This window comes from Astatotilapia calliptera, chromosome 2 (assembly GCF_964374335.1).
Source record: "Astatotilapia calliptera chromosome 2, fAstCal68.1, whole genome shotgun sequence".
Classification (NCBI taxonomy): Eukaryota; Metazoa; Chordata; class Actinopteri; order Cichliformes; family Cichlidae; genus Astatotilapia; species Astatotilapia calliptera.
Window position 1 is genome coordinate 29,552,984 of NC_137423.1, and position 71,179 is coordinate 29,624,162.

The 71,179-nt window shown below is 37.8% G+C and overlaps 5 protein-coding genes, 1 long non-coding RNA gene and 3 other non-coding genes across 11 annotated transcripts in view; 3 read left to right on the top strand and 6 right to left on the bottom strand.

Annotated features, from left to right (window-relative positions):
- Positions 1-456: 456 nt before the first annotated feature.
- On the bottom strand, positions 457-6,902 carry LOC145419265 (uncharacterized). Of its 2 annotated transcripts, none has more exons than XM_080288292.1 (6): positions 6,788-6,902; positions 3,631-3,821; positions 2,257-2,574; positions 1,457-1,708; positions 1,248-1,367; positions 457-1,033 (listed from the first exon to the last, which is right to left on the bottom strand). In XM_080288292.1, exons 2-6 carry the CDS (start codon positions 3,677-3,679, stop codon positions 852-854), a joined length of 921 nt encoding a protein of 306 aa, XP_080144418.1. In that variant the 5' UTR covers positions 3,680-3,821; positions 6,788-6,902; the 3' UTR covers positions 457-851. The 2 variants fall into 2 exon arrangements, with proteins under 2 accessions (XP_080144418.1, XP_026048455.2); XM_026192670.2 differs by lacking the exon at positions 6,788-6,902 and adding an exon at positions 6,406-6,618.
- Positions 6,903-15,593: 8,691 nt separating this feature from the next.
- LOC145431543 (uncharacterized) lies at positions 15,594-19,788 on the bottom strand. The gene is made up of 4 exons (XM_080307504.1): positions 17,760-19,788; positions 17,300-17,671; positions 15,968-16,103; positions 15,594-15,873 (listed from the first exon to the last, which is right to left on the bottom strand). The coding sequence occupies exons 1-4, from the start codon at positions 17,812-17,814 to the stop codon at positions 15,822-15,824; spliced, it is 615 nt and encodes a 204-aa protein (XP_080163630.1). The 5' UTR covers positions 17,815-19,788; the 3' UTR covers positions 15,594-15,821.
- Positions 19,789-25,430: 5,642 nt separating this feature from the next.
- On the bottom strand, positions 25,431-29,888 carry LOC113029440 (uncharacterized). The gene is made up of 4 exons (XM_026180297.2): positions 28,964-29,888; positions 28,504-28,875; positions 26,528-26,663; positions 25,431-26,429 (listed from the first exon to the last, which is right to left on the bottom strand). The coding sequence occupies exons 1-4, from the start codon at positions 29,019-29,021 to the stop codon at positions 26,378-26,380; spliced, it is 618 nt and encodes a 205-aa protein (XP_026036082.2). The 5' UTR covers positions 29,022-29,888; the 3' UTR covers positions 25,431-26,377.
- Positions 29,889-34,419: 4,531 nt separating this feature from the next.
- trnaq-cug (transfer RNA glutamine (anticodon CUG)) lies at positions 34,420-34,491 on the top strand. Its single transcript has one exon. It is a non-coding gene; the product is annotated as a tRNA-Gln (tRNA).
- A 1,032-nt stretch (positions 34,492-35,523) lies between these two features.
- trnal-cag (transfer RNA leucine (anticodon CAG)) lies at positions 35,524-35,606 on the top strand. The gene has a single exon. It is a non-coding gene; the product is annotated as a tRNA-Leu (tRNA).
- A 1,554-nt stretch (positions 35,607-37,160) lies between these two features.
- On the bottom strand, positions 37,161-37,232 carry trnaq-uug (transfer RNA glutamine (anticodon UUG)). Its single transcript has one exon. It is a non-coding gene; the product is annotated as a tRNA-Gln (tRNA).
- Positions 37,233-42,410: 5,178 nt separating this feature from the next.
- Positions 42,411-47,605, bottom strand: LOC145431546 (uncharacterized). Of its 2 annotated transcripts, none has more exons than XM_080307512.1 (4): positions 47,359-47,605; positions 44,856-45,176; positions 43,100-43,210; positions 42,411-42,826 (listed from the first exon to the last, which is right to left on the bottom strand). In XM_080307512.1, the coding sequence occupies exons 1-4, from the start codon at positions 47,405-47,407 to the stop codon at positions 42,711-42,713; spliced, it is 597 nt and encodes a 198-aa protein (XP_080163638.1). In that variant the 5' UTR covers positions 47,408-47,605; the 3' UTR covers positions 42,411-42,710. The 2 variants fall into 2 exon arrangements, with proteins under 2 accessions (XP_080163638.1, XP_080163641.1); XM_080307515.1 differs by having other exon boundaries at positions 44,931-45,176; positions 47,359-47,604.
- A 1,715-nt stretch (positions 47,606-49,320) lies between these two features.
- LOC145431549 (uncharacterized) lies at positions 49,321-58,053 on the bottom strand. Its single transcript, XR_013911898.1, has 2 exons — positions 57,837-58,053; positions 49,321-49,724 (listed from the first exon to the last, which is right to left on the bottom strand). It is a non-coding gene; the product is annotated as an uncharacterized LOC145431549 (long non-coding RNA).
- Positions 58,054-68,826: 10,773 nt separating this feature from the next.
- The window catches only part of LOC113029444 (L-rhamnose-binding lectin CSL2-like), a 5,270-nt gene continuing 2,917 nt past the window's right edge, over positions 68,827-71,179 (top strand). Inside the window, exons 1-2 of the mRNA XM_026180300.2 lie at positions 68,827-68,941; positions 69,188-69,220. Of these exons, the coding sequence (XP_026036085.2) occupies positions 68,911-68,941; positions 69,188-69,220 (64 nt within the window). The 5' untranslated portion in view covers positions 68,827-68,910. The remainder of the gene's footprint in view (positions 68,942-69,187; positions 69,221-71,179) is intronic.

The window sequence follows — 71,179 nt, forward strand, 5'->3', positions numbered from 1 at the left end:
AGCAGAGTGGCTCCAGCAGAGTCCACAGGCAGGATTTTTAGCGCATGTTCTTATGAAGCTGAATATGCAATGGATAACAGAAAAATATCTTTTACTTAATTCCACCATAAGATATATAAAAAAAAAAAAGATTTTCTGCCAATTGTCAGTTATCAAATCTGTATCTGATCTCTTCTCACACTTTAACAAGGTTAAAGTTTTGTTGGCATCAATTTCCCAAAAATTAACTTCTATTGTCCGACACTACACCATTTTGTGAAGCACTTTGTGATTTTTATCTGTGAAAAGTGCTAAATAAGTTAATTTTACTTAACTACCACATAGAGAAAAAGATATTCACTTTTAACTTCAATGTTTAAGTTTAACTTTTGTTCTTTTTTTCTCTTTTCATCTAAAGCACCAAGTTCTTACTTCTGTGTTCTCCATGGTCTCTTTTCTTTGACTCTTCCTGCATGGTTACCAGAAATAAACTCTTTTATTGGCACTTTATTCACACACTGACATCACATTGTCAGCTATATGGTTGATTATTTAAAAATGCAGCAACAAACAACAAATGGCGAAAACATCTGTACACAAATGTGTCCTTCAGCACTACAGATGAAATGTAAATGCAAAATAAAAAGTATGAAGGACAGAGAGTTTTTATATGATGATGATTATATTTAAGAGGACCTAATTATAAAATTGCAGAAATTATAAGAACCACATTTTTATGGAAATTTATACACAGTTGTTATCTTGTGAAAAAAAAAATGTGGAATGAATGAAAAGGAAAAGAGAAACACTTTGATCCTTATTTCCACACCTACACAGATATGTGACAAATGTACAGCAGGTGAAAGGTGACACTAGGTGTTGGAGTAAGGACTCATTTCAATCATGAAAACGGAGTTATCTGGAGATTCCACCTTTTCTGGGACAGCAGGGCCTTCCAATATTGTTTTTTTCTTCCAAGTGAACCAGATCCAAATCCCACTTAATGACAGAATTACCACAGCGGCTTTCAAACCAAATATGAACCAGGAAGTACCTGTGTTAGACACAAAAATGTTTATGACAAGTTAGAGCTGTGAGAGAAGAGTCACAGTAGAGTTTTCACTCATGTACCATAGTTTATAGAAAGGGGAAAAAATACGTGAATGCATCCCCTTCATCAGAGTTCATTTTTATTCATTTATATACCATGTGTCATCACTGATGGCAGTTTGATTAAAGAGGCTTATTTGACATGTTAGTCTCCTTACCCACTGCAGTTGGTGTGACTGGTGTAGGTTCAGTTGTTGGTTCAATACACAGGCTGTTACTGTCTGCATGCACCCACCCTAATATCTGTGTCCCATTGATTGAGGTACAGTTAATGAAGCCTGTGAGCAAAAAACAGATCATTCATGAAAGACCTTCAAAAGTGAATTAGTCGTTATTATCGACTTTTATTCAAAATGTTGTCACTCACTACAGGTCTTCTGTTCTTTGGAGACACTATTGACATGATTTCTCACTGAGCAGACCAGATGTCCTGAGACGTGCTGTTTCAGAGTGATGTTGTTAGTCTCATTATTTCCAGAAAGGAGCTCAGCATCTGTCAGTGTGCGTCCATCCAGAGTCCAGCTATACTGAGGACTGTCCCCTCCTTCAGAGGAGCAGGACACCCTCATCTCTCTCTGGGACAGACACTCAGAGACCAGCAGGACAGAGGACACAGGAGCTGAGAGAAACACACACAGATGACTTTTGGTACTATAACAAGATGCACTTTCATGCACTGTGCTTCCTTCTGTGTAACTTGGTCATGGTCTGAAACTTGGTAGCTGATTTTCCATAGTTCCTAAAATCTACTACTGTGCAACACTATCAGTTGGTTATGGAATATCTAGGAGGGAAGAAATATCTCAAAATTATTTGCTGCAAAGGTAGCATCCTGTTACAGTAACATACACAATTTCAGTGAGCTCTTTACAATTATTCATTAATTCACAAATGTTTGTAGAGGAAGACTGCATGGCTAGCTGCTTGGTTTTCACACATCTGTGCCAGTGGAACTATAAACATCAGAATTCAAAGATTAAGAGATGTGGCCCAATACTTTAGTGAATGTAGTGTGCATCATGTAGATTATCATTATTTATGGTTTGCTAATTCAAAACAGGGGATGCACAAAGTGTACTTATTTGAAATTCTGTGCTGTATGTTATAAAGATTACCAAAACAATACTGCATTTACATAAATTAAAGTCTGCATTTCCCAACATTTACCTTGAATGAACAACTGTAAAGTCCACTCGCTTGATCTTCCATCTGAATCAAAGGTTATAAGGGTATATTTACCACTGTCATTCCTGCTCAGGTTATTGATCCTAAATGTTCTATTACTGGGAAAAAAGCTAGATCTATGTGCCATGGTATTAGAAGTAACCTTATTATTTCTGACATCTAGTATTTTTATTGAGTTCTTCAACAAGTAGTATCTATATATTTCTGAGGTGCTCCCCATCAGATGAATGTCCACAGTTCCTCCCAAAGCTCCATAACACTGAGCTCCATCCTGTCTGCCATCACAGTGAGTTTCCACACCTGCAAATTTTGAAACATTAAAAAGAAAAGCATTTGTGATTTGTTAGTTTCTACCTAATAAATTACAACAACAATTTGATTAACATGGTCAGCAATCTAAAATTTACTGATGCGAGGACTTTTACTTGTTAAAAAGTAGTTTTTGTATTACCATGTTTATACCTAATGCCTAATTATGTTTTGGATAACCCAGTGTTTTGATTGAATGGTATCAAAGTATTTGAAGTAGCACTACTGCCATAAATCTGTCAGCTCTTAATATCTAACTCAGAGTAGGTAGTAGTTTTGACAATTGTAGGTAATAGAGCCTCAAGAACAAACATACTGCATCCATAATCCCAAAGTTATCACACGAATCTGTCCAACATTTACTAATATATTAATAATTAAGAAATACAGGTAGACACATTCTCCACATTTTAGCCGAGTGCAAAAACTAAAGTATTTTCATGTAACCAAAATAAAATAAATGTCAAACAGAAAACAGGAAGCAATATTTCAGAAAAAAGAATCTGCACACAAACAGGACACAGATGTTCATTTCTGAAGGTGGCATTAAAAATGATAAAGTAATGCAACCTATACATTCTTCAGCATATCTGTAGTGACTGCATGACTTAAATAACTTAACTGGATTCCTAGTTACAGCCAACCGATAAGTTGAGACAGATCAGGCAGTTTATCACAGTAACAAATAAGCTTGACGTCTCTGATAAGGATGGAAAGAATAAAGTCCTTTAAAAAGTCAGTTTAAAACTCACTTAAACACACTGCAACAAGGCTCCCAAGGTGCATAGTGGGCTAAGAATTTACCACTGCTACTAAAACTGGTAAAAAGACAAAAAAAGGAACTAAAGCTCTGCTCAAATGTCATGTACTGCAGATGTAGCCAATAGATTCTAACATTTAATTAAATAAAATAAATCAAAGTGCACATATTGTAACTTTGGGTAAGTATTTGTGCAGCTTTAACATCTCTGATGACGATGTCAGATATTTTGTACAGGTTAAAAAGGTATTAAATGATAAGTGTCACATGTAAAAAGAATATCTCACCATGAGACACTCCCAGTAGGATCACCATCAATCCCAGCACAGCTTCCATGTCTTCTCAATGTTCAGTGTGTGTTGACACAGTCGGCAGCCGTCAGAGTACTTTATTAAATAATATGCACATTTGTCCAACAGGTAACAGTCAGAAATGGCTCCTGCTACTGATCAGCCTCGTTTGAAATGCTGTTCTCATTCTGTGTGTGGAAATTTGAAAAAGGAAGTACAACTAGCATATTCATTACTTTGCAGAAATAAAAGGAACCTCACAGATCTTCCACAGACTTTGTTTAATTATTACTCACACTGTCACTGGACTATTTTTAGATCGGTAACAAACTAACCATATCCTGCCCATCACTCAGTGTCTACAACATTCATGCAGTTTAATGCAATTCAACAGCAGCCCCATTTATATTCCACCTTAAGTCCATATTTTGTTGCTGATACAAAGTACCTTGTATACACATCCATGAAGAAAAAAGAAACACTTTTAAAACATTATAAAATGTACACTCTGCCCATATGGAAAACATATATATAAATCTTATAAAGTTTGTATCTGTCTTGTGTGAAACTTGTATGAAAAGCATACAAGAGTGAAAAAAAAATAAGATCCCTAGAAAAAATATATAAATGAAACTTGTATGTTTTGGATACTTACTAAAACAATATATGAAAGTGGCCACTTTCATGAGTAAATCATATAAGCCTTATATGATTCACTATATGAAGTAGGCCACATCTGATGCAAGTCTTTTATAAGTTTTTTCTATTTCTTTTCTATACGGGTGACTTTAGGGATTGCGGTATTTAGGCTAATTGGTGGTTTGAGTGGTTGTTTTGACCAATGCTCATTCAAACCAGTACAAGTTCTGAAAAGTGACACTATTATTCAAAAGTATGTTTTAAATACTGCATTCTCAATAATCCAGATATAAACATTTAAGAAAATTGTCTTAATCTGCACAAAGCATTTTCAGTGAGCGAAACATTTTGTTGCTCATCTAAGTGTTCATCTGAATCATAGGCCTGCTCAGATTGTCTGCCTGCGCAGGCTACTGATCTTAAATGTGAATCCCAACCTCAAAGGACAGTGTGTGAATACTTTGACGAAAAGCATTGTTATAATCATCTTATTATTCTTTGAAATGAGTAAAATAGTGAAAAGGTGTTTCTTTCTTTTTGTGATTGGCTTCATTTTGTGTTTGTTGGCCAAAGAAGACTGTTCAGTTTCAATTTGTTTAATACTGTGAAAGTAGAGCCTCAGTGAACCAAAAACTTTTTATGGGCATGCTGTGACTGCAGCATTGTGTTAATACTTTGACGAAAGCCATTGGTATACTCATCTTATTATTCTTTGAAATTCGTAAAATAAAAGTACTCTGCATATTTGTTTCTTTCTTTTTTGCTTTGTTTCATTTTTTGTTTGATTTTTTTTATTTCTGTAACTGCAGAGCTTCAGTGAAATAACAGGGCAAATCATCACACCTATGATGTCAGACGAAGTCGTTATTAAAATTATAAAATTATTTAAATCTAAAACTCTTGGGTTTGAAAGCTAGCTCACTAAAACTAAAAACAACTAGCTGTTTCTCTTCATCATCATTATTTTTTTCCACAAGGAGGAACCTGAATTAACATGATCAATAATTAACTATTTAAAATAGGACTACACTACTGATGATTATGAGCATGACAGTATGACAGAGTTTTATAGGAGCTCCCGCGTTCTGGCAACCTTCAAATAAACTACTCTAGTCTAACTACTGAAAGCAGCTGTCATTAGTGATCAGTTTCAGATAAGAATGTGTGAACTCAGAAAGAACGGAAGTGTTTAGAATGGAACTCAAGAGAGAGAAAAGACAGAAGTTGTCTTTCAGTTTAGAGATACTAATACTTTGAAACCAAATGTGTAATTTTCTTGTTCAGCTAATCATGCAGTTTCACTGACATTGTAATATTTAAAATTTTAAATAAATGCAATAACTAAAAAAAATTAAAATTAAAACAAGTAAGAGGTTTATATGTATTTTCAAGCCAGTTCAACACATACATGATAAAAATTCCAATTTATGTTCAAGTTTAAATTACAGATTATTTCAAATCTCAAAACACTTTCATAGACATCAATGATTGTTCTGTTGTTCACTGGTTTTAAAGTGTTTTCTGAAGTTATGTATGTTGAGGTTACATGTTAGTTAGTTTCACCATAGAAGATATTTTGCACAGAAGGAAGTGAAATTGACTAGACTAAACCCTAACCCTAAAATTAACTCATTCACTGCCATTGACGTCTATAGCCGTCAATTGCAGTGCATGAGTTAATGGGTTTAACTCATTCACCGCCAATGGCTGGCAGTGAATGAGTTAAAAATCGTCCATAATAGTTGACATCAAACTTTCAACACATTCCTGCTCTGGTCTACCTGCTGTATGTCTATGCCAAGTTTCACTGCTTTCATACTCCCAAGAAGTTAAAGGACAAGTCTGCTCAAATTTCACAACATTCAAGGAATGTGATAACGTCATGTTAAAATGTATTTAGAAATCATTTGTGAGAGGTGACATGAATTTTACAATGGATTCCTCTTCTTTGACACCCACACTATATGTGTGCAGATTTTCATCTCAATCCACTGCATAACTCTGGAGAAATTAAAGGACTTTTCTTGTTCATTTCAACATGCACATTCGATTATAACAATAAATAAAAAAATAATTAAATATCATCTTTGATTGTTGACATGAAATTGTCAAATGAATACTCCTTTCTTTTACCTTCTCTATATGTGTCCCAACTCTTGTCAAAAGATGCTGCAAGATTCCAGAGAAATTAAAGGATCTTTCTATTCAAATTCCACAAGGTTATTTTAATGAACAAAATCTTACAAAAAAAAAAAGATCCTTCTTTGACAGTTGACTTGAAATTCTCCACAAATTCCTCTTCTCTGAAACTAACACTACATGTCTGCAACTTCCGCTTCAACCACTGAAACATTTCTCTTGTGAACTCAAGACAGACAGTAAAGTGGTGCTGAGCACCCCAATACAGGAAGTAGGGATTGGCTGTCTGTTTAAAGAGTCCAAATCTCTGATCCTATCGATCTTACCCAGCAAACAGTGCAAAGCTTTGATGAAACCGATGTGTGAGGGGACTCACCCAGCTGTAACTGCCTCAGAAACCCAAGTTGCCCTGCTGTTGCCCTGCTGTCATCTGTTCTTGTAAAGTATAACCAAACTTTTGAGCGTTTGTGCCACTTAGTCGTTATGTTTCCTGTTGGCTAAATGACGCTATGCAACGTGGCGACGTCATTCAAAGGGACTGGAATCGATAGGGGAATCGTTTGCAAAAATGGCAAACAATTCCAATTAATTGAAACAGTGGGAACCGGTTCTCAACAAGAACCATCCGTACCTAAGGGTCTGTTAGTTTGGCTGGAGTAACCTGTAACATGGATAACAACACTCTGCTGGGTGCTTGGAATATTGTACTCAAAGGATGAAACACTGAAGAACTAGAACATAATTACAGTAAATATATAAAACCAAAGTAAATCATGAACCCACATAACTCAAAACACTTAGTCGGCGACCCAGGAACCATGACAGTTAATTCTAAATAGTATAAATAGCTCTTACATGTTACTCCAGCCCTTTGAAACTAACAGACTGTTAGTGCTGTTTTCCAATGCAGTGCATGGGGGTAAGTAACAGTTAACTTACCCCCATAATTATGACAAGTTGTTGTTTAAGTCAAATCTTTTCACATATACCGTAGTTGTAGTTGACACCCAAAATAAATAATATATTCCAATAAACAGTGTTTGAATTACACTGATAGTGTCTGAAAACTGCATTTAAAATAAACTTACATTGTAGATAACTGAGTGCTTTTCCAAAATCTAAATAGATTAAATAAATACAAATGGTAAAAATGATACATCTTCCAAATAGGAATAGGTCACTCCGGATGTTGACCAATAACTATTTACAAACACTGTGTACTAAAATGATTGCTTTCATGTTTAAAAACTGAGGTTTTGTGAGAATATATACAAAAATATAATTAAAATAGTTACAGTTCATCTTTAAAATTTTAATAGTACAAATCTTGAAGACCTCTTCTTTACAATAAAGTCAGATAAGTAACTAAAAGACAGTTAAAACAGTAATAGAATACTGCATAATAGCACCATCTCGTGGGAATAAATAATAATACTGCTTCAGACTGATTTGTTGACCAGATACACCTTTTTCCCCTTTTTTGGACTATCATAAATTGTTTCAATAGGCTTTTGTTTTATGTATATAGTTCAAAGATATGCCACCTCAAAAGATAGCATCAGGTCTCCTTTTAAAGCGTCTTATGAGTCACTACCTGAGGTACTCAGTCACCGCTGGATCATTGAGGAACTTCAGTTAGTGTAACTCCGGGTCTTGTGCTGGTTTGTTGTGCTTCTTGTCATCTTGTGAAGAAACGTACCTGTCTCCTCTTGTGCACAGAAACCAGTGGAGAGCAGCCTGTTGAAGAGAATCACTGGCATCATGGAATCTGGATCATTGAAGCTGTGTATCGAGTTTTGGGATTGTTTGTTGCACATTTTGAAGCTTCTAAATAAATTAATTGTCCATCAAGTCCATCCAAGTCCTGCTTTGCCATATAGCAAACCTCACAGTCTCTTTCAAGTGATTCTCCAAATGGCAGCAAATACAAAGATGGTGACTCACACACCTTTCCCTTGAGATGTCTGGAGTTTTGATCTCCTCCATACCTGCTTCATGCCCTGGAGGACGGGGCTGTGGCCCCCCCACACCTTCGAGCAGATAATTACATGAAGGAACCTTTTAAAAAAAACAAAAAAACAAGCGCGTCCATGCTCACAGGTGTACACACGGGTGATCACACCCACAAACTACACCCTTTTTGGCTCCTACCTCAAAGCACACTGTGTTCTGTTGATCTTATGTGCTGCACAATAATGTTTAATATTTAGTATTTACTGTCATATTCCCATATATCATTGTGATGTTGTTTATTCTATTACTCTTGTTCTCTTCTGCTTGTTTTCTTTTTTCTTTCTCAGCAGGTGATCCAGGTGATTGATATATGCATTTTTTTTTCTCTGCCCGTTCTGTTGGTTTATGTTTTTTGCCCTTGTCCCCCGTCCCTCTTCTCAGCTGTTTCTCTTTCCCTCTTTCTTTCTCCCCTTCTTTCCCCCAGTCAAGTCTGTCCCGTATTCAGTAAGTGAAAATGAAATAAACAAAAAAAAAACAAACAATAAAAGGTGAATCAAATGGACCATTACGGCAAGGCTGGGATGGTCAATTTGGTAAAGTAAATCCGTTGGGCATCTTTGTTTGCCTTTAGACAACAATTCTGATGGCAAAAGAGCCAAACGGGACAGGCAAAATGAAAAAAAAAAAATAAGAGAATGTCATCTGAATATCAGTGTCTCTTGTAAGGAATCTGTGAGGAAAACTGTTTATACTAGTGTGTTTTATCACTGTCCAAAGGTTTTGCTGCACTGAAATTTGTACAAACATTTAGCCATTTACTTTATTTATTTCTAATTTAAGGATCATCTGTTCCAACTTCTACCAAGTCAAAAACTAGACAAGTTCACATGAAAAAAGAAAAACTCCCACATCAAAATAGTCTATCATCATGTCTGCAGAATACAAAAGCAGAAAACACTCACAGTGTTTATATAACATACTATCTTTAAATCAAGAGATCATAAAAGAATACATGTGTTCTGGTATAATGCAGATTAAAGTAAAATAAATCAGTAAGTATTAGCTTTTTATATTTTTCTGATAGGAAATCACATTAAATTAAAGACCTTTAGACATTTTAACATCAGCTCTTCTCTCCATGGATCTTCAGTGATGCAGTCTGTGTGGAAGAACTGACCACTTAAATCACCTGAATTTATGAACGTTAGCATACAAATAATCATCTCCCGTTGGTTCAGTCTGCCAAGGACACTTTGAATACTTGACTTGGCAGAACTCTAGCTCTGCTCTTTTCTCCAGTTGTTTCGCCTGTTGTTTCACGACCCTGAGATCAGCAAAGATTTCTTCCTGATCATTTTCTTCCTCTGCAGTCAGAAGAAGAAGAAACGGTTGCTTTAAAAATAATAAATGAATAATTAGAGGAATAGTCGCACTTTGTATTAAACTTCATTTGCGAGCTTTAGACATTATGTTGGATTTTGTTAAGCTGTTTAACTTTTTTCTTTTTACATTTACTGTGTTAACTGTGGCTGCTTAACAATATTTAAGTGACATATAACAGAGATATAAATAAACTGTTGTTGAGACTGCATTAATTAAGTATATTTATAAAAAGAGTAAAAAAGCAATTTAAGAAAAGTGAGTAAGGGAAAAGAAGTTTTGTACCTTTTGTTTTGCTGTTTTGCTTTTTCCGTTGGGCACAGATTGCTGCTACAACCACAACTAAGAAAATTATAAGTGTTGAGAGAACACCACTGATCAGTGGCAAATGTCCTATTTCATAGAAAGAATTAAGTCAAACATGAAATGAAGAAAGGAGAAAATGATATCAATGGATCTAGCTGTTTTTTCAATTTCCACTGTACCATGGGTCATTCCTCTTACCCACTGCAGTTTGTGTGGTTGTGGTGGGTTCACTTGTTGGTTCAATGCACAGGGTGTTATTGGCTTCATACACCCACTCTGACACCTGTGTCCCATTGATTGAGGTGCAGTTGATGAAAATGAACCCTATGAGCAAAAAACTAATAATTTATCAAAAATGTAAAAAGTGATATAATTATCAAAGTTGTAACTATCACCTTTTTCACTCAACACAGGTAGATATCCTCTTTTCTTTGGAGACTTTACTAACATGGTTTTTGACTGAGCAGACAAGACTTCCTGAGACGTGCTGTTTCAGAGTGATGATGTTAGTCTTAATATTTACAGAAAGCAGCTCAGCAACTGTCAGTGTGCGTCCATCCAGAGTCCAGCTATACTGAGGACTGTCCCCTCCCTCAGAGGAGCAGGACACCCTCATCTCTCCCTGGGACAGACACTGAGAGACCAGCAGGACAGAGGACACAGGAGCTGAGAGAAACACACACAGATGAGTTTAGTTTTAGATTTTAAAATCTCTCTAATAAAAAAAGGAGATATATAGATTACCAAAACATTGTTAAGTTTCTATCTACTAATTAGTGTCATTTCCCAATAGTAACCTTCAACTTTGAATAAACAAGTGTTAAGTCTAGACATCATTGCTTATACTCTCCTAATAAAGAACAGGGTATGCACAAACTATATGTATCTGAAATTATGTAAGATATATACATTACGAAAACAATGTTAAATTGGTTATTAATTAATTTAATTAATTACTTATTAACATAACATTTACCTTGAAAAAGCAACTGTAAAGTCAGCACACCTGATGATCTTCCATCTGAATCAAAGGTTTGAAGGGTATATTTACCACTGTCGTTCCTGCTCAGGTTATTGATCCTAAATTTTCCATTTCTGGGAAAAAAGCTAGATCTATGTACTACGGTATTAGAAATAACCTTATTATTTCTGACAAATAGTATTTTTAATGAATTCTTTAACAGTTGGATTCTAGGTATTTCTGAGGTGCTGTCCATCAGCTGGATGTCCACAGTTCCTCCCAAAGCTCCATAACACTGAGCTCCATCCCGTCTGCCATCACAGTAAGTTTCCACACCTGCAAATTTTGAAACATTAAAAAAGTTTTTTCTTTTTCAGTGTTTCATGTTAACATGTTGTGAATCCAGTGTTTTGGATTAGCTTTGTATAAAATGATAACGTTTATCAAATTATTTTTAATAACACTACTGCCATGAGTACACGAGCTCTGATTATTTCACTCTGAGTAGGTGCAGGTAATAGAGCGTCAAGTGCACACACATTTAATCAATAATATACTCCCAAATAGGGCTGGGCGATATGGCCTAAAATCCATATCATGGTATAATTTGAAGCATATGCGGTAACTATATATATCATGATGTATTCTTTTCTTCTGTATAACGTATTTTACACACTGTAAGGCACACTTAAAATCCTTTAATTTTCTCAAAAATCAACTGTGTGCCTTATGTATGAATTCTGGTTGTGCTTAATGACCTCGAACCAATTTTATGTAGTACACGGCGCGCAGAAATCTGTCAAAAAGTGTTTTAGTACGACTTTGGTAAGCTATGAAGGCACACCGCTTGATGGCTTGCCGCAGCATTAGGCTGCCGTAGTCAGGAGCCTTGCTGAGTAATCTGAGTCCAAAACTCCGTCTGCTTCAGGTCCCAAAGTCAAAGGAACACTGTGGCATCACTGAGATTTAAAAACTGTCTAAATTCTTTCATCTTTAATAAAATGATCAGTGTTGCTGCTTAACCACGTGTAACAATTAAGTTTAACATTCAGGCATCCATGAAAACAGATTTATTAAATTCAACGGAGTTAGAAGTTAGCAGGAAATTAGCTCGCTAGTTTCCACCTAAACATCATATGCCATGTTCTGACTGAGAGATTTCTGAAAAAATTAAAATGTACAGCAGGGACTTTTGTAGGGTTACTGAAGTCGGACTAGCTGGTATATAATGATGTCCTACGTGATCACTAGCAAAACAGCTACGTTAGCATAACATTAACACAGTGAAGCTGAAGGATGAACGCTAACTTTTTTCCACTTGATAAAAGTTAACGTGAGGGTTTCTGGTGGTTAGGGACAAATGCAATCGCATGGCAGGATGTTATAAACGGACCAAACACAAGCATAATGTGTTTACATGACAAAAGTACAGAAGAAGAAGATTTATGTTGACACCAAAGAACAAAACTAAAGAACAGACCAACAGTCGCGTCTCAAATAATGAAACTCATTGCCTTTTTACTTTACATTGAAGAATTTCTCTGTTATTTTATATATAATTTAACCATTTTTGCCTGCTGAAATATTTCTGTCCAATTTATTGCCTATAGTAGCACAGAAAAGGGCAAATTCAATGCCACGACATACAACTACTGGACAAATTAACCTAAAAAGCTCCTGCCATCTCAACCAAAGTAACTAGTGCTGATCCTTTCCTGTTAAAGTGTAAAAGTGTAAAAGCTTGAATGCAATCCCTTTATGAACCAGTAGAGAGAAACCTCACACCTACCAATATGTTTGTCCAGACGTTAAAAGTAATGTCGTTATATTGTTTACACAGCAATAGGGTCTCTCTTCTTCATAGCACCATTTCTAGTGCAAAATCATAACTAATGATTCTGTTTGACCTATTTTTAAGTGCAGAAATACATGTTTCTGTTTTTGACATATAGTATTTCCACAGATTCAATCATAGTCATATAAAGGTCCTCTTGTTTGACAGTAAGTTGAGTTATGTGCACTGTATAAAAATTAGATTTGAACTACATTTTACCTTAAAAAAACAGCTAACATATAAATATAACAATAAAGTTAACGCTTTTTTAAAAATTTAATTATTAATCGTAATTATTCATTAGCACCACTTACAAAGTGGTGAAATAAATTGGAGAAAGCTTTTGTGTGATGTCATAATTCACTTACAGTCAACTTCATTAAAACAATGAAGCTGACTGAGTGAATTCTGTTCTTCAGTTGCATGAGAAAATAGACGTGTGAAACAATGTAGAAGTTTGAGAATATTTTAGCAACACTGAGAGCCTCAGTTTCACCCTGAGGTCTCACCATATGAGGAGATATGTTCATTTTACACCGCTACTATATGAAGGAAGTGAAACGCAGACAATGGTCAACATACAAGCTGCAGGGACACAAGCAGCTTTCCCACAGAGTCCATCTTCATTTTATCCTGTCAATGTCCCTAGAGTCAGATCCACACTGATGAATATGTGGCCCTGTTAGTTATAATTAAAACAGTTATATTTATTTTCAAACTTCTTTAGGTTCATTCAAAGACACACTAAAGTGATAAAGCCAAAACCCACAAGGTTTGATATATATTTTAATATATTTCTAACTACAGCAATATATTTATATATATATATATATATATATATATATATATATATATATATATATATATACATACAGTGTTGGGGAGTGTGGTAGGACTCGACTTAAGCGGTCAAAGAAGTGCAGGAGACTGATGCTGTCCAGTGTAGCAAGTGATTTATTCACCATTCTGTGGCCCAAGAATATTTACAAAGAAACAAATAAGAAACTCAACTCTATAATAAACTCAATTCAAATAAACATAACTGAACTTAAATCAACGGAAATTAAGGTCAAACCGCACACAGCTACACTGACCTGAACCCTTCTCCTGAAACACCTGAGTTCGTCTGCTTAAATAGTCCCCTTAATCAAACACTTTCTCCTCTGGACTATTCCATTCAGTAGGTAGGTGAGATGAACATGATTATATTCATCCTCTACTACTCCTCTTGACTGGCAACATAAACTCTGGTGTAATCAATACATATCACAACATTAAATCTATTTCTTTATAAACCCTTTAAAATCAACTTTATTAAATTATAAGAATTCTTCCCCTCCTGCCCTTGGTCTCTTCCTGTGACCTCAGATGAACCCAGAAGGTATAAAGCAGGAAGTAGAACTACATTTCCTCCTTTTGCTTCTGGAAGACAGGTAGGTAAAGGTAAGTTCAAACAATACAAATTAACAGTTGAAATAAATAACATGTTAACTTAACAAACTTGCATGAATTGATTTAAACCAAGATGTTATATTATATAATCTGTAAAAGTGCAGAACATAAACAAACCCGGGATAGTAGATGTTTGCCTATTGCAGATTACATGTGAAATATGGTTAAATCAAAACAAGAATGTTAACTAAGAATGTAGACAAATGGTCTTCTCACCCACTTTGTCACAGGGAGTAACAGAATACATGTCCCGCCGTTACGTAGTTAAAATACAAATTATGAGTAACTGTATTCCGTTACAGTTACCGTTGAAAAACGTGGTATTTAGAATACAGTTACTTTGTTGAAATAAATGGTTTACACGGCGGTACTTCCCTGTTTCATATTGTGGCGGGTCAGGACTGTTTGGGTTTGTTTGACAGGTATGTTCTGTTGTTCCAGGCGGCAAGGTTACGGTTGCCATGGTTACAGGGTGACGCTCTCTCTCTGCGTGTTTCCTGGGTGCGAGAGCGCCTTTTTGTTGTTGTTGTTGTGCTAAGCTAATAGGCAGAATGCTACAGGTATAGCTCTAAAGAATGTAGCATCATAGGCAGTGTAGTCCATGCTGCAGGGAGAATGGACTGCCATACCTGTTATGTGTCTGTGAGCGAGGGAGGGAGAAAAAGGAAAAGTACGAGTTGTCATCGAGCAAAAACGGGAGCTGGAAGCATATAAATATAATAATAACCACTGCAGCCAAGAAGAGTGCCTGACGAGCCCAGTTGTAAGTAAGCTATTAAGACTCAACTGTACGCTGTGTTTGTGTTTTCCTCCGAAACAATAAGTTCCGTTGGAGCAGTCTTTCAACGCCTCTTTGTCTCTCGCAAGCAAAGTTGACCCAGACAACAAAGTAAAGCTATTTTTCGGCTACGAGCCCGACACGGAACCTGACGTATTAGCCAGAGGTCCCTTTACTACGGTTCGGAGCTGCGGACCTTCAGTAACAGTAATAAATCACAGCAACAGTACATTCACGTAGTTGTAAACAGCATGATAATATATTAAGTAATCCAAAGTATTCAGAATACGTCACTCTCATCGAGTAACGTAACGGAATACGTTACAGAATACATTTTGGGGCATGTATTTTGTAATCTGTAGTGGAATGCATTTTAAAAGTAACCTTCCAAACACTATATATATATATATATATATATATATATATATATATATATATATATATATATATATATATATATATATATATACTTTTTTAATTTTTTTAATCCCTACTAACTCACTGAAAAAGACTTCCCATTCATTTACAAAGTTTTTATTGTTATTTAAGGAATTTTGAATCAGGATAATATACATGACTGTATATTCTTATCTGATCTCCAAAATATGATTACAAAGCTGCAAGCATAACATTTTTAAATTGTTTTTGATACAATATGAAACTTCCACAGTCACCTCCTAACTGTTTTCATTTTTCATTGATCCTCAGTTCAGTGTCCAGTGCTGATCACGAGTGAGTTCAGTTCACTAAAGCTCAGACTCACACTTAAGGTTTATGTTCTCTGTTTCACACTTGAGGCTGTGAAAGAAAAAAAAATCAATTATAGCAAAATAAATACTTTTACAATTACCCATCAAATTATGGCACTGAAATGATGTAATTGTATATCAACCTCTTTTGATCACGGGCCGCCTTGTTAGAAGTCTTCTTAAGATGCTTCAGTTCCCGATACACAACACAGCATGACACTGCTATCAGGGGAGATCCCAGTGCAGCAAAGACTAGCCTCAGGTAAGGAAAACTGTGTGCTGAGTGAAGAGAACACAGTGATAATTATAAGTACAGTACTTACAATTTATTCAAGCGTAAACTTTGGTAAGACTTTGGTATTATTATGGTTAACTAACTGTAAATATATAAACGTTTGGGCACAACCCCCACACACTAAACTATTATTTAAACTAAATAAAGAGATGGTGAAAGAAAACTGGAACAATGGGGGAAAACACTCAAACGTGTAGCGTGGTCCTCCAGGTTCCTCCTTAATAAACGTGTACAATATTTATAGATGCTGTAGACAGAGTTTATTAACATTGTTTTAACGTTACTATTATGTTATAAAAACAGTTTAGATAATGTTTACAAATCTGTTAATGTTTTGTGACATTATAATTTTTATTGTATAAAAATTAACTTAAAAGTACTTGACTATGACTTTACTAACTTATTAACCAAGGTATGATGAAGTATTACCTACATGTTTTTATTTGGCTTTGACTAAAATGAAAATTCAAAGTAAATGTAAAATATGTTGTCAACCCTGTTTGCAACATAGAAGATCCCAATATGAAACAGGTCATTATCTGACCTGACCCAGTTCCTGAACACGTCACACCTTGTGATGAAAGCCAAACAAAGGCTATTATTCCCCAGGAAGCTAAAACGGACTGGACTCGCTTCTCTGCCTCTTATGAACTTCTACAGAGTGACAACAGAAAGTGTCCCCTGTCTTAGTATGACGGTGTGCTTTTAATAGTGTCTTCTTTGTGCTTATATGCATGTGTGTGTGTATATATGTGTATATATATACATAACAACAATAAAAAGGATTCTTCTTCTATTATAATGCATACATGTCACAAGTTAATATGGTCATACAGTGCAGCTCAGGATATTCTATCACCAAGTGGAAAGTTTCAGTGTGCCTTTAAAGTGTAGGTGGTAGTTAAAGTGTAGTTACTGGGAAATAAAAGATTATTCAATCATAAAAAGTAATAGCAGCCCATGTGTGGCTAAATAACCAATAATACCTATACATAGACAAATACTATATCAGCATAGACTGTTCACTGTACACTTGCATCTTTCTTTCCATATGTTTTTCTGCATTTCTGCTTCTATCATTTGTTGCACAAGTGATGTGTACTGTGTTTAACAGTTTAACAGTTACATGTCTGATTATCTTTATAATAACATCAACACTATTCAATAAAGAGTAACTTACATAACTTGCTTTCAGCTTTATCATTGCCTTTAACATCCAGGGTGAAATTAATGTTTTTCTCTCGGACTCCACCTGAATTAAAGACCTCAATGCTGTATTGACCTGAATCATTCCTCCTCACGTTTGTGATCTTGATTGTCCCATTCCTGATTAGAAACTGTAGTCTGTTGTTAAATTCTTTGTCTATTGTTATTGTTTCTTTCTTCAGATTGAACACAATTATATTCACGGTGGGAAGCATCTTCAAACATGTCACTTCACGGCCACTAGCATCAGTCATCACTTGGATATACACAGTTCCTTTAAGAAGAGGAGAGCATGGACATGTGTTCGTCCTGAAGTCACATGTGGTCTCATCGACTGGAACCAGAGCTGGAAAAAACATATTTAATAGAACATGAGGTGAAATTATTCACACTACAAATGTGAATGTTTGGCTTCTTTATGAGGACAATCTTACCTTGAGTTCCTCCTGCTAGTAGCACAATGATAAAAAACTGTTCCATGCTCTTCATTCACCCACACTGTGGTTTCAATCTTTCAAAGATTCTAGAAAATTATGTACAAATCTGGATGTAAATCTGCTGCAAACCTGAGTCCTAACTGACAGGAAACAGTAAATGATATAGACAGGTTATTTTCACAACAGCAGGAAATAAACTGCATGTCTACGTGTTGTAGCGACCTGATTTCAAGAAATATCCATCAAATGCAAATAAACAATTTTCCCCTTGCTCTTGTAATTAAATACACAAAACTGAATCTAAACAATACACACTTTCAAATGTGTATCAGGCACACACTATTTTTTCTTCACGTTTACTTTTGAGAAAAAAACGTGCAACATCTGAAGTGATAAGTTAAGTTACAAATCGTCTAGAGGTTCCTGTGGTGAGAGCTTTATTGCATAACAGTCTTTACAGGATGTCCATGACAGATGTCTTTTTATGTTTGGAGGTTTGCAGAGTTTGCTTTCTGAAATGAAGGGAGCGAACTGATGTAGAAAGAATAAAATGTAAGCAACCTGTGAAAAAGCAGCTTATTAAAAGGATGCAAATCATTAGCACAACATGAAACAGTGAGGCAATGCTGTCCAACAAACAAAGGAGCCTTTTATCTACCAAAAGAGGCTGAATTCAATATGAGAATTTCAGCTACACAACTTACAAGTATTTGGTAACAAGCACAGATAAAACTGTAAATTATATTTCCAGTGATAAGTCACCTGTGGATAGAAAAACTGTGTAATAACATAACAAGATTTGAAATGTCACTGTGAATATAGTAAAATAAATAAACATAAATAAACACGGCATGATTCTGCAATGGAAGCAAACATTACAAATCTTCACTTTGTAATGTTTTCAGTAAGAACAAAGAGTGATGGTGAACATGAATAAAAAAAGAATCAAGAAAATCTGTGTTTCGTCAGGGAAAAGAAGGATGTAATTAGCTTACTTACATTTGAATGGATGCACATAGCAGCACAGGCTAAGAAAGTAACATGTAAGTGCTCAGCTGGAAGTGAGAAAAGTTCATCTGTGAAAAAAAAAAGACCCGTGTATGGGTACTTCCTGCATTACAGAACAGAGATGGAACTGTGTGTGTGGTCCAGGGCTTTTATAGACACTGAGGCTGCGCTGACTTTTATTTTGCATACCTCTTCTTATTCTGCCCTAAAAATACAATCGACAGCTAGATCTATGAACACCAAGATGTATGAATGTACATGGGCATACCCAGCTGGGTGGGCATCTCATAGGTTTTTACTCTGCCAGAATGTAATGCCACAAAATAACCAGTTCAACATATATTGAGGATAAAATTTTGATTTACATTTTGTAGGAGTTTCAGTATTCTATTCCATTCTATGATATTCTTATATACAAACTTTAATAGGTTATTCATATGTTATTAAATAGAAACGGGCAGTTTTGCATTTTGCAGCGCTGTGTCCTGCTTATTACACAGAAACTACCACAGTTGTTTCCATGTAAGCACAAAATAAGCACAAAAACAATTGAACCTATTCCATACAGTCACTGTCATTATATTATGCTGCTATTCATACTGTCATTATATTATGCTGCTATTCATACTGTCATTATATTAATGCTGCTTTCCTGTATATATTGTACATACTATTGTTTAAGTACTTACGATTGTTTTTTTGTACTTTTTATATTTTACATTTATATTTATTATTGAAACTTGCACCAAGGGACTGGCACTCTAATTTCATTGTACTCTGTACAATGACAATAAAGGCTATTCTATTCTTCTATTCTATGTAAAACTTTTTAAGTTTACTGAATTTTTTAGGTTTGCAAGTATCAGGCTTGTAATGTGCTCCTCTGTCTTATAGTAATTCCAATTTGGATTCAGGAGACAAGAGTCTATCTCTAATTTTAAAATTAGAGATAAAACTTTCCTTTTTGCTAAAGCATATACTTAGGGCTGGATCAGGTGACCCTAAATTCCAGCGGCTCCCCACAGACAGCCTTTTTTACCTGCACAAATGCCACCTGGCACAGCCCTGTCCACTGGACCAGATCCAGAACACCCTTTGGTTTTTAAAGCATATATGTGATGTAACAGTCTTTTGCATTTGATGTTTAGTTGAGCTGTATGTCCAGATTTTGCTCTTTTGCACCCTCTGGTGGTGAATTATGGAGGGTACAGTTGTTTGCAGTTTGGGTCTCCACCCAAATACTTTTTTGCCAGTGCAACTGGAGTCTGCATGCTGCAGCTCGTGGTTAGCTCCACACATAGAGAAAGTAATGTTCAAAGTTAGAGAAAGAGAAGAAATAAGTGAGAAAGAAGATGGAGAAGAAGTTAATAAGATCATAAAGGAATATTATCCCCTCCTGGATGTCAGCTCACGGGGTTTGTGTACTGTAAATGTTTTATTTTCTGTGATTAATGACTTTTGATTGATTGACACCAAGTACAAGAGTGCATTTTGATGTGATGATTTTTTTTGTTGTTTTCGTCGGTAAGTAGTGCTCACGGGTTTTATAACTCTACATCATAGGTGTCACACTCTGGCCATACCAAATTATTATTAGAGCTGGCCTACTGATATTATACAGCTAATGTATATATTGTTTAGTATTAAGCTTTGCTTGTTCCATATTCAGTTTTTCAGCGAAACTTGTTTGAGTCCATAAGAAGAGATTCATTCTTAAATCTGGAGGAAGATTTTTTTTTTCAATAAATATTAATGTTAGCCCGCGACCTTGTTCCAGTTTTGAATTTTGGCCCACTGTGTATTTGAGTTTGACACCCCTGCTCTACATCATCCCTATGTCAGTCCTTGAGGTTGCTACATGTCATTTGATGTTTGAGCTAATGAATGGTAGGTCTGAAATCTCTATATTATCGCATGGTGCCTGTTCTACGTCTGGCCAGGGCTCATAAGAGGGTATGTTTTAACCATCCTGAGATGATTGTAGGCTGTTGGCTAAGAAGTAGTGTTGATATCAGATCTAGTCCTCCGTTATCCTCGGCCCTTTGTAGCATTTTAAAACTAATACGCTGGGGTTTATCTTTCCAAAGGAATTTAGAAATGAACAGTTCCAGAGTGCTAAACCAGTCTGGTGGTGGTTTACTTGGGATCATCGAAAATAAAAAATTGATTCTTGGCAAGACCATCATTTTTATTGTGGCAACCCTTCGATCCCATTAGTGATTTGAGCCTTCCATAATTCTTTTTCTATCCCAGTGCAATCTACAAATATAAATATTTAGGTATTAATGTCTCTACTAATCTTGCAGATTTAACTAACCTAATCCAAACAACATCCCACTTTTAAAGAAACTAGAAGGAGCAATTAATCAGAAGAACTGTAGATTTTAACCAGTTTGTCGAATAATCTGAAACTTTTGAGAAAGAGTTTATTAATGCATTTACCTCAGTGAGAGTGGTTTGTGAGTTTTGGAGAAAAAGCAACACATCATCCACATAAAGACTAATTTTATGTTCTACATCCTTGCATTTTATACCTTTAATCGCAATAGCCATCTGATGTGGTCTGAAGTGGAGTGTGGCCATCCCTGTCTCTGGAGACAGAAATTGTCGGATGTTTGGTCATTTGTCCTGACACATGCTGTTGGGAATTGTATAATATTTTTAACCAGTTTATGAAAGAGTTTCCAAAACCAAATTTGTGTAGAGTTGCAAATAAAAATTTCCAGTTAACTCTGTCAAACGCAAACATTAATAGTCTATCAAATTAAGTAGTCTACGTGTATTTGATGAGTACATACCTTTTATGAAACCAGTTTTGTCAGGATATATTATTGGGGGAGTTATCTTCCCTAATCTTTTTGAGAGAGCTTTGCAGATTATTTTAAGGTCAACATTAATAAGGGATATTGGACAATAGCTGGTGGGTAATACAGGGTCTTTGCCTGGTTTTAGTAGGAGACTAATGTTGGCAGACACGTCTTGATGCATGCTCAATCATCCAGGTAAGTAAATCTCCAAACGTTGATTCTGTTCATCTGGACGTAGGGTAAAATTGGGGAAACCTGCTTGAGTGACGAAACGTTTCTCCCACTGAAAACACTACGTCCAGATGAACAGAATCAACTTTTAGAGATAATGTTGGCAGAATTCATATTTGGTGGTAGTTTGCTATTTTCCTTGATTTCCTGCAACATTCTGTGGAATACTGGTGCCAGAATTGTCCCGAATTCTTTGTAGAATTCTGCTGGAAATCCATCTGAACCTGGAGCCTTATTATTGGGTATACTTCTCAGGGCTTCCTGGAGTTCACCAGATGTCAGCGGTGAATCCACTGCTGTTACTTGACTGTCTGGTCATTTCAGAAGGGCTACGTTGTCAAGAAACTAATCAGTTTCATTTTTTGGTGAATATAAAGTTTTGTAAAAATCCCTAAAAGTGTTGTTTATTCTTTCAGGGTCATATACTGTGCTCCCAGATAAGTCTTTAATGGCACCTATAGTTGTTGTTTCTTTCTTTATTTTTAACTGGTTAGCAATAAACTGACCAGATTTGTTACCATGTACAAAATTTTGCAAGTGAAGTCTTTGTACTAAGAATTTAATTTTTTTTCTATTAATAATTTCATTTAATTCTAGTTTTGGTTTATGTATTTTATTCAGTATTTCCTGTTCCTTGGAGGACACATAGTCATCTTCTTAAGATTTTTCTAATTCCTGAATATGTTTGTTTTCTATTTTCTTTTTATGTGATGAGAAAGAAATCATTTTACCTCTCATCAGAGCTTTCCCTGCTTCCCAGAGAACAGAGGCTGATGTTCCAGGCTGGTCATTACAGTCTAAATATAAAGCCCACTCTTTTTTTAAGTATTTAATAAAATCTTCAACTTTAAACAATGATGTATTAAATCTCCAGTTTTTACTTGGTGGAAAGTGTTAGAATCAAACACACATTAGCAGGATCACTGACAGATATAGGGTGTATCTCAGTGTCTCAAATGTCACTCAACAGTGAGCTGCTGACGAAGAAATAATCCAGATGAGAGTAATATTTTTGTGTATTAAAAATGCTACTCCCCTTTGTCTAGAGTTATAGCAGGCTGAGAACACATTAGGAAACTCAAGTTTTTGAAGTTTATCTGTAGCTGTGTCAGGTCTATGAGTCTCCTGTAATAACAAAAAAAGCGTGTTTGTGATCGTGCCGTGTAGATGTGTAAAGATTGAGGGTGTTGTAGGTGACTGCGTAGGAAAACAAGCGCAGTAAAAGAAGGGAGAAGGAAGAGAACCGTGAAAAAGGGCAAGCGGGAGGGATGAATGAAAAGGAAGAGGAGAATAATAGAAAAATGAAGCAGATTCTGTTGTTAATACAACCAGGGAGTGTTGCTGGGGTTGCAGTAGCGCTCTTCGAGCTCTTACTATCTCATCAGAATACTGATTGTTGTGTCGGACTTCTCATGTTATTCTTGGAATGTTGACAAACAGAATTCACACTTTTATATCAGAATTCTGGATTTCATCCCAGACTCTATCCTGGTTCTTAGAATTCTGAACTTTACTTAAGAATTTTCACTTTCTTCTTAGAACTTTGCCTCTTAGAATTCTCACTGAGTAATAGAAGCTCACACAACCATTATGTACTCCCATGTTATCCCAGCAATATGATCACCATAGAAATACAGTCAAACAGATCCTCCACAGTTGATTCCAAAGCAAATGCTGTAAGATCTGTTGGCCATTAGGGCTAAAACACTGAAGTCAAGTCTATAGAAGACACATTAGACAGAGCAAAAATGCTATTTTCTTTAACCTCAAGGTAGTTTGTATGGAGGGTGTTTATGTAAAAAAGAACAAATGTGAATTGACACAAACTGCAGATGTAGCCAGTAGATACTTACATGAATTTATTAAAAGAAATGAAATAAATAAAGAACAAGTATTTGAGCTGCTTTAACATCCCAGAGAACAATGTGAGAATTTATGCATTTTGCTTAAGTATTGCTGATGTATAGCATATTATTATGATTAAAATGAGATTAAAAAAAAAAAAAACAGTTTACCATGAGACACTCCCTGTAGAATCACCATCAGTCCAAGCACAACTTCCATGTCTCCTCCTTGTTCAGTGACAAAGTCAGCATACTTTATTAAATGGCATGTACATCAAGGAGTTAAAAGTCACAATTGGCTTCTGATAAACCTCTAAGACAGTTCTTTCTGTATATGTGGAAAGCTGAAAAGGAACACCAGCACATATTTCACATAATCTACGTGGTAGAAATAAAAGGAACCCCTCAGAGCTTGTGCAGACTTTTTACTTATTGCTCACACTTTCACTAAACTACTTTTAGATCTGTAACAAGTTAACACTATCTTGCCCATCACTTAGTGTGTACTAATACAGTACTCCCCTTTCTATAATTCAACTGTTTATATCTCATCTTAAATGGGAAAATAAATATTTGATGGTCCACAGTATCAAATGGAGCAGATCATCTACGAGCACAACTGACTGAGCAGTATCAGGGTTACATAATAGATCATTACCCTCTAAAGTCAGAACTATGAAAATATTTTTTTAATTCACATTTTTTTAATCTATTTGCATTCATGACTTTCAAATTAATAATATTTACTGCATGCAGTATTTTTTTCTATTTATTGCTTACAGTAGCGCTGCATGTGTCTGATTTAATACATCATCTTATTTGGGGAAAAAAGTCATCCTTATAATATCGTGGTCTCAAAACCCATGTACCAAATATTATACGCACGGCCTTAAAAGGACAAATTCCCTGCTGTGACATAATTAAAACTACAGTTGCTAGAAGACTCATCTCAGGTCAAGAGTTCATCCAAATTTAAATGCAACACCTCCATAAACCAGTAGAGGGAAACCTCACACCTACCCATATGTACAGGTCCAGATCATTAATTTAATTTTAATGTTTACACAACAATAAATGCTCCCTTCTTCTTACCTTGTTGAATTAATTGTATTTCTTGTGCAAAATCATAAGTATAATTCTGTTTGATCTATTTTTAAGTGCAGAAATACATATTTCTGTTTTTGGCTTATAGTATTTCCACAAATTCAGTCATACTCATCCTAAGTAAGAAAGTATTTCTGAAGGTCCTTTTGTTTTACACAGTAAGCTGAGTTATGTGACTAAGTAGGAATTGGATCTGAACTACATTTTACCTTAAAAAGCAACTAACATATAACAATAAAGTTACATTACCACTTCTTCTTAATGAAATTATTATTATTATTATTTACAGTCAACTTTATTAAAACAGTTACATTATTCTTCAGTTGCATGAGAAAATAGGCGTGTGAAACAATGTAGAAGTTTGTGAATATTTTAGCAACACAGAGCCTCAGTTTCACCCTGAGATCTCACCATACAATGAGATATGTTCATTTTACACCACTACCATATGTAGGAAGTGAAACGCAGACAATGGTCAACATACAAACTGCAGGCCCACAAAGAGCCCAGCTATTGTACTTTTATTTCTCTTCATTTTTTCCTGTCAGTTTTCCTAATGTCAAATCCACACTGATAAATATGCCATCCTATTAGTTATAATTAAAACACAATTTTCAAACTTTTTTTATTCATACAAAGTAATATATGAATTAAATGAGGCACTAAACACAAGGTTTGATATATCTTTTAATATATTTCTAACTAGAGTGAAATATTTTTTTAAAAATGCCTACTTACTCACTGAAAAATACTTTTCCCATTCATTTACAGTGTTTTTATTGCTTTTAAGGAACTTTGAATCAACATAATATACATGACTCTATATTCTTATGTGGCCTGTAAAATATGATCACATAGCTACAAGCATAAAATTTGTATTGTTTTCAAGTCTTTTTCAACATTAAACACATACAATATGAAACTTCCACAGTCACCTCCTGATGTTTAAGCAGCTTGGAAAAGAAAGCAACTGGACTTCTTTAAGTTTCATGAAAATGTTTCATCTCTGGTCCAAGAGGCATCTTCACTTCTAAAAACAAATGGTGGAGAGTCCCAGGTGTTTAAACCCTGGTAGGAGTTGTCCCTTATGAGCATCATTGACCCACGATTGATCGTGTGCTTCATTGCATGAGCCAAGGTGTTTAAAAAAACAAAGCATGAGTCCTTACCACCAGAGGTTTTGAGTGAAACCACCCTAAGCCCTTACCTAAAACTATTATGTGACCCATCACTTGACAAAGCAGGGATTGAGGAACCTGGGAAAGGATCTAAAAACTGGGTTGTAGGTGGCAGACACTTGGTGTTGTAATGGTAATGACTTACACCTTGGGTCATATGATGACGGACATGATTATTAGTGGGTCAAAGACCTTCTTAAGTGAAACACTCCACCATTTGGTTTCAGAACTGAAGAGGTTTGTCGGATGAGAGGTGAAGCGTCTTCAAGAAACTCAGCGAAGTCCAGTTGCTTTCAAGCCAAGCTCCTTAGATTACCATGACCTGGATGACTGAGAACCTACACAGACATACTCCTGATTGTTGTTTTTGAATTTCCTTTTTATTTTTATTTCATTGATCCTCAGTTCAGTGTCCAGTGCTGATTATGAAAGAGGTCAGTTCACTAAAGCTCAGACTCACACTTAAGGTTTATATTCTCTGTTTCAAACCTGAGGCTGTGAAAGAAAGAAAAAACAATTATAGCAAAACAAAGACTTTTACAATTACCCATCAAATGATGGTATTCACTGGAATTATGTAATTGTTTATTAACCTCTTTTGATCATGGGCCGCCTTGTTAGAAGTCTTCTTAAGATGCTTCAGTTCCCGATACACAACACAGCATGACACTGCTATCAGAGGAGATCCCAGTGCAGCAAAGACTAGCCTCAGGTAAGGAAAACTCTGTGCTGAGAGAAGAGAACACAGTGATAATTATAAGTACAGTACTTACAATTTATTCAAGCGTAAACTTTGGTAAGACTTTGGTATTATTATGGTTAACTAACTGTAAATATATAAATGTTTGGGCACAACCCCCACACACTGGGTACCCTTAAGCCTTGTTTCTTAAGATGTAGGGATGTGAGTTGATGTATTTCACGTCAATCTTTTTCTAAAACTAATCAAGTAACTTTAGTGACTAAACTAAATAAAGAGGTGGTGAAAGAAGACTGGAACAATGGGGGAAAACACTCAAACGTGTTGCATTGCCCTCCAGGTTCCACCTCCTCCCTGCCGGTCTACCTGTCAGAGTCCTGGGTCTGTGGCCCAGTATGTGGAGTTGTTTAGTATCTATTTTCCATGTTATGGCTGTCTATGTTTTGAGTTTCTATTTGTAGGTCCTAGGTTTTGGCCCCGTTGCACCTCATGTTATCCTGTGCTCCCTCTGCTCTGTGTCTTGTCATTCCCTGCTGGTGTGTTCCCTCTGTGTAAGGCCCGTGTTTCTTAGTCTGTGTCTTTGCATGTGTGTTGAGTGTCCTGTTTTATTGTGAAGGTCTGTGTCAGTGTATTCAGTTTGCATCCTCCCTGTCTCATCAGATTCATTAGGTTCAGCTGTGTCTCCCTCCTGTGTGCAGTTTCCTCATTTCTTAGTTCTGTTTCTCACCACCCTCGCTATTGGTTGTATGTCATTCTCCTTCAATAAAGCTCACTCACACATCAGCCAATGCCTGTGCTTTGGGTCCTTCACAAACACCACATGACACTATCCATGAGCTCTACAAACATCTATAATATTTATAGATGCTCTAGACAGAGCTGATTAGCATTGTTTTAAAGTTACTATTACTTTACAATAACAATTCAGATAATTTCATAAAAAATTAACATATTTTTACACATTATAATTTTATTAAAAAATAAAATAGTTAAAAGTATTTAACTATAAGTTTACCATTTATTAACCAAGTTATGAAGTAATTTATGTTAAAGCAAATGTAACTGCATTTGCAACAAGGAAGATCTTAATACTCGTATGAAACAAGTCAGCTTGTTATGGGGTTGAGGATTCACTACTATATAACTAATAGTTAACATTATTACATGTTATTTAATACTTCATTAAGTGACCTCCATACAAGTATTAAGAACTTCAGCTTTGTTTCTTCCATAGCCTTTGCATGTTAACACTTTCTGATTCACACATGTTCTTTTCTTTTATTCTTTTCATTCTTTTTGTGAAGCACATTGTGAAGGAAATTGGTAGATAGATAAATATTATTCTTTTTTTTTATCTTTCACTAAACCTGACCATACCACACCAGAGCTGGTAGTGTTACACACTGAAGAAAAGCCACACTGAAAACTTGTGCTGAACAAGGGCAAATTTCCTGTCACAAAACCGCATCTGCTAAAATATTTCTTCTTCACAGCTTAATGTTCTCATTTAATGCAACTAATAATAATCAGTGACCAAGTGGAAAGTTTCAGTGTGCCTTTAGAGTTTAGGTGGTAGTTACTGGGTAATAAAAGATGATTAAATCATAAAAATGAATAGCAGCCCATGTGTGGCTAAATGACCACAAATACCAATAGAGAGACAAATACTGCATCAACATATACTCTGTTCTATTCTGTTCACTGTACATTTCCATCTTTCTTTCCATATGTTTTTCCCCCATTCTAGCTTCTATCATTTGTTGCACAAGTGATGTTTACTGTGTTTAACAGTTCTACTGCCACATGATGCTTACATTTGTAATTAACTTTATAATAACATAAAAAACTAGGCAATAAAGAGTAACTTACATAACTTGCTTTCAACTTTGCTGTTGTCTTTAACATCCAGGGTGAAATTAATGTTTTTCTCTTGGACTCCATTTGAATTAAAGATCTCAATGCTGTATTGACCTGAATCATTCTTCTTCAGGTTTGTGATCTTGAGTGTCCCGTTCTTGATTATAAACGTTAGTCTGTTGTTAAATTCCTTGTCTGTCATTATTTTTTCTTTCTTCAGACTGAACACAGTTTTTGTCTCATTGGGAAGCACCTTCAAACACTTCATTTCACGGCCACTAGCATCAGTCATTACTTGGATATACACAGTTCCTTCAAGAAGAGGAGAGCATGGACATGTGCTCGTCCTGAGGTCACATGTGGTCGCATCAACTGGAAAGAGAGCTGGAGAAGATGCATTTAATAGAACATGAGGTGAAATTATTCACACTACAAATGTGAATGTTTGGCTTCTTTATGAGGACAATCTTACCTTGAGTTCCTCCTGCTAGTAGCACAATGATAAAAAAAAACTGTTCCATGCTCATCATTCATCCACGGTGTGGTTTTAATCTTTCAAAGCTTCTAGAAAATTATGTACAAATCTGGGTGTAAATCTGCTGCAAACCTGAGTCCTAACTGACAGGAAACAGTCAACGGGAGATGATATATTTAGTTATTTTCAAAGTTAGGAAATCAACTTTCACTTCTGCTTGCCAACAAAAAGACTCAGATGAGTTGTTTGCGTTTTGTAGTGACCTGATTTCAAGAAATATCCATCAAATGCAAATAAACAATTTCCCCCTCACTTTTATACGCAAAACGAAATCTAGACAAAACTCACTTTCAAAAGTGTGTCAGGCACACATACTTTCTTCACATGTACTTTTGAGAAAGAACATGCAACATCTGAAGTGACACGTTAAGTCACAAACAGTTGTTCCTGTGGGGAGAGCTTTATTGCTTAAGAGTCTTTACAGGGTGTCCAAGAGAGACATCATTTTATGTTTGTAAGTTTGCAGAGTTTGCTTTCTGAAAGGAAGGAAACAAATTGGCGTAGAAAGAATAAAATATAAACAACCTATGAAAAAGCAGCTTACTAAAAGGATGCAAATCATGAGCACAATATGAAACGGTGAGGCAATGCTGACCAACAAACAAAGAAGCCTTTTGTCTACCAAAGGAGGCTGAATTCAATATGAGAATCTCAGCTACACAACTAAATAATAAACAACAATAATAAATAAATAAATGAACATGACGTGATTATGCGATGGAAGCAAACATTACAGATCTTCACTTTTCTAATTAGCCTCAGGCTAATTAGCAGGCCTTTAGCATGAGGAGTGATGATGAACATGAATATAAGAAGAATCAGGTAAACTATTGTTTAATCAAGGTAAAGATGAATGTAAATAGTTTACTTACAGTTAAATAGATGCACAGAGCAGCACAGGCTAAGGTAGTATGTAAGCACTGAGCTACAAGTGAGAAAAGCTCATCAGCCAAAAAAAAAGACCCATGCATTGGTACTTCCTGCTTTACAGAGCAGAGATGGAACTGTGTGTGGTGCAGGGCTTTTATAGTCAGTGAGTCTACTTTGACTTTTATTTTGTATACATCTTCTTATTCTGCCCTAAAAATAGAAGTGACAACTACATCCATGCGCACACGTCCATCAGAATGTACATGTTGGCATTAGTTGGGCATCTCATAAGTTTTTACTCTGCCACAGTGCAATGCCACAAAATAACCAGTTCAACATATATTCAGCATAAAATGTAAATATACAATTTGCAGGAGTTAACCAAGAGCTATTCTATTCTGTTCTGTTGTATTCTATTTTCCAAATAAAGTTCATGAGCCATACCATGAAGATATGAGAAAGAGTTGTTGAAGCTAGGTTAAGAGGAGAGGTGACAATCAGTGAACAGCATTATGACTTCATGCAAAGAAAGAGCACTATAGATGTTTGCTTTGAGAGTGTTGAAGCGGTATAAAGAAGGTCAGAAGGAGTTCCACTGTTTATTTGAATATCTAGAGAAAGCATATGATAGGGTGCTAAGAAAAGAACTGCGGTATTGCAGGAGGAAGTCAAAAGTGGCATACAAATATGTGATTATGAGAGGGTGATGCGATGGATAAAGAAAGCAAGAGCGTGGTGTGCAGGTGTGCAGGTGATGAGATAGATGGGTTCAAGGTAGGGGTGGGATTGCATCAGGGATCAGATGGGAGCCACCTATTTGTGAAGGTGATACACAGGTTGATAGATGAGGTCAGGCAGGAGTCTCTGTGGATTTATGTTGTTCGCAGATGACATTTTGATCTGTTTAGAGAGTAGGGACCAGTCAGCCTGGAAAAGTGGAGGTTTTCTCTAAAGAGAAGAGGAATGAAAAGTCAGTAGAAGCAAGACAGACTAAATGTGTGTAAATGGGTAACAGTGACACTGCAACAAGTACAGGTAATGAAGGTGAAGTAGTTTAAATGTCTCAGGTCAATCATCCAAAGCAAACAGGCAAAGCATGCAGGCCAAGTGGAGTGGGTGGACATGACTGTGTGGGGTTATTTGTAAATAGCAGCAAAAAGGAAGGTTTATAAGGTTGTAGTGAGACCTATTATGATGTATGATTTGGAGACTGGCAATAACAAAAATAAAAGACGCAGAGTTGGAGGTGACAGAGTTTAATATGTTAAGATTTCCATTGGCAGTGACCAGAATGGACAGGATTAGAAATGAGTCTCTCATTTGGACACCTTAGACTGTCCAGTTTGGAGACAAAGTTAAAGAGACTGAGATCGTTTGGACATGTCCAGAATAGGGCTAGTGGATACAATGGACAAAGATAAGGAGCTACCAAGCAGGAGAAAAAGAGGAAGACCTCAGAGTAGGTTCATGTTTGTAGAGGAGGACGATATACACAGGGATCGTGTGACAGATGTTACAGGGATGGGGTGAGATGGAGGAAGATGATCTTTTGTGACTAAAGAGAGAATCAGAATCAGAATCAGAATGGGTTTATTGCCAGATGTTGAGGTTTACAACATTAGGAAATTGCTGCGGTGCTTCAGTGCAAACAATAAGAATTAAAGTGCTATGTAGAAAGAAAGATATGTGCATGAGATATACATGAGATATATACATGAGAATAAGAATTATGAGTGCTACGTAGAAAGATATATACATGAGTGCAGGTGGTGATCAGTGCCAGACATGAAATGATGCAGTGACACAGCGTAGGGTCATGTGTTAGTGGCGGGGACAGTCATGTGGTTATTGTTCATGTGTCCAACAGCAGAGGGGAAGAAACTGTTCTTGTGGCGAGAGGTTCTGGTGCGAATGGACCGGAGCCTCCTGCCTGAGGGGAGCAGGTCAAACAGACTGTGTCCAGGGTGAGAAGGGTCAGCTGAGATCCGAGCTGCACGCCGCAGTGTCCTGGAGGTGTACAGGTCCTGCAGAGATGGGAGTCTGCAGCCAATCACCTTCTCAGCAGAGCGCACAACACGCTGCAGTCTCTGTTTGTCCCTGATAGTGGCTCCAGCGTACCACACGGTGATGGAGGAGGTGAGGATGGACTCGATGATTGCAGTGTAGAATTGCATCATCGTCCGTGTTGGCAGGTTGAATTTCTTCAGCTGCCTCAGGAAGTACATCCTCTGCTGGGCTTTCTTGATGACGGAGGTGATGGTGGGCTCCCACTTCAGGTCCTGGGTGATGGTGGAGCAGCCAAAAGGAGAAAATAATACTAAATAGTCATATGATAGCTAAGTGTAAATAGTAAACATCTACCACAGTGATTCCCAAAGAGTGGTGTGGGGGGGCCTGGTGGGCCACAAAGGTAAAGCAGGTGGGCCTCAGTAGTAACAGAAATTCTTTTTGAACTCCACTCAGAAAGATCTCAGCCTGATGGTGGAATTAAACACAGGACCTTCTTGTTGTGAGGCAACAGTGATAACCACCATGTTGCCCATAAACAAATATATGTATAATATATTATAATATAATAATATGTATTTATTTATATAAAAAGGTGAGCTAAAACTGGTGACAGAAGGTGATCATTTGGGGATATTGTTCCCCTGACCTAAATGTACTGCTCTGTAGTAGTGAAGTTTGAGTAGTGAAAATGTCTATGGTAATGTTTTTTATTAATGTCTGAGTTTGATAAGATAAGAACTAAAATATAAACAACTAAAATAATTTTTAAGATACAGACCTAACTCGGGCCTAGCTGACAACCTGTGTAGAATTGGCCTTGAAAGATGTGTGTGTGTGTGTGTGTGTGTGTGTGTGTGTGTGTGTGTGTGTGTGTGTGTGTGTGTGTGTGTGTGTGTGTGTGTGTGTGTGTGTGTGTGTGTGTGTGTGTAAAGACCTGGTAAAATCTGTGAGTCTTCAGTGTTAAAGGAAAAATGTAACTTTTGATGCCTAAAGTGGGGGTATGGGTGCTTGACTTTATCCTTTTAGAGGGAACCATCGTTTTAAAGTAGTGTACGTTTTTTTTTCTGATCAATCACCTCTTCAAGGTGAATTTAACATTTACAACGAAGAGGGTGCTGGCACTGACATCTCATGTGAGGCCCACTTTAGTGTTTAAGTAGTACACTAAAGTGTTATAAGTTATAACCACAGATTTGAATGACTGTCTTATAAAAAGGTTTATCAGGAGTTAACTGTCCACTGAGGAATTATCTTTTTTAAAGACACAAATATAACAATATATGATTATTATCTAACAGTATCGAGAAAATTCCAGTCAGCTCGCTCAAATATTGTATTCAAAACAAGAACTATCATAAGGTGAGGTTTTTGATCATTTCAATCAATTTTTCCCTCTTATGAGCTAGTCTTTCTTTTCTTTTGTTCTCTTATGTATTTGTTTTTTGCTTTTAATTTTCTTTCCTTTTTCAAATTTGAAGTGATTTGTAGTCATTTAGTAACTATAATCTGTCTTATTTTATCCCACATTTTCTTTTTCTGGTTTCCATCTGGTATGGTGCTGTCACAGTGCAACAATCTGGTAGTCATACCTTTTTTGTTCAGTAGTGCTTCCATGGTGTAATGGTTAGCACTGTGGACCTAGAATCCAGTGATCTGAATTCAAAAATTGGTGAGACCTGCTTTTTGGAGATGAAACCATTCTGCATGTCTTCTCTGGCACACCAGAACTGTGCTACAATTGTGTTTTCAGTGAGAGGTGTATAAAATCAAGCAGCTAAACATGACGTCTGCCTTTACAAATACTTGTCAATCACTATGTGGTGCTAAAGAGCGGTCTGAAATTCAGTTGTACACCACACAAAGTTACACGGTGGGGTGTCTGAGTGCTGAGTTGTGCTTGTGCGTAATAGTCACAAACACTCTCCTGACTCACTGACTCCACATCTCTAAACCTCCTCTGACTTTAACATCAGCATGAAAACTGGGAACTGCGAGCTCCCTCTTTGGATGTCATCACATTGACATTTTTCATTTTTTATCATGAATCCCATCTCATTGTTGAAACTCACTTTTGGCTGGGCCTTGACCTCTTCTGTGCTCTTCTGTGTTGTGCCATCCGCTTCGCCAGAGGTTGTAGATAGGTAGGCAAATCGACCCATATCATATTATTGTGAAGATGAGCGTACTCCCTAAAATCCTCTTCTTATTTCAGAATATTCCTCTACTAGTACCTGTAGGTCTTTTTCTTAACTTAAAGAAAATTATTACCAATTTTATTTGGCAAAATCATCGCCATCGGCTTCGGTTAATTCTATTATATCTGCCATTTGACAGGGGTGGGCTTAAGGGTCCTAACTTTCAGTTGGACTATTGGGCTGCACAATTGCGCATGATGATATACTATTTCTCATCTGATCCACCTCCGGCATGGGTTTACATGGAACCGTTCTTACTTAATTCAGAATACTTTTTGACAGGTTGCCATGACCTGACAGTATAGCCACTACAACAGGGGTTCCATGGTGTAATGGTTAGCACTCTGGACTCTGAATCCAGTGATCCGAGTTCAAATCTCGGTGGGACCTGATATTTGCGAGGTGAAACCATACTACATATCTTCTCTGGCACTTTGAATTTCTGTATGAATTGTGTTTTCAGTGAACGCTGTATAAAATCAAGCAGCTAACCATGCCTTTACAAAACACTTGTCAATCACTAAAGAGCTGTGTGAAATTCAGTTGCACACCACACCAAGTTACAGAGTAAAAGTCACAAACACGCTGCTGACTCAACAACTGTACAGCCAACTAAACCTCCTCTGTCTTTAACATCAAAAAACAAACAAGCATGAACATCGTGGTATTGGTTTCCATGGCTGAACAGCAGCTATGTGTTTTGTGAAGTATAATATTTATGTCTTCCAAAGTAAAGTTTTAAGCCCCACTTGTTTTAAATCTGTAGCATGTGTAACAGCAGCATGAGATGAAAATTTGATGATAACACGTGCATGTTTATGGTCGCCAAACAATTATGTAAGTAAACAACACTTATCTGACTAAACCACGTTGAGCTAATACAGATTTTATTCTTATTTTATTGGTGAGGAGAGAGGATGGAACCAAAAATGCATTTATCCCCGTGTTCTGTGTTGATGAAAATCACCCAACAGGAAAGCAGCTGGGCATTCATTTGAAACCAGTTGGGCTGCGGTTCCCCCTCTAGCGTCTCAGCTTGAACTTTCAACTGTGAACCTCTTAGATCCAACCTTCCCAACTGCTCATCTCGCAAAAGACAAAATGGAAGAACCCAGAATGTCTTTTTTTTTACCTAATTTTTATACCTGCTCACGCTTTTTCACGCTTCCCTCACAGGACGTCACATTTCACACTTTGGCCGTCCAATCAAGTTGTTGACATCTAATCATTCCTGTCCACCCACACCTGATCTTTCTATTTCGATCTGACTTACAACATTTAACACAAACTTTAAAATCAATATATTTTCTTTGTAATTATTTTTTATTTGTTTTTGTTTATTACATGCACTTAACATACAAGTATGTCAAATGGAAATCAGCAACTGCGCGGGATTATTCAACTAGTAGTAAGTTTCAATATGTCAGGATGGCCGAGCGGTCTAAGGCGCTGCGTTCAGGTCGCAGTCTCCCCTGGAGGCGTGGGTTCGAATCCCACTTCTGACAATTGACTTTTTGCACTTCTTTCTTACTGGTACTCATGGGTCTTTGATCAATGGTCATGAGAATTTGCATAATCATGATGAAGGAACTGACCTCCGAGCCCACTGTTCCTTCAGGGGGCTGCTTTCAGTCATTATGCAAATATACTGTTTATAAGATTGGGGAAACCTGCAGTCAGCTGAGACTGAAGAAGTCACTTGGATGAGTGACGAGACGTTTCTCCCACTGAAAACGCTACATCCAGATGAACAGAATCAACCTTTGGAGACTTCTTACTGTTGTGACAAAATACACTTGAAACTGGCAACTATGAGAGTTGTGCACTGTTCATCCCTGACAGCAGTGGATTTTGTAATCATGCACAGTGTAACAACATTCTAGATAATTGTAATAAAATTCACTAGAGAGTGGATTTGTTCACACTGACACTGATGTGCTAAAAACCTGATTTTGTGAAGTCAAAACTTTCAGCAAGTTGAAACAATCTTTATCTTTTACTCCAACTATCCCAAAATAAGGACTGGTCCTTCCCATGTGATGGTATTAAAATATGAAAGGCTGTCATCATTTCAGATGTTTACTGTGTAAATGTTTGTTTGTTTGAATGTTTGTTTGTTTTTTTTTTGTTTTTTTTACCTTGCCTTGCTTGGTATCATTCTTTTCAGCACAACCTCACGTGTCTGAATTTACAGTTATTTTTTCATTGACATACTGTATTAACACAACTGATCTGAAATCACACAAGAACATAAAATCCTAGTAGTAGTAATATTTTCTTCTTACTGTAAAAACCACAGACATGTTTAGTAAATTATCTTCATAACTTGAAATGCAAATAGAAATTGTGCATTTTTAAAACGTATGCAAAGATTTTGTCCATAAGTTTACAAATTTTGTGAACAACAAAGTTTTATACGACTATTAATCTTAAAATGCAGCCAATGCATCTGGCGTTCTTTTTCTTGTACAGCCATTTAAAAATACTACGACAATAATGCTGATATGATTTGTCGTGGTTCCACGGTGCAATGGTTAGCACTCTGAATCCAGCGAATCCAGTGGGATTTGCTTTTGGGATATGAAACCATAGTGCATGTCTTCTCTAGCACATTGTGCTTTCAGTCAGAGGTGTATAAAATCAAGCAGCTAATCATGACGTCTGCCTTTACAAAACACTTGTCAATCACTAAAGAGGTCCTTCACTTGTCAGTCACTATGTGGTACTAAAGAGCTGTCTGAAATTCAGTTACAACCCACACAAAGTTACAGATTGGAGTATCCGAGTGCTGAGGTGCGCCTGTGCGCAAAAGTCACAAACACTCTGCTGACTCTCTAACTGCACAGCTCCAAACCTCTTCCGACCTCAAAGTCAGCACAGAAAGTGGGCGCCACGAGCTTCGTAGTATGTGTTTACATGGCTGAATAGCTGCTATATTCAAACAAACGCCTCCAGAGAAGACTGCGACCTGAATGCAGTGCCTTAGACCGCTTGGCGACCAAAAACCTGCACAAGTTATCATTACGTGACATGCAGTATGGTTTCACCTCCCAATAAGCAGGTCCCACCGAGACTTGAACTCGGATCGCTGGATTCAAAGTCCAGAGTGCTAACCATTACACCATGGAACCAATGCGAAAGTGTGTGAACTGTCAGGTCATGGCAACCTGCCTAAAAGTATTCAGCCAAATGATCAATATGGATGACATTGTAGATTATTCGCATTACGTTTCCATGGCTGAACAGCTGCTATATGTGTTATGAGAGGGATAATGTTTGTTTCTTCCGAAGTATCTAACAGTGGTAACCTCCACCAAACTGACACTGCAATGTCAGAATGGCTGAGCAGTCTAAGGTGCTGCGTTCAGGTTGCAGTCTCCCCTGGAGGCGTGGGTTTGAATCCCACTTCTGACATTGAAGCGTTACTCTTCTTGATATTGTGACAAAATGCTCTAGGGTTAACCACGAGCTTTCTAAAAACTTGCATATAACAACTGTGCACCATTCATTCCTCATCTTTGCTGCCCATCATTACGACTTTGCTAATGATGGGCAGCAGGTTAGTGTCATGATGTCACCTCAGACATGGTTAAAAGCCCTGTTAACCTAAGTGCTTCTCGCTGGGTGCGGTGGCGTGTGCCTGTAATCCAAGCTACCGGGAGACTGAGGTTGGAGGATCATTTGAGCTCAGGAGCTCTGAGCTGCAGCAGGCTATGTCGATCGGGTGTCTGCACTAAGTTTGGCATCGATATGGTGATCCCGGGGGAGCCCGGGACCACCAGGTCACCTAAGGAGGGGTGCCCAGGTCGGAGACGGAGCAGGTCAAAGCCCCTGTGTCGCTCAGTAGTGGGATCGCACCTGTGAATAGATGCTGTAGCACAGCCTGAGCAATACAGCGAGACCCAATCTTTATACACATCCTTATACATGTCTCTACTTCACACAGCAGCCTCATCAGCATGTCTTGGTCTTTTTAATTCAAGTCCAAAACACTCACAAATCTGCTGCTCTGCTTGTCCTGCACCACCTCCTCCTGCAGGACAGCTGCAACTACATCCTCCACTCTAAACACGCCACCGCCCAGCAGGTGGAGACAAACTTATACGTGTTGGTATAAATGAGCTTATGAGTAAGGTGAAACTTAAGTCACATGGTTTCTGGGAAATCATGTGGTGTAGCCATTCTACTTTGACTTTTGTTTTTTTTATTACTCATTTGAAACTCATGTACACTCCTTATACATCTTATATGACATCTCAGTTATTGGGAGGAGTTTGGGAGGAGTTTGGGAGGAGCAGAGCAAAAAAACTTTTTTGTTGCAAAGTCCGTGTGTTTGTAGTGATGTGGAAGGAGTGTTCTCACACCGGCCTGATTGAAGTGCCCAAGAGAAGCATTGATTAAACAGTACAGCGTGGATACGGCTTTACTCCAGTCTTAACCCTAAAGATAGAAACTGAGTTTTCAATTCCAGAAAAATAAGCAACTTTCACTCTAAAGCCTTTACTGTTTGTGTTGCAGCTAAAACCACTTTAAGAATAATACTGGAACAAATTTAGGTTACACTGGATTTTGGACTGCAGACAATCTATATGTGATAGCATTTCATGTTGAAATAAGTTCGGGCTTTGAAATACTGCTATTAAATAGATTAAATGGTGCTATAAGCAATATTTTTTAAATGTAAACAGAATACGGATAAAAATTTTGGTTCATAATTTTTATCGACACATCTTTACCACCAAACTCATTATAACTGGGTCAGCTGGGAGGAGTTTGTGAGGGACAGACCTTTCATCAAATACTGATATCTGATCAGTATTTAATGATCTCTATATAAAGAACAGTGTCTTGTAGGATTCATAAGAAGGCAAGTGGAACTACAAAAAACAGAGGTGAGTTAATTATTATTTGGTAACATTTCTGTTGTGCGTGCGTGCGTGCGTGCGTGCGTGCGTGCGTGCGTGCGTGCGTGCGTGCGTGCGTGCGTGCGTGCGTGTGTGTACCTGTGTTTTGCCATCCCTAGTTTCTCTTCCAAAACTGTAAGAAGATGCATCAGAGCCAGCAAACCTGCAGCAAAGATAATTAATCACCTACATCATGTGATCTTCAGTCAGTTCTTCTTCCTGACATCATCACCTTGTGTCTGTTTAAGGTGCTGGAAAATAACCTTACTGTTCTTTGTCATAACATCCCTCTCTGAGCCGATCTGATACTCACCTCCTCTCACCCTCACCGCCACCACTGTGTGACCGGAGCTCCCGCTCTGATGCCTGCAGGCGTTCCGCTGCAAAAGATGAGGTGTAATGATTTTAAACTGTCATGTGTGCTCCAGACAGACAGCGACATGTTGCTTTTACCCACTGGATTCTGGATTCGGGCAGAAGGCAGAAGCTGGGATCGGGGAGACAGTGGGAGAGACTCTGGCTGAAACACTTCGCTTCTGTTGCTCGATTATTTCCAGCAGTTGACCTTGGGCTGCAGCGCTCTGCCTGTTCAGCTCCAGGAGGCATTGCTCCACTCTGTTTGCACTGAAAGTGTTGAGTGATGTTGCCTAAGCAAAAAAAAAAAAAACCCCAGCAAAAAACAAGACACACACTGCATGTGAATCATTACTATATCTGAATGAGGAGAACACCTAAAGGCTCAGCGCAGTTCATTCCTCGACACACCTGTCGCATCACGCTATGAAGGGAGGATAAGAGCAGCCACTACTCCACTTCTAAAAGGTGAGCTGCTCTCAGAGAGCTTCAAACAACCCCTTAAATCTTACCTGTTGAGTCAGCTGTTGTTCTTCAGGAGTCCACACATGCTGGCTCCGCCTCTCTTTACAGCTGGACCCAGACATCCTGCTCTCTGCAGCGCTCTGAGGTGTTACTCTCTGCAGCTCAACCCTCTTCTCTCATTGCCACTGTCGAGCGATTCTCTGACCCCTGACCCGAGGCCCTTTGCCTGGCTGAGTTGAGCCCTGATAAGATCGGTCTCTCTGCTCAGCTGAGCAATCTCAGCTAGATTTAAAGACTCTCAGATTTAAAAACTCTTGTTAATGCTTCCATCAAGTTTAACAGTCTGCAGTTTATGAACTAACCTCAGCTGACACTAGCTAACAATGTTAGCTTGGTGGCGAGTAACCTTCAGTAATAGTAATAAACCACACAGCAATAGTACATTCATGTTGTTGTAAAAGGATGACAATATATCATATCACCAGTCTCCCTCTGTTCTTTGTCGTGTTCTCCATTTTTCCTATGTGGTGTTGTGTTAGTGCTACGTTCTCCAGTCACATCAAGTCGTTAGTTGTCAAATTCAAGATCCTTGGGTTTAGTTTAGCTTTTGTTTGTTTCTTTCAGCCTTGATGTTGTTTTAGTTCATTTTTTCCAGCAATAAAGCTGCCATCTTTAGTTAAGTGTTCAGTCTCCGACCCCTGTCTTCCACACAGCTTACCATAAAAATTATAGAGATTACTCACTGAAACTTTAATAATTATTTATTATTATTTTATCATAACAAAAAAGGCAATTCAACTGACATTTTAGAAGTGTAATTATTTCTAAAAGAGTAAATCATTAACGGTGATAAAACATGTAAGTGAAACAGACTCTAAAGAGATAAGAAACAAAGTAATTACATCATTTAGTCATGTCAAAGTATCAGTTAGTCAGAGAAAAGGAGACAGATGGGCTGATAATCAGGTGATCAGTGAGAGCAAAGCCAGGAAGAAAAGCTAAAAAACCTCATCAAGAAAAACTGAACATGAACTGAACTGAACTCTTTAAGCCTGAATCAAAAAAACAAACTGATGATGTTGAAGTCTCAGAAACTCTTAAAAAAACTGAACATGATGCAGTTTGTCTTTAAACGGTTAAACAAGAGCGTAACTAGAGGAAGCAGACAAGAAAACAGCATGAGAGATGTCGACAGAAATGAGGAAACACTGAAAGAAAAGGACAGAGATAAGACAGAAGGAGGAACACACTGGAAAGGGGAACTAACTAAATTTAAAGTCATCAGAGCCAAGAACCGATGGCACAAACGAAAAGGCTAGAAAAAAAAACATATACAGACAAAGGAATAAACTATTATGTGAACAGAAAACTAAATAGTAAAAATAACGGAAACCTAATCCAAAGATAACCTAAAATCCAAACTTCAATACCGAGACCCAGGGACCATGGCAATTTCTGTAAATCACCAAATGCACAAAAATCAATGTTACAAATATGTTGTGACTGTGTAACTATAGAGAAGCAAAATATATAAAAAACCCAGTCAATTAAAATAAAACAAAAAACATCTTTAGCATGGATGAGTTCCTGCCCCAAGTGGAGGAGTTCAAGTATCTCGGGGTCTTGTTCGCGAGTGATGGGAGAAGGGAGCCGGAGATCGACAGACGGATTGGGGCTGCAGCTGCAGTAATGCGGACGTTGCACCGGTCCGTCGTGGTGAAGAGGGAGCTGAGTGTAAAAGCGAAGCTCTCAATTTACCGGTCGATCTACGTCCCTACCCTCACCTATGGCCACGAGCTGTGGGTAGTGACCGAAAGAACGAGATCGCGGATACAAGCGGCAGAAATGAGCTTCCTCCGAAGGGTGGCTGGCCTCTCCCTTAGAGATAGGGTGAGAAGTTCGGCCATCCGGGAGGGGCTCAGAGTAGAGCAGCTGCTGCTCCACATCGAAAGGAGCCAGCTGAGGTGGTTCGGGCATCTGACAAGGATGCCCCCTGGGCGCCTCCTGGGTGGGGTGTTCCAGGCATGTCCCACCGGGAGGAGGCCCCGGGGCAGACCCAGGACACGCTGGAGAGATTATATCTCTCGGCTGGCCTGGGAACGCCTTGGTATTCCCCCGGACAAGCTGGAGGAGGTGGCTGGGGAGAGGGAGGTCTGGGCCTCTTTGCTTAGGCTGCTGCCCCCGCGACCCGGCCCCGGACAAAGCGGATGAAGATGGATAGATGGATGGACATCTTTAGCATAATAGAAGCATTATTCACAATACTATATTTTTGATTTAGCATAAAGAGATTTTTACACCATAACACTAACGAACACATATGTAGATCCCAGACTGATGACAAAACATTATCAATATGGTATTATTGTCACTATAACAAGTAATTGGCCGTGCTCATATCTGTATTATTGTAGGGTTTTTTGATATTTTATGATTTAGTTCTATATAAATAAATCTGAATTGTCTTTAATAAAAAGGTGGTGTGTCTTTGTTTACAGAGTAAAAAGTATTAATCATTGATGAAACCAAGTAACACGAAACAAAAGGTTTTCTCATATTCTGTAACTGTAACATCTGGATGTGTTGTCATGCTCAAAGCTGTTGCTCCACTTTAATTCATACAAAACTTCAGTGTTCTTACTTGAATTATTTCCATTTAAATGATGAATTTATGCTCTGTTATAATACAAAAGTAAAGATGAAGCAAAGAAAATCGCTTTGTGATAGAAAAGATGTTTAGGGATTTAGCATCACTTCCTCCCTCTGTGGGCATTTAGTGGTGCAGTCTGTATAAATGCACAGACCATCTAAATCACCTGATTTTAAGGATTTTGCGACACAAACAATCTTTCTGTACAATCATCACGTTGGTTCAGTCTGATAAGATCACTGTGAAAGCTTCACTTGGCCATACTCCACTTCCTCTTCTCTTCCCTTCACTTGCTTCTCCTGCTGCTGCCTGATCCTAACATCAGCGTACATTACTTCCTGGTCATCTTCCTCTGCATAGAAGCAAGATAAAATTAACATCAGTGATTCATTAGGGTAATAGTTTTTGTGAAACATGCTGTTCTGACCTGTTTTGATCATGTTTTTACTGCAGTAGAGCTGACTGGTTAGCAATACCAACATATTTCAATGAAATTATAACATTATGAAGAAATCATTAGCAAGAAAGCAAAAAAGTGTCTTCAAAAAAGAAGCATAATGTGATTCTGTATATCTACAAGAAGAGCAAAAGGCTGAGTGAGGTGATTGAAAAGCAAGTTTTGTACCTTTTTTTGTTTTGTTTTTTCTCCTCTCAAAACAGATGACAGCTACACCCACAACTAAGAAAATCACCAGTGCTGAGAGAACACCACAGATCACTGGCAAAATACCTCCTTCTAAAAATAAAAGGACACAGGAGCCAAGAGAAACACAAACAGATGACTTTTGACGCTAAAACACAATCTTGGACATACTTTATAGCCTCTAATGAAGAACAGCAAAAGCACAAACTACATTTATCATAGATAAGATAGAGAAGACAGAGAGATTATTTATTTATTGAATAAGTGACCAGTTTTTGTAATATATTTCTAGCACTATTGCCGTGAAATTCTCACCAGATGTCAGTGACAAGCCCGTCCAATCCACACACGCAAAGAAATCAAACCACAGATTTCCATAAATTAGGATATGTTTAATAAAGAGAAATGACACAGAGAAAACACACTTACCGAATTTACTACTTTGTACAAAAGCCTTTGTTGGTGCGTCCTGTATGGAGAAACCAGTTGCATGCTTGCTCATGAGTGATTTTGCCAATTCTTCCACACAAGAATCTCCCTATTCTATGATCTCTGAGCTTTATTTCTTTCCATAGATTTTCAAAGTGATTCAGGTCAAGTGATTGGCTGGGCCACTCTAGATTTTCCGTGGCTTTGTGTTTGGGATCATTCTCTTGCTGAAACGTCCACCCTCGTTTCATCGTCATCATCCTGGTAGATGGCAGCAGATTTTGTCAAAAATGTCTTGGTGCATTTTCCAGCATGCCAGTCCCGTATGCTGAACAACAGCTCCACACCATGATGTTCTCACCTCCAAACTTCACTGTTGATATGGTGTTTTGGGGGTGATATGCAGTGCCTTTTGATCTTTAAACATGGCATATATTATGGTATCCAAAGTGTTCATTTTTGGTTTCATCTGACCAGACATATTTTCCCAGTATTTCACAGGCTTATCTAAATTTTGTTTAGTAAACTTAAACACGCTTCTTCAGCAATGCAATCTTGCATGGTGAGTGCACATACAGGCCATGGTGGTTGAGTGCATTACTTATCGTTTTAAACAATTGTACCTGCTGATTCCAAGTCTTTCTGTAGCTCTCCTCAACTGGTCCTATGAGAAGGGCCAGCTATCAGAACTCAAAGGATTATTCTTTTCACTCCTCTGTCTGAAATCTTCCGGGTGAACTTATTTTCTTTCCACTTCAGGATTATGGCTTCAACAGAGATCAGTAAACTTCAGTAGTTTACATTTTTGTCTGTAACCAATGCTATCAGTATGTTTTATTTAAAAAAATAAGGTTGTGAAGGTCTTGCTCATTTGTTTTACCCATTATGAGAGATTTCTTGTGTGACACCTTGGTAACAAGACACCTTTTTATTGGTTAGCAGTTGGAACTGAACCACCTAAAATTAATTTGCACTAAGTGACAGGACTGCTTTATTATTGCTGACAGATCTCAGCTGGTGTCATGATTTTCAATGCTTTTTTGCACCTTTTTCCCTTTGTCATTTCTCAATATTACACATAACATAATTAATGGACATCTGTGGGGGGGGGGGGGGGGGGGTTACGTGTGTGGATTGGACAGGTTGTTACTGACATCCGGTGAGAATTTTATGTCAATACCACCTTTAAAATAAGATTTACTTAGAAAATTGGTGTTGTGTTCAATACTTCTTTTTACACACTGTATATATGCATATGGATTAGTAGAACAATGTTAAATTTCTATCTAGTAATACAGGGAAAAATTACCTTGAATAAAAATTTGTAAAGTCCGCTCAGCTGATATTTTTCCATCTGAATTAAAGGTTGAAAAGTTATATTTACCGCTGTCTGTACTGCTCAGGTTATTTATCCTAAGTGTTCCATTACTGGGATAAAACAGAAATCTTTCATCTGTCGTATTATATCTAGAACTGTTGCTTCTCCTGAATTTTATTACTGATGTATTTTTTAATAGTCGGAGACTGAATATTTCTGAGGTGCTGTCCATCAGTTTGATGTCCAAAGTTCCTCCCAAAGTTCCATAACAATGAGCTCCATCTGGTCTGCCATCACAGTAACTTTCCACACCTGTAAATAATAATAATAATGAATTAAAGAAAAGATATCACTCATTTCTGTGTTTAGTCGCCACCAGAACATTTATGGCAGCATTTCCAAATGTTTATCTGAAACAGAAATAGTGCGACCTATCTCAGGTCACACAAAGTGAATGAGCACAGTTAGTCAACTGTGCTTTTTTTTTTATAATTATATAAATTCATAATTTATGTCCAAATAATAAAATAATTTGATGTTTCAGGTAACTGTTACTGCTGATGTTGCCCTATCATCATAACATCATGACCTATTGTGTTACTTAAGCTAGACCCATTTAAAATGTAAATAGTTCGGAGCCCCGCAGCGGACATGGGAGAAAAAAAAATTAAGACGGACTTTTGCAAGATCTCGCAAAACAAACTCGGGATCTCGCAAAAGTTTCATACATCTCCTAAAACGTCGGAGCACTTTTGCGAATATGTGATGTCTTGTAAACCGAGCCAATATCAACTTTTGCGAGATCTCGCAAAAGTTGAATTAGCTTTTCTACAAACAAAATAAATTTAAAAAAAATTATTATTCAAATATAAATTAATCAGCTCAACGGTCATAACTATATCTACTTTCAGCATCTGCAAGGATGTCAAGATCACCCACAATAATTATTTTATCTGAACTGAGCACTAAATCAGAAACTCTGAGTAAGGGCTATGTGGATGATAGATAATAACAAATAATTTATGTGTTGTGAGTTTAACAACTGATTTATGAGAGTTTTGACAATTAGGGTGGATGAGGCTAAGTATCAGGATTTCTAATGAATGAAAATTCTGTCTCTCTATGGTTGATTAATTAGCAAGAGTGGAAGATTGCTGCTATACAGACTGCAGCACACTGCATCAGTGTGCTCTAAAATCATTGGCCTGCCTGTCAAAAATCTGGCACAGGTTTTCAGCCAACAGGCCCTTAGACAGGCAGCCAAAATCATCAACGACCCCTCTCACATTCTTCACCCCACATTTCAATGGCTCCCCTCTGGGTGACGCCTCCGCTGGTTAGTTAGTAGAGTTGCCAACGGCTCCTTAAAAAATGGAACGGTAATATTACGCATTTCGTATTAAGCTGAGAAGAGACGCAGTTTGTCCCGTACTTCAGCTAGAATGAAAAAAAGACACAAAGCTGGAGTTATTCTGTGTGTTTACGCTGCACAGCTGCCTCTTCTTCTCTCATTCTCTAGGAAAGTTTTGCCAGGGGGCCAGGTGGGGCATTAACAGGGAAAGGGGGGCACAAAGAAATACTTTTCTTTCTTATTCTCATTTAAAATATCTAGCTCTTATTAAATAATTATCTGAATCTTGCAAACAAAAGTTTTATCTGACGTAAAATGTATAGAGCAGCATAGAAAGTATTTACTTGCTTTCAGGTTTCATTCAAATGTTAGTCTTTTCATTTGTTTCCCCACTTTTTTCCTTTTCAAAATCAAACACCAGTTTGTGAGAAGATTATCTTCTTTTTTTAATAGGCAGATAAAGTTTTGCATTGGCATTGGCTAATTTGCAAATTGTATGTTAAAAATGTTCGTATTTTAAAATTCAAAACTGTTTTTGCCCAAAACATATGTGCGCTATATGTCAGTAAAAATACTATGCAAATATTGCTGTACTTGAATGCTGAATAAACACCAACAAAGCACTGATTGTATCTCTTGTACTTTATCAATGCAGTATCTAAAACCTTTGCACCGTAGTGGTTAAAATCTCATTCTAATAAGAGTTAAAAGTGCGTTCGGTTATTAGGTTTATAGGGTTATTGAATTATGGTTAACAGTTGTTAAGATATTTTTTTAACATTATCTGCCAATTACATCTGCCACCCTTCTCCAAGTCTGTGCATCTACCTGCCCCCCCAACAAAAATTTTCTAGACACACCACTGCCTGGAAGACATGTGACTGTGGTTCTCGCTGTCTCGAACTTCACGTTTCTCAAAGCAGCATCGCCAATAATCAAAATAATATTTACCCCACGGGGTGTGTACAGGGAGGGGACGGGGGTGTTTAGACTACAACAATATCCAGCACTGTTGCAATATCAGACTTTTTTAACTGATTGTACAGGATCCCGTGGCTGATTTAAAACAACAACAACAACAACACTTTGACTACAAAACGAAGTATTAACGAAGGACTACATGAGAAAATTTGAACAGCTCACCATGACAGACTCCAAACATCATCAAAAACAATCCAACTACAGCTTCCATGTCTGCTCACTGTTGATCCACTCGGCAGCTTTCAAAATAATTAAAAACAGACGCGTGTGCGGCTCTGAACTGAAGCCAAGCGTCAGTGATAAGCCTCGGACAACGGGTTTTCAAAGAAAGCTAGTTTCAAGTCTTATTGAATTTCTGTTTATCCTTTCATCTGCTGAGAGGATAAAAGGAAGTGACAAGTTCTTGTTCCGCTTTTTAGTTTGACGAGAATAAAAATATATCGCTATTAACAGGGAGGAAGAGAACGAAACATTCGTCATTTATTTTGAAATAAGTCTCAAAACTGACAGATTACGTCAACGAGAAAGAGAAATGCCTACTAACAGATATGTGGATAACAAAATAAGCACAGGATCAATTGTGGCTTATATTTTTCATCTTTAAGCGCAAAGTAAAAAGTAAAAACATGTCAGTCAGCATGGTGAGCACTGAGTGAAGAATATGTTTGCAGGAATATAAATATATAATATAAGTACAGCTTGTAACATACTATTATTTACATATACATATGTAGCAAGAGTGTGCTACATAATATGTGGTAAAGAATAATGATACTGCTTCACACTTTATTGTTGACCAGTTACACTTTTATTGCCTTTTTTTAGACATTATTTTTATTGTTGTTATGATTTAGTTTATTAGTTTTATTGATGTAGTCCCCAAAACATCAAAATATGCAATTTCAAAGGACGTGAAAAGGGAAAGACCATCTCTTCACCTACTCAACGACATATAAAAATCTTGCATGAAACAAAGATTTCACATTTTGAGTCATCAGTCCATAAAACTGCCTTCCAGTCTACAGTAGTCCATCAGATGTGTTTCATGGCCCAGGCAACCCTTTTTTTTTAACTTATTCTGGAATCTTATAAATGGTTTTCTTGTTGCAACTCGACCTGTCAAACCTGCAACTCAAAACCTTCTCTTTACAGTCAAAACCGAAACTTGCTTACTATAATCACTATCAAGTTTTGAAGCTGTGGTCTTATTAAGTGTCTCACACAAGCTATTGACTTTCAGAAATGTATCTTCTGATTCTGTGTGGTTTGAGGTCTGCAGACCTCTTCCCCTCGGAGTGCCTCTTGATGGCAAAGGAAACTGCAGGCTGACATAATACTCACAAGGGAATGGTACCACAGCATGTTCCAACACTACTTTTACAAAAGCCTCTATCTGTAGGAGCAGGGCTGTAAGTAATCAAGAAAACTTTGGACGCATGTAGGAAATGGTAGCACAAACTTTCAAGGCTTAATCCATTTCCGTTGCTGCAGAACAGCTTTAAGTTGTTATACATAATGTGTAGCAAGAGTGTGGTACATAAATGCATGCCCTTGTGGTTAAAAAAAAACAGAAAGTACTTCTTCAGACTTTAAATTTAGTTTTATTTATGTAGTCCCACAACGCAAGATATGTCTTCTCAGAGAACTTTAGCCAAGGCCCTTTTATATACAGTGGCTTGCAAAAGTATTCAGTCCCCTTGAACTTTCTCACATTTTGTCACATTACAGCCACAAACATGAATCAATTTTATTGGAATTCCACGTGAAAGACCAATACAAAGCATACCACATCATCTGTAAAAAACAGCGGAGGCATGTCATGGCTGCCAATGGAACTAGGACACTAGTGTTTATTGATGACACAGGACAGACGCAGCCGAATGTATTTTGAGGTGTTCAGAGACATACTGTCTGCTCAAATCCGGCTAAATGCCATCCAGTTGAAGTTCTGTTGCCCGACACTACACAACATAAAAGCGTGACCCTTTTTAACTTGATTGTTAATGTTCGACTCAGATGTTATTTCAGTTCTTTAGCTCCTTTCCTCTAAAGTTTTTGCTCTCCCCTTTTCCATGGTCTTTTTTTTCTTTGACTATTCCTGCTTTTAAGAACCAGAAATAAACATTTTTGTTACCTCTTTATTCACACACTGAAATCACATTGTAAACTATATGGTTTATTATAAAATGCAACACAAACACACCAAAGGGTGTAAACAAATGTGTCCTTGTGCACTACATATGACAAAAGAAAAAAGAACAAGAAGAAGAAGAACCTAGTCCTCATTTGCACACCTATAAGGACACACAGCGAATTTAGAGCAGGTGAAAGGTGACACTAGGTGTTGGAGTAAGGACTCATTTCAGTCATTAAAACAGAGTTGTCTGGAGATTCCATCCTTTGTGGAACAGCAGAGCCTTCCAATATTGTTTTTTTCTTCCAAGTGAAGTAGATCCAAATCCCACTTAATGATATAATTACCACCGCAATTACCACTGCTTTCAAACCATGTATGAACCAGGAAGTACCTGTGTAGAGACACACACATATTTCTGAAAAGTTAGAGCTGTGAAATAAAACACACTTGAGAGTTTTCACTCTTGCACCATATTTTACAAGACAAATGTCACAGTCCTCCTCTGTATCCTGTTTGTGTGCTGGTGGCTGTGTGTGTATTCTCTCATCCCGCCTTACCTTACAGGGGAGGGATCTGCCAGGATCCCCATCCCCATATCAGATGCACCTGAAACACTCAAGCATGTGTGTGAAACATCTGGCAATGACCTGACTCCTATTTCAGCTGGGATCTGACCTCTAATCTTTTCCTAAGTGTTGTTTAACTGTGATAGTGAGCTCCTCGCTGATTTGCAAGTCCTTTTCCCTGTTATATTCACAGATATTTCTAATGTGTCTCATGCTGTCTATATAACGGTTCAGCAGAGCCCTGTGAGAGAGTGTGTTGCAGAGGAGATTCTGTACAGGAAACTGAGAAGACACTCAGATTCACAGAACTTTCTTTCTGTCAGAGTTTGTTAATAAGAGGCTTTTGAACTTAGAACTTGTGAAATAATTTGTAGCGCTTGAATTCACTTTAGGGTGATGAGGGCGATTTATCTCTTTTTCTTTTCATGTGTTTGGTTGGATAGGTTGTTACTGACATCTGGTGAGAATTTCATGTCAATAGCACTTTTAAAATTACATTTACTTAGAAATTTGGTGATGTGTTCAATACTTCTTTTTACACACTGTATATATGCATATGAATTACCAGAACAATGTTAACTTTCAATCTAGTAATGCAGGGAAAAATTACCTTGAATAAAAATCTGTAAAGTCCGCTCAGCTGATATTTTTCCATCTGAATTAAAGGTCAAAAAGTTATATTTTCCGCTGTCTGTACTGCTCAGGTTATGTATCCTAAGTGTTCCATTACTGGGGTAAAACAGAAATCTTTCATCTGTCGTATTATATTTAGAACTGTTGCTTCTCCTGAATTTTATTACTGATGTATTTTTTAATAGTTGGAATCTGAATATTTCTGAGGTGCAAATGAGGTGCAGAATCTGCAAGGATGTTAAGATCAACCACAATAATTATTTTATCTGAACTGAGCACTAAATTTTCTGGAGTGGAAGATTGCTGCCACACACCACGTGGACCTGTGCTTTAAGGACACTGTCAGGGCTGGACTGGGACAAAATTTGTGACTAGAGACCTGCTCACCAGGTATTATAGGAAAAACCATAAAGCCTTTGAATGAAAACAAACGTGATATATACTGTCTTGTTGGTATATATGTATCAATCTAATAAACTTAAACCTACACCACCCTCCCTATTCTAGTCTTCTAAACAGTACTTAGCCGAAACCCAAAGACTGCTTGGTTGAGTTAACCTCCTGAACGATCTACAACACATAGTGGAAACCTGAAATTAGAAGACTAGAGGTGAAACTTGATCATTACTGAATATTAAAAATAATAAATGACAGATTTAGTGATATTTTCATAAACTATTTATTTACCACATAAAAAAAGGAGCATGGCAGGGCAAAATATTTTTTCTAACATGGCAACCTTTAAAAAGTGAAAGAAGACAGCATGAACACACAGAATAATTCCAGCTTTGTGTCTTTTTTTCATTGTAGCTGAAGCACAGGACAAATTGCGTTCCTTTTCACCGCAATATGAAACGCGTAATATTTTCTCTACGAGAAGATTGCGTTCTCTAATAACTAACCTTATGAATAAAATAAAGTTTACCATTAGTAACATCGTAGCACCCGCCCAGCAGTATAGAAACTCCGTCATGCTGGCTAATACGCAGTGCGAGTTATTGTTACTGACTGTAAAAAGTTAGCACAACGAAAGTAAACTAAACTTGGTTTATATCTGACCCAGATAGACTGCAGGTCATAACTTCTCACCTGAAGTTCAGTTCCGCTGATACTCAGACCAGCGGTGAGGCAGGAGGCCCACCTGCTGGCCTCCACCACTTGCTAATGTTATTGAATCTGTGGAAGCTCTGCTATAGCCACCACCAAACAATTGAGTTATTTCTACACATCTGCCAGTATCTGGCCAATCCACCACCTTTCATTGTTTATACCGTTACGAAAAGAAAACCCATAAAAATTAAAAATCACAATCGGCCCACCTGGCAAATGCCTGGTATGCCCGATGGCCAGTCCAGCTATGGACACTGACAGTATGACCCGAGGTTTTGATTCATCTAATAAACTAAACATTCATCCTGCTGCAACCAGGTAAAAGGGACCTAATGTTCAACTTATCCACATTTAACTGTTTTACTCTTTGGTGGAGCTGCAGACCCTATAATGTTTTGTTGTTGCTGTTGTTGTTTTTTTTATTTTTTTATTTATTTATTTATTTATTTATTTATTTTTTTGCTTTAAATCTCTTTTTACTTTTTGTCAGTCTCTAAGGGGATACCAGGAGGCGAGAAGTGACGCTGCTTCCTGGTCCCAACTCTGTTTAGCCACGTTTTGAGGTTTAATAAATTTGCCAAGGTTTGGAGAAATGAGAGTTGCTTCATCCAAATTGGGATGGATCCCCTTTCCCATAAAAAAAAGACCAGGTTTCCCCCACAAAGTTTTGCAATTATATACAAAAAACATATTGTTTTTTAGGGCACCACTCGGACAGCCAGCAATTTTAGAAGAACTAAGATATCCTGTACTTGTTTGACTTGCTGGTAATGGTAACAAATGAACACTACAGAGTACAACATTGTTTTACCAAAGTTACACAACCATGCAATAGTTTTGTCACCTTCAATTCACTAAACCAGATGTCGTTACCGCTGGCGTCAAAAAAGATTTTACTGAATTTATGTTTACCGTTAGCCAAGCAGTTTTAAATTTCCCTCACCGTCCCCTGCTCTGGCACCTGGAAGACAATTGACTGTGGTTGCTGATGTCTATAACTTCACGTTGCTCAAAGCAGCATCAGAATAATAATTCCTCTGCAGGTGTGTACCGGGGATTTATTTAGACTACAACAATGTCAGACTTATTTTACTGATTCCCATTGCTGAAAACAACAACACATTGACTACAAAACGAAGTATTAACGAAGGACTACAGGAGAAAATTTGAACAGCTCATCATGACAGACTCCAAACATCATCAAAAACAACCCAACTACAGCTCCCATGTCTGCTCACTGTCGATCCACTCAGTAGCTTTCAGAATAACTAAACGTGTAAGCGGCTCTGAACTGAAGCAAAGTGTCAGTGATAAGCCTCGAATGAGAGGGGTTTAAAAATATTTTTTTTAAAAGCTGGTTTCAAGACTTATTGAAGTTTTCTTTATTCTTTCATCTGCTGAGAGGATAAAAGGAAGTGACAAGTTCTTCCACTTTTTAGCTTAAAGAAAACAGAATTATGTCGTTACGGTCTGAGAGTAAGAGAACGAAACAATCTTCATTTATTTTGAAAGAAGTTTTGAATCTGAGATTATGTTAATAAGAAAACTGTGTTACTGTATTAAGAGAAATGATCAGTTACAGATATGTGGATAACAAAAGCACAAGATCAATTGTGGCTTACTTTTCATCTTTAAACACAAAGTAAAAAGTAAAAACATGTCAGTCAGCATGGTGAGCACTGAGTGAAGAATATGTTTGCAGGAATATAAATATATAATATAAGTACAGCTTGTAACATACATTTATTTACATATACATATGTAGCAAGAGTGTGCTACATAATATTTAGTAAAGAATAATGATACTGCTTCACACTTTATTGTTGACCAGCTACACTTTTGTTGCCTTTTTTTAGACATTATTTTTTTATTGTTGTTATGATTTAGTTTATTAGTTTTATTGATGTAGTCCCCAAAACATCAAAATATGCCATTGCAAAAGGACTTTACATACAGACCAGACGCTTTCTCTTACTTATTTGACGTATGCTGTTACACACTGAGGAACCATCCCTTCAGCATGAAACAAAGATTTCACATTTTGATTCATCAGTCCATAAAACTGCCTTCCAGTCTACAGTTCATTGCAATTTCTGTGTAGGAAATATTTTTAAATGTTATGATGGTCTGTCTTTCTTCTAGGGTTAATTTCCTTTTTCTTGCCATTTTTATGGAAACACATGATCTTCTGCTGTACATTACAATTCAAATAATACTCACAAGGACATGGTATCACAGCATGTTCCAACACTAGTTTTGCAAACGCCTCTATCTGCAGGGGCAGGGTTGTAAGTAATCAAGAACACTTTGGACGCATGTAGGAAAAACTTTCAAGGCTTGAGTAACCCCCATTGCTGCAGAACAGCTTTAAGTGTTGGTGCTTCACTTCTTGTTCCCTGAAAAGGGAAGTGGTAACATACTATACATATATGCACATACATTAACATGTTGTGTAGCAAGAGTGTGGGAAATACTTGCATGCCCTTGGGGTAAAAAAAAAAAATAGTAGTACTTCAAACTTTGTTTTTGACCAGTTATACTATGGTGTTTTTTATTATTCAGTCCCACAACACAAGATATGCCTCCTCAGATACCTTTACCCAAGGCCCTTTCACATAGGACATAGCATGCATTGCGCTGATCACTAGCTAGAGAGAATGATACATCATACAGCCATGTATACCAGCAATAATTTTGTAAATGACAAGCGTCACCAATTAGACAATATCACGTCAGACAGGTTTTTTTTAAAAAAGAGTCAAAACTGAAAACCTGGAAACCAAAACTTTGTCAAATGTGGGTTTTTTTGCAACATTCTTTCCACAAACTCAAGTTTTCAAACAGTTGCAACATCTTCCACACTGTGTCAGTAGCTTCTGTACTGCATTTTCATCAAAATGGTGGTAAAAAAAATCGGCACAATTGTTCTCTCATGTCTTCAACCCAGCTGCGATGGCTGTGCGCAATGCGCCAAGTTACAAAAATCCAAAGGTGAATGACCAGCCGATGTACTGCCTTTAAATTGGTAAATTCAGGATGTGATCTCACAAATTGTCTTGCGACACCCGCAACACAAACAACACATCAAGCATAAAAACCCCATAAGGTCTCCCAGCAGCTCACAGAGGGAAAGCCACCAGTATCAACTGTCCATTAAATACTATGTGTTATAATCTCAGGATAATAATGCTCGAAGACTCAGGGTCCACAATCAGGACGTTTAATGACCACTTTCGGAGGCATCAACAGTTAGCCACAACACATACAGGAACATGTTTCCCACATAACATTCCGACAGGGAAAGCCCTGAAAAACCTCTGAAGGTTCCAGGGTGTAATGCCCCCAAACATACATTAACATCAACACTCTCTACAACACTATGGATCAGGTTAAATAGTTGTCATAGTATCTCAATGGCATAACGATACTGATATTATTGATAGTATTGTTATCAGTCTGGAGCATGGGTATATCATGGGTTTATATGAATGTATTAGCATCACTTCTAGACTCATCACAGTGTTAGCCAGTGCAGAAGTTTAAAAATGTCTTGTTTATGACTGCCGATATGATGTTGCTTTGTCATTCACCAGAGATGGGCAAAAACGCGTTACTTGTAATGCGTTACTGTAATCTGATTACTTTTTTCAAGTAACAAGTAAAGTAAGGGATTACTATTGCAAAAACGGTAATTAGATTACCGTTACTTTCCCGTAGGAACGCTGCGTTACTGCGTTACTAAAACCGTGATTTTTTGCGAGAATGTCTCACGACAGTGGCGTAAGCGAGTGCGATGTTCGTGACAACAGCTGTGTGCAGATCAACAATGGATCACATATTGATTGTGGGAGAGAGTATGAGCGTGCAGCGTTTAAAGCGTGGAAGTACTGACCTTACTTTGAGTTTGATTCCATAAAAAGTGACAAAAACATTAGCGTCCGTTGTGCGTGGGAAGAAAACTTCTTTTTACAGCGAAAAAAACCCCTAAACTTCCAAGCAAGTACCGAGTGCGCAACGACGTAATGGGAAACTCACAGAGAAACTCGCAGATTCTTCAACTGACCGCGGCACACCTGCACCAGGGTAAACCTCCGCCTACCGCAGTCCTGCTTTACAGGTGAAAATAGAGCAAAAGGACCGCTGAGTCTTTGACTTTATTTATGTTCTGCTGTGTTTTACTTGCATCTATTTGAAAGAGTGAGTGTAAACACAAAAAATATTTTATTTTATGTGCTGGAATGTGCAGAAAATAGGTTTAAATGTTAAACAAATTTATTCAAGTCAGAGAATGTTGCATATAATTAAATTTTTGCTTGATGCATAAAGTTAAAAGATTAAAACTGATAAAACAAGTTTAAAAAATAGAGATTTTTCCATTTGATTACATTTTGTATGATGGATTATGCAGAAAAAGTAGAATTGGGCTGAAAGATCTATCGCTTTATCACCTCTTCAGGTTGTAAATCGTGTTTTTAAAAAGTAACTAAGTAATTAATTACTTTTGAAAATAAGTAATCAGTAAAGTAACTTTTTGGGGGAAGTAATTAGTAATTAGTTACTGATTACTTTTTTTCAAGTAACTTGACCAACACTGTCATTCACACACAGGAAGCATTTACATGTACAAGGTGGTTCTCAAGCCAACTTAAATATTTAAAGGTTAAACAGTGTCACTCAACACTGGTCATGTTTGATTCAAAGAAACATGATACCGATATAATAGACTTAACATTGACTATTAACTGCAGCTACATTAAATAGTCATTTCTGTAAACTCAACCTAAACAAGAGGCAAGGGAGAACTACATCCCTAAAGCTTTACATAAAGAGGTAATCTGACGATTTTATTCTCCTGTAGCTGCAGGAGAATAGAGGGTGCAGGAGGGATAGAAAGATATGTGAGTTAAACTGGCTTGACTTTACCAAGTCAAAAACTAGTCAACTTGAAATAAAAACAGAAGCACAAAAAACACTCACAGTGTGGGTAACACAGTGCTTCTAATCAAACCTAGAGAGAATATATTTGTCAATTTTCAGTACCCACCGCCCTGTACAGGACGGTGATTTTCTACTGGGTCTTACCCAGTAGATGATGAAGGGTTTAGCTGGAGCCAGTGTGGGTGAGGGGACTCGCCCAGCCTGACTGCACTGATGACCAGGTGTCTTCCCTGATTGCCCTGATATGAAGAAACCTGAGTACGCTTGCAGGTCAAACTGTATCATCTCCCCTCTTGATTGTGGTACTTGTTAACCTATAGCAGGGGTAGGCAACTCCAGGCCTCGAGTGCCGGTGTCCTGCAGGTTTTAGATCGCACCCTGGGTTAACACACCTAAATCAAATGATTAGTTCATTACCAGGCCTCTGGAGAACTTCAAGAAATGCTGAGGAGTCATTTAGTCCTTTAAATCAGCTGGGATGGATCACGGACACATCTAAAACCTCCAGGACACCGGCACTCGAGGCCTGGAGTTGCCTACCCCTGACCTATAGGATGCTTTTAGAAGCCTAGAGTGCAGCCTTCGAGGGTGTGTTACCTGGAAAGGCTAGAACAACCTACACAAGCTGTTTGGAGTAATAAGGATTAATACTCAGATTTATACCTTTATTTTCTTTTACAAAGGGTTAAGAGAAAATCTACAATTAAATTGACTCTAATTGTGAGAGATTTTATCAAAGCAACTTGGCACAAGCAAAGCAAAAGCACAAATTTTAAAAAATCAAATCGCATCCATCTAATTCACATATCTAATGAAGCTACTCTGAGCTAATGCTGATTTTGTTCTTATATTTGGGAGGAGAGAGATTCGAGGAGATCTAAAGAAGCATTTATATGCATGCAGATGAAAACGACACATGTTGCACACAGCTAGGGCTCAGGGATAATCCAATTTTTCTTATTATATTATTCTTTCTATGATTTAATCAGCTTTAGCGCATATTTATGTAAATTAGATCACAAATTGTTATGTTTAGTTCAAAGTTAAAATGATATTCACAAACTGAGGCTGTATTCATCTGATCTTTATCTGAATTTTAGGTGTTTTTTAAAAAAAATATTTCACTGTTATTCTTATAGATGAAGCAGCTCAAACATCTTTCAGTGATTTTATTGGATGTCATGGCTGCAAAACATGTTACTGATTTAAAATCAAGTATTTGTGAAAGACTACATGAGAATAGTTGAACAGCTCACCATGAGACACTCCAAACATCATCAACAACAGTCCAACTACAGTTTCCATGTCTCCTCACTGTTGATCCAGTCAGCAGCTTTCAAACTTCAAAACCAAACGTGTGTGTTTTGCTCTGAACAGACTGCAGTGTGTCCTGTCAGCAATCGGCCTCAAAGGAGAATGTGTGAATGTGTTGGTGTCAGGTTTTACTGAAGTTCTGTTTATCTTTTCACACACTGAGAGGAAAAAAGGAAGTGACATCAGTTATTCTTCCACTTTTTAGCTTTCAAGCAAATAGACTTCATGTGTGAAGGACTGTGAGAAGGAGAACAAAACATTTGTCATGTATTCTAAAAGAAGCTCTGAGACGGAACTTAAGCTGACTTAGCTTTAGACGTGATGTTCATTGGTTTTTTGTTCCCTTTGTACAGAGATGAGCTATCAAGAAAGCAACTCGCTAGTACTGACTATGTGAAAAATTTAGAGTGATCACATTAGATGTAATAGTAATACATTTCAGACTTTTTACAGTGTTACTCAGTGCAGCAGTTTTCAAACTGTTTTGATTATTGTAACAGATTCATTCACACTGTACTGTTTTTTCACACTTGTCTAAACTTCATGCTTTTTCTTTATAATGTTCCTTTTCTCAAGCAAAGTTTCTCACACCATCTTCCTCTTCTTTGCTCAAGTAAGGTTAGACCACCCAACAATGGTCATAAACCTACAAAGCCGACAGAGGAAGACGTGTGTTAAACTGGCTTCTAAGTACAAATAAGCTGACATAAGATTCAACATTTGACAGTGCACATGTTACGATGTGGTGCTACATATATAAATCTGATCTGGATTGTATTTAAATTAATGAGATCTGTTTTTGTTTACAATTCAAGTCAAAAAATAGTGGAAATGAAAAATGAAAGGTTTTTTGGAGATTCAACTTAGAGAAAACTCTGGCTTCCAGTAGTGTCTTGAAAGGAGTGCATATGAATGTGAGTGGCTATTTATTTTTCATAGCAATGCTATTTAGGTCTTGAATGCAGGGCCGGGGAGTTTTAGCCTTTTTATCAACAAAGAAAAACCCAGGTGAAGAGTTAGGGATGTATTTCTCCACTGCCTCTTGTTTATGTGGCAAGAGGTTATAGAGATGACTGGTAGGTAACGTAGCTCTAGATAACAGCAAATGTTAATGTCAGTTAATGTGTAACAATGTGGCATCATGTTTCTTTAAATAAAGCATGATCAGTGTTGGGTGACATTGCTTAATATTCGTTACGCAAGCAAAAAAGAGGAAGATGGTGTGAGAAATTTAAGTTAGCTTGAGAAATGGAACTTTACAGAGAAAAAGCATGAGGTTTAGACCAGTGTGAAACAAGAGTGCAGTGTGAATGTATCTGTTTTACCACCTTGTAAATGCAAATCAGGTTCCTTTGTGTGGATCACAAAGCAAAATCAAATCAGCAAATTCATTTTTTTCACACCAAAACGTTTTTTAAATAAAAACACAAGTTAAGACTTTGATGAGGCTACAAGTGATGCTAATAATCTGACCACAATTTCAAAGTTTTCAGATGCAAACAAGTCAGTACAAGAGAGATGATAAATTGTCAACATGTGATATCCCAAGGTCGCAGATTGATTACCGGTTGGCCGTGATCCCTACCTGCCTCAGGTACTCCAAGATCACAGCCACTCGCTGCACATGCACGCACAGGTGTCGCTTTGAATGATGTGTGTAGAAGAAGCATCCAGCCCATGAAGTGTTGGAGAGTTGCTTGGGGTCTGAGCAGAATGATCATGTCGGTTTTTACCTTCATTTTAATAATATTTCAGCATAGAAGCTCAGAGACATACAGATATACAGAGAGAGATGTTGGAACAGTTTAAAAACTTGAGCATTTGTAGAAAAAACTTGTAGAAAGTCTCGGCTTCTGGTTTTGACTTCTCCTCCTATACCAGCAGAATTGGCAAAAGTACAGACATTCAGTATTTAAGCAGAAATGCAGATACAAGTGTTGAAAAATTAGCTCTTTGGAGTATGTTTCTACCAGCTATTTTGGTACAAAGCTTACTGAACTTTTTGCTATATTAATGTAACAATCAAATAATATCAGTAGATGGCAGTAAAAACTTTATAATTACCACTGTCATTCCTGTTTAGGTTATTGATCCTAAATGTTGCATTGGTGAGAATAAAGAGAGATCTATGCTTTGTGATATTACGAAGAACTGTATTATTTATTATACTGACATCTAGTAGTCTATTTACTGAATTCCTGAACAGCATATTATAGTTCATCAGTTGGATGACCACAGTTCCTCCCAAAGCTCCAAAATCTGAGTCCCATTCTGTCTGCCATTACAGTAGGTTTCCACACCTGCATTTCCCAACCCCCTGAGCCATGGTCGCTCTGTAACCAGAAGGTCGCCGGTTCGATCCCTGGGCTCTCTGTCCTGGTCGTTGTGTCCTTGGGCAAGACACTTTACCCTACCGTCTACTGGTGTTGGCCAGAGGGGCCGATGGCGCGATATGGCAGCCTTGCTTCTGTCAGCCTGCCCCAGGGCAGCTGTGGCTACAACTGTAGCTTTCCTCCACCAGTGTGTGAATGCGAGAGTGAATGAATAGTGGTATTGTAAAGCGCTTTGAGTGCCTTGAAAAGCACTATATAAATCCAATCCATTATTATTATTAAATAATGATAATCATCATCATCATCAAGTAAAGCAAAAATATCACCAGTGTGAGCGTTCGGTCTCTACTACTGTGGCAACATTTGCAAATGTTTAAATAAAACAGTGAGTGTCGTTTATAAAGAGCAAAAACAAGGTTAAATAAATACTTGAGTAAATGATTCATCTTCAGTCCAATTTTATAATGAATATTGTTATTTATATAGTTTAATCAGCTCAACTGTAATAACTGCATTTATTTTAGGTGCATATGTATGTAAATTAGATCATAACATTTGATGTTATTATTATTACAAGACACCAAACAATGTCATTAAAAACAACATTCAAATTATATTCACAAACTGAGACTGTATTCAGCTGATCTTTCTCCAAATTATTATTTTTTCAGTGCCTCATTGTTTCAAATGCTTCATCAATAAGAATATTATCAGACTTATTTCGCTGATTGTACTGGATCCTGTGGCTGCAAAACATGTTTTTGATTTTAAAATGAAGTATTAATGCAGGAAAAGTTGAACAGCTCACCATGAGAAACTCCATACATCATCAACAACAGTCCAACTACAGCTTCCATGTTTTCTCACTGCTGATTCAAGCAGCAGCTGTCAGACCTTTACTCTCAAAAACAAATGTATGTTTTACTCTGAACAGACTGCAGTGGTAATGTTCAAATAATTTTATCATCCAAGTGTTTTCAGTGTGGGAGAAAGTACTCAGGGCCTTCAAGTTACACACTATGAAAGGCAGCAACAAGTGTAATATTCAGAAACTTAAAGTATGTGTCAGCAGCAGAATGGACCTAAAAATAAATGTCCATGTTTGTTTGAGTTCTATGAAGCTTTGAGTATTTTGGATTAGTAGCACTGCTGTGTTTGTTGCATCATATTGCTGTAATTGTTTATATGCTTTATATATTCTGAGGTAAGTTGATCTATAGTGTTACATCATATTCTATAAGGATGTTCTGTGTTTGTATACTTTCTGCCCAGTTTGACCCATTTAGCAGATGTCAGCCTGTTTAAGGCTCTGATATCTATTCTGTATGACTTAAAGCAGTTATGACATGGTCTGATTTTCACACCCAATAAAGGAATATTTCATATATCAGTCTACTCTTCATTTTATCAGAAACAGTTATCACAGCTCGTACATTTTCTTTTTACACATATATGTAAACATTGAGCCAAATTTAGTAATGCCAACATAATAACTATATAAATATAAATAACTGCAACTTTACTGAAGCTAGAGTTCACTGCTGTAATAACTAATAATGATTAATATAATAATAACTGTAATATTGGCCATATTATATTTACATTACCAAAGTGAGATGACTTTAGCTTCATTAACAAAATTAGCTGATTGTTATTTATTGGCTAATCTTAAAATGACTGTTCAGTACAGAAATTAAGCCCAACAATCATGTCTCAGCCTCGGATACTTTTCAAACAAAGCTCATACAAACAGATGAACAAAAACATTTTCTCCTTCATTTCTGTCAAACAATGCTGTATGAAACATTTCCAGCGGTGAGTATCATGGTTGCCATTTCACAAGCCTCGCACTTTTGGCCCTCTCGGCCTTTGACGTACATAGACCGCGAAGGCCGCGTCCTCCAAGGATGCAGACCCTGAATTTGGACACGCCATGTCTCCCCAGTCTCTGTCTTGAGGTCAGTCGGTGTGTTTCCTGTTTTACATTGAAGGTCTTTGTCTTATGTCAGTGTATTCTCATTTCATCTGATTAGTGTCAGCTGTGTTCCCTGCCCGTTTCCCCATGTTTCCTGTTCCTTGCCTCAGCTCACCGTCCTCAGGTTAATTTGTTATTTCTAGCTTTTCTCAGTATAGGTTCTGTTAGCTTTGTTTTGTTTGTTTATCACCAACTGCAAGTAAAAGCTCACTCTCAGAAAAGTCAGTGCCTGTACTTGGGTCCTTACTTACCTCTCTACATGACCTGATCATGACCGTGACAATGTTACTGTCAAGGTTGGTTAGGTGAAGGACTTAATTGCAAGACTTAAAGCTGGTTGAAAGTAAAAGGGGGTTTATTTACAGAGGAAAACCAGGTGAAATATATACATATAAACAGTACAGCAGGGGAAGAGGGGCTCCGGGGAAACCAGGGGAGAATGTCCAGTGCAGGGAAATATCCACACTCCTCTTTGCATTGTCTGTGACTACAAGCACTCTATATATATATATATATATATATATATATATATATATATATATATATATATATATATATATATATATATATATATATATATATATATTAGGGGTGCAACGATACACAAAATTCACGGTTCGGTTCGGTTCGATAATTTGGTGTCACAGTTCGATATATTTTCGATACAAAAAAAAATGTTCATGTCTTTTTAATTTGTCATTTATTAAAATTATAAATATATATTTTAACTCAAAAGTACAGTTTTTAAATTTAACCCTAACCCTTGTGCGTGTTTTTTATTTTGACAGCGAATGCGCACCTGCGGACCACTTATGTGCAGCCCCGGTAATTTAGCTCGTATAGTGCGTGTGTAAAAGCAGCAGGATATATATCTTAGTTATGCTGAGCCAAATAAGACAGGTCAGGGTGAAGAAGTGACAGCCAAAGAAGAGCTTACCACAAAACGGAAAAGTTATGACAAATCAGACTATAAGGCAAAAAGAAAGTGCAGCTTTATGGTTCCATGGACAAAAGAATTTCTGTGGCTGCAATATGACGAGCTATATAACCGGGGCTGCACATAAGTGGTCCGCAGGTGCGCATTCGCTGTCAAAAAAAAAAAAAAAAAACGCGCACAAGATATGAAGTTGCAAAGTGTGTTTGCACACATAAGATTTTCTGGAGGAGGACAGACATTTGTTTAGAACTCTTAAAGATGTCGAAGAAGCAAGCTCCCTTAAGCAATAACTTTGGTGTTCCTCCACCTCCAAACAAATGTCAGAAGGAGTCCGAACCACAAAAGAAGCACGTATTCTCGGAAGAGTGGTTGCAGGAGGTGAGCTGGCTTCAAACAAATGATGAACGCACAGAGATGTGGTGCGGAATGTGCCGTGAAAATCCCACTCTAGTGGACAAAAACGGTGCCTTTTATTTGTATGCAAACGCGTGTTGCAACTTCTTATCTGGTGCGCGTCTTTTATTTTGACAGTGAATGCCACATGCGGACCACTTATGTGCACCCGTGTAAATAACATAATGTTCTGCCGGGTGTGTTGTTGGTTTTCTCTCGATTTCTGAGTCGACAAGCGCCTTTGTTACTGGGACCAGTCATTTTAAGAAAGGCCCCCATTAGAACCCATGAGAAATGCAAGAAATGCATTATTGCTCAGTCTGCAATATCTTTCCCAGAACAAACACCAATTGCAAATAACATACTAAAAATAAACCTGAAAAATCTGTTTAGAACAGCGTACTATGTTGCAAAGAGTGAACTACCACTGGCAAAATTTATCAGTCTTTGCAAACTTCAAAAAGCAAATGGCCTAGATCTTGGTTCCACTTACCTCTGACCCGTGACTTCAGTGGAAATTTCAAATTCAGGATCTGACACAGACTGATTCATGTCCTACACAGTTCTTACAAGTTCATAGAAATTTCTGTTCAATTAGAACCAAGTATTTGAGTTGATGATTGTAATTTTTATACAATGTTGTAATTTGTTTTCAACAATTTTTTGATTAATGTTTTGTTTCCTTTACAATATTATACTTTAATGTATAATATTGTAAAGGAAACAAAACATCAATCAAAAAATTGCTCTCTTTTTTATTCGGGCTACTTACATTTATTTTGGGCTACCAAAAACTGAAGAGTCCCTGCCCGAAGGGCTACCAGGGATTTTGAAATTTTGAGAGCCCTGAGATATATTTATTTTTTTAATTACTTTTGTTTCAGCAACATTAAATTTAAAAACTGTACTTTTGAGTTAAAATATATATTTATAATTTTAATAAATGACAAATTAAAAAGGCATGAACATTTTTTTTGTATTGAAAAAATATCGAATCGTGACACCAAAGTATCGAACCGAACCGAACCGTGAATTTTGTGTATCGTTGCACCCCTAGTATATATATATACATGGTGGTGGCTAACCAACCGGACATTGTGGTGGTAGACAAACAGAAGAAGACGGCCATAGTGATCGATGTAGCGGTTCCGAATGACAGCAACATCAGGAGGAAGGAACACGAGAAGCTCAAGAAATACCAAGGGCTCAGAGAAGAGCTCGAGAAGATGTGGAAGGTGAAGGTGATGGTGGTCCCAGTGGTAATCGGAGCACTAGGTGCGGTGACTCCCAAACTTGGCGAGTGGCTCCAGCAGATCCCGGGAACAACATTGGAGATCTCTGTCCAGAAGAGCGCAGTCCTGGGAACAGCTAAGATACTGCGCAGGACCCTCAAGCTCCCAGGCCTCTGGTAGAGGACCCGAGCTCGAAGGATTGACCGCCCGCAGGGGCGAGTGGGGAATTTTTTTTTTTTTTAATATATTTATTTCATCTGATCTCTGTACGAGTGATGCAACAGGTTTGAGCTCATCAGACTTGTTAAAGTCTGACAAGTTCAGCAGTGTTGTTACAGATGTGTGTTTGTGCACACATGTGTGCCTTTTATAATGGCAGATCATTTCCAAGTTGTACACTAGATTACTAATGACCACAATAACAGAAACAGCAGTTTGTCTTTGGGTTTAAACTGATCTTTTGTTTGGTGACAAGGATACGTTCTCCAAGAAAGCTGGTGAGTGTCATTTCACAGAATAGAAGCACAGATATTTGCACAGTATGCTTGTACAGACTGTACAAACAGGAAGTGTTTGTCTGTGATGACTCAATGACCTTGAATTGCCTGTATAAATGTTTTATTTCATTTTAAATGTATCTTCGGGCTTCTTTTTGTTTCCTTTAGTACTTCTGTTGAAGCTGTTCCTCGAACACCTCCAATGCTGTCTGATTTTGTGATGTTACAGCATCACGTTGCTGCTTTGTGACTGAATTAGTTCTATGAAGATTTTTAGGCACAATCCAAACAACTGGTTCCTTGTTTTTACTGTCTGAAAATTATCACCCATTGTTTTAAAGAATGTTTACTCACGGCGGTTTCAATATTTGTTCTGTCAGCAGTGTTATCTTTTAAGGTACATGAGTGATGTGCTTGCTAACAAAGCCAGTGGCCAGCAAAGGTTGTTCTGCATTTATCCTCTAAATGTACATAAATAAATGTAACTAAATAGGGTTCTTGACTGTGCCCCACATTTTCTACAAAAGAAAAAACACCTGGGTTGTAATATGAGTTTTTTTTATACTGAAACTTGAAATGCATTTTTAGTCATGAAATAACCAGGAAAAAATAATGAAGTTTAATAACCATTGTTACATAAAATATCCCAAAAGTGTTTATGTGCATAGTCAGACACTAAAGAGTTGCTTTCTCCAGACTTTGCACAGAGCACTGCATTCATCAGATAGAGAAGGACTGCCTGAACAGAACAGAAGAGAGTAAAGTTTAACCTTCAAAAAATGCTTTGGAAGATTTCCCACATTTAAACCCCAAATTAATAACAATGGATTGCATTTGTATAGAGCTTTTTGAGGCCCTCAAAGCACTTTACAATTCCACTATTCATTCACTCTCACATTCACACACTGGTGTGTGTCAAGCTACAGTTGTAGCCACAACTGCCCTGGGGCAGACAGACAGAAGCCAGGCTGCCATATCGCGCCATCGGCCCCTCTGGCCATCACCAGTGGGTGAAGTGGCTTGCCCAAGGACACAACAACTTAGACTGTCCGAGCCGGGGCTCGAACCAGCAACCTTCTGATTACAAGACGAACTGCCAACTCTTGAGCCACGATCGCCCCTTTGAATTAAGTAAAGCAATTAAGACCAGATAGATCACGTATTCAATTAAATCTTGGAAGCATTGTAAAACAATTATTATCAGAGGAAGTAATGTCTTTGTGATGGCGGGTGTAGAAGAAAGAAAAAGCCAACAGACCATCCCTTTCATACCTGCACATGGCCCCTATACTTGAAATGATAACCTTCTAGAGGCCTCCCCTCATGTGACATGATAAAGAAACCACTGACAGTTGTCACACCTGTCAACCAGTTATTACCTAATAACAACCAGTTATTAGAAGCACTTCTTTCGTCCTGTCTTCCTCCATCTTAACATCTTTGGACGTGATTTCTGTGATTGCTGCTACTGTTGTGCATGTTGAAATAAACTGGCATTGACATGTTTGATGGGTTCATAAAGAGTTTGTCCTACCAATATAAAAATATAACCATTATAAACCAGCTAAACTGCACATGCAGACCAATGGTTCTGTTGTTTAACCTGCTCTCACAGACATACATGGGTAGATAATAGACAAAAAAAAATGTCGCCCAGTAAACCTGATACAGTACAACAGCACAAGCGACTGGAACCTTCAAAATGATCATACAGTGGCTGCTGCAGGACAAACAGACAGCCAAGTGAGATCCAAAACAAAGAAGTTTCATTAACATTCCCACTTTTTGCATTAAATATAGGGAATTGTTTTCGATTAGTCAGTATCACGAAAATGCATCATAGTAATTCTGAAGGATGTTATGTGACTGGTTTTGGTGTTTTGTTAGCAGGTTTATTCAAAATGGTAGGGAAGGATTTGCAGGAAATGTTTTACCAGAGGTGAGGCATGGCCTAGTGCAGAAATGATAATAAAGTTGAATTTGATTACAGATTTGTTTGTTTTTAAAATATTTACTATTTTGAGGAAAAGTAGGTAGTTGAAATCATATCATTATAAATAAATATCACACTCTAAAAGAAGTGTTGGAAGCGCCACGTCCGGTGTGGCAGACGTGTGGAGTTTGTAGAAAGGACCCAAAATGCAGCAGCTCTGGTGCAGGTGAGTATTTATTGAACAAAAGTGGATACAAACGGAAATGGCGAGGGTGAGCATGAACTAAGAAAACCTAAACTGGAAAAACTAACAGAACTAACCAGAAACCAAGATGCAGGGAGGTACGAGGAAATACACAAAGAGACGGACGGAGAGACGGACGGAGAGACGCAGGGAGACCGAGGGGAACAACACAGACGGGTGAACACACACTATAAATACACACACCAGTAATCAGAGGATGGGAAACAGGAGGGAAACACTCGGAGCAAAACAAAACAGGAGCACTAGAAGGTCACAAAACAGAACACGAGTCCAAAACCAAAAGAAGACAAAAAAAGAAACACACTGGGGCTCAAGAAAACAAAGTCCAAAACAGAACACTTCAGGGGGCCGAAAACACAGGAGCCCGAGGGCCAACCATGTGGACGGCAACGGCGGCGACAAGCAGGCAGTTCAGGGGGCCGACCGTGCGGACGGCAACGGCGGCGATGTGGAAACAGTTCAGGGGGCCGACCGTGCGGAAGGCAGCGGCGGCGATAACACTGGTCCGGGGGCCAGCCGTGCAGAAGGCAGTGGCGGCGACTCAGGCGAAGTGGGTCTGGGGACCACCCACGACGGCCATGGCGCCCGACCAATAGCCTGGAAAGTGGCCGGTTAACAGCAGACCCAGACAAGGCTGAACCAGGCGACGTTGAAGGCGAAGACACGGAGGCTGGACCAGGCGACGCTGAAGCTGAAGCTGAAGCTGAAGCTGAAGCTGAAGCAGAAGCTGAAGCTGAAGCAGAAGCCGAAGCCGAAGCTGGACCAGGCGATGCTGAAGCTGAAGCAGAAGCTGAAGCTGGACCAGGCAAGGCTGAAGCTGAAGCAGAAGCCGAAGCTGGACCAGGCGAAGCAGAGGCTGAAGCTGGACCGGGCGAAGCTGAAGCTGAAGCTGGACCGGGCGAAGCTGAAGCTGGAGCTGAAGCTGGAGCTGAAGCTGGACCAGGCGACGGCAAAGCTGAAGCCAAAGCTGGACCAGGCAACGCAGAGGCAGAAGCAAAGGCTGCTGCAGGCGAGGATGATGAAGCCGCTGCAGGCGAGGATGAGTCTGAAGCTGGACCAGGCGAGGGTGAAGACTCGGAGGCTGGCGGCACTGCTCCGGCCCGGGTCGACACCACTGATGCCATCAACACCGGTGTATCCGAGCAGTGGGAAAGAGGTGGAGGAGCTGCGTGGGGCACCTTGGCAACCGGAGGTGGTGGACGAGGTGCGTGAGGAGCCAGCAGGCAGTCACAGGATACGAAATTTTCCATCAGATATGTATCTTTTTTGAGTTTGTGTATTCTGTTTGTCTTTGGCGTTTATCTAAGGTGAAATCCTGTTTCCTGTTTCAGGATGTTGCACATCACGAGAAATAATTTGGCATCTTGCCTTAGTCAAACAGTATAAATAAATCAGGTCCCTGGTTTGCTGCACCATCGGCTCAGCTCTTCACTGAAACCAGCTCTAACACCATGCTGTCCTCCAGACTCAGCAGCACACTGTGTGAGTACAAAAAAATCTTTCCACCCAAAAGGTTGTTCTTAATGTATCATTTATATGATTTTTGTTTGATCAGTAAGTGGTGTATTTAACATCCATTTTTTCTTTGGGTTTTCTTTATTGTCATTTGTGTTTTGAGGTAAATTAAAGTCCATCTGAAACACTGTTAACTTAATACAGAAGATAAATGAATAAATCAGCTGTAGTTCATGCACCATCTAACACTGAGGTTTCTTTTTTGTGTTTCAGTGCTTGCAGCAACATGTGTACTCATGACTTCAGGTAATTGTTAAATGTTCAGCAATTGTTTATCCAAATGTGCCTTTCTTTTATCCCAATACTTTAGCCACACTAGTCATTTAAACCCATTGTTCTGTGCTTTCACTCAAGTACGATGGAGTGTTACGACCACATAAAAAGTAATATTGTTCACTTTGAGATTACAGTCAAAATTTCAAAATTAAATTGCAAATGCTCAGCACTTACTGTGTCTGTGATACAACATCCACCCTCTTTACTGCATGGGGCTGTATCCATTGCTATCCTTATATCTGTTCATTGTATTTCTTCTTTTCTCTCAAAATGAACAATAATATTTTTCTTTTTGATGTGGCCCTAAGACTCCTTCATACTCCAAGTTTCTTCCAAAGAGGTACCCTGGATTTGCAAATTGGTTATGCTTTATGTACAGTATGGTGAATTTTGTGCTGTGTGAATACTTGAATGTGATAAGCCACTAACAACAAGAACCTCTGATAGGTTTTTAGTCCCATTACCATTAGGGATTAATCCTTTAGTTAAACTCTGGAAACTCTATTTGATTTATTGAGGTCTTGAGTGATAGGAACATTTCAGTAACCAATAATAGTTCCCTGTGAAACTGATGTTAAATTAGTGGTAGTAGCTTTTGGTAGTCATTAAAACGGTAGGGACACGTCCCCATTGTCGCTACCATAAGTTACTTCTGATTCACCTGCATCATGCTCAGCCATTTACATTACACATGAGACTTACTCAGAATTCATTCAAGAAGAACACTGATACTGTTGGGATTTATTTTATTTATTTATTTTTTATTGTATTTTTATTTATTTTACCTTTAAGGTTAATATCTCACAATTAGCATCACACATTTTATTCTTTACTGCACACAGTGTATTGTAGAATAGTTAGTAGAATAATAGAATAGTTTGTAGAATAGGATTCACTCTGATACTAACAGACTCAGCCCCCTTCACAAGAATGTGGATGGGGTTGTGGTACCCACAAGACAAGGCCATATATCAGGTGCTGTTATGGTGTTGGGTATAGACCAGGGGTATAGGCAACCTTTCTGATGACGTGTGCCATCTAAAATTTCCTCAGAAGTCAGTGTGCCATATGATTGCATTAGCAATAAATTTAATAACGCTCTATATTAACAGTTACACAATATATAGAACCACTTTATAGAATTATATTTGTTCGGAGATGTTTGCAGCTATCAGCAAATAGTTATCAAGTATTTTGAAACAAAAAAAAATAAAAAAGACACTTTTTATCCATAACAAGAACTCCATAACAGCAAATGAACTGTACAACAGAAAATGCAAATGCTATTCATGGTCTCCTCACAACAATGATAAGAAAAATAAACTGGGCCAATATGGCATGTTTGTTAATACATTCTAATCTCTGGTCTCTCACTCAGAGACACAGGTCTCCGAGTGTCCAGCATTCAGACTGCACTCTTCATGTGAGAGAAAATCTGTTCACATAGATATGTAGAGCCAAATACTGGCCTCTGCAATGTTCTGAAGACAGTTAAACTTGTCAGATAGTGATGTCCAGCAGGTGAAAATGCAAGCTCCATGAACACACACAGCTGTGGATTCCAGCTGCTTCGATGTTGCATTAACTGGCATTAACTCAGCCAGTTAATGCGAGACAAATCTAGCTGCTCATTAAAGCTTTCTGGTTTGATCAGAAAATAAAACGTGCTTCATCCTAGCTGAAGTACGGGACAAACTGTGTTCCTTTTCACCTCAATACGCGTAATATTTTCTCTGAATACGGGACGATTCCGTCTTTTTACGGGACGGTTGGCAACTCTACTAACTAACCTCATGAATAAAATAAAGTTCACTATCAGTAACATCATAGCACCCACCCAGCTGTATGCTAGCTAGCATGCAGTACGAGTTATTGTAACTGACTGTAAAAAGTCAGCACAACAAAAATAAACTCCACCTAAACTTGGTT

Excerpts from the sequence above, each read along its gene's own strand:
- LOC145419265 (XM_080288292.1), bottom strand. The coding sequence starts at position 3,679 with ATGGAAGCTGTGCTGGGATTGATGGTGATCCTACTGGGAGTGTCTCAT. Across the intron at positions 2,575-3,630 it reads CCTACTGGGAGTGTCTCATG|GTGTGGAAACTCACTGTGAT; the intron begins GTGAGATATTCT and ends CAAAATTTGCAG. Across the intron at positions 1,368-1,456 it reads CAAAGAACAGAAGACCTGTA|GCTTCATTAACTGTACCTCA; the intron begins GTGAGTGACAAC and ends TTTTGCTCACAG.
- LOC145431546 (XM_080307512.1), bottom strand. The coding sequence starts at position 47,407 with ATGGAAGCTGTAGTTGGATTGTTTTTGATGATGTTTGGAGTCTGTCAT. Across the intron at positions 43,211-44,855 it reads TTTACAAATTTTTATTCAAG|AAGGAGGTATTTTGCCAGTG; the intron begins GTAATTTTTCCC and ends TTTTATTTTTAG. Across the intron at positions 42,827-43,099 it reads AAAAAACAAAACAAAAAAAG|AGGAAGATGACCAGGAAGTA; the intron begins GTACAAAACTTG and ends GCTTCTATGCAG.
- LOC145431543 (XM_080307504.1), bottom strand. The coding sequence starts at position 17,814 with ATGAAGAGCATGGAACAGTTTTTTATCATTGTGCTACTAGCAGGAGGA. Across the intron at positions 17,672-17,759 it reads ACTAGCAGGAGGAACTCAAG|CTCTGGTTCCAGTCGATGAG; the intron begins GTAAGATTGTCC and ends TGTTTTTTCCAG. Across the intron at positions 16,104-17,299 it reads TAAAGCTGAAAGCAAGTTAT|CACACAGTTTTCCTTACCTG; the intron begins GTAAGTTACTCT and ends CTCTTCACTCAG.
- LOC113029440 (XM_026180297.2), bottom strand. The coding sequence starts at position 29,021 with ATGATGAGCATGGAACAGTTTTTTTTTATCATTGTGCTACTAGCAGGA. Across the intron at positions 28,876-28,963 it reads ACTAGCAGGAGGAACTCAAG|CTCTCTTTCCAGTTGATGCG; the intron begins GTAAGATTGTCC and ends CATCTTCTCCAG. Across the intron at positions 26,664-28,503 it reads CAAAGTTGAAAGCAAGTTAT|CACAGAGTTTTCCTTACCTG; the intron begins GTAAGTTACTCT and ends CTCTTCTCTCAG.